The sequence below is a fragment of the Mastomys coucha genome, unplaced genomic scaffold, assembly GCF_008632895.1.
Source record: "Mastomys coucha isolate ucsf_1 unplaced genomic scaffold, UCSF_Mcou_1 pScaffold5, whole genome shotgun sequence".
Lineage (NCBI taxonomy): Eukaryota > Metazoa > Chordata > Mammalia > Rodentia > Muridae > Mastomys > Mastomys coucha.
In genome coordinates this window covers 47228326-47283927 of record NW_022196911.1, presented here as the reverse complement: position 1 = coordinate 47283927, position 55602 = coordinate 47228326, and the positions used below count along the sequence as shown (strand labels likewise).

The 55602-nt window shown below is 49.6% G+C and overlaps 1 protein-coding gene across 6 annotated transcripts; it reads left to right on the top strand.

Annotated features, from left to right (window-relative positions):
* Positions 1 to 17747: 17747 nt before the first annotated feature.
* Positions 17748 to 48985, top strand: Tcf7 (transcription factor 7). 6 transcript variants are annotated; one of them, XM_031351607.1, is made up of 12 exons: positions 17748 to 18199; positions 18358 to 18424; positions 18869 to 18993; positions 39264 to 39375; positions 40240 to 40330; positions 42489 to 42581; positions 43438 to 43557; positions 44160 to 44322; positions 44434 to 44541; positions 45007 to 45055; positions 46137 to 46209; positions 47298 to 48985. In XM_031351607.1, exons 1-12 carry the CDS (start codon positions 17948 to 17950, stop codon positions 47593 to 47595), a joined length of 1551 nt encoding a protein of 516 aa, XP_031207467.1. In that variant the 5' UTR covers positions 17748 to 17947; the 3' UTR covers positions 47596 to 48985. The 6 variants fall into 6 exon arrangements, with proteins under 6 accessions (XP_031207467.1, XP_031207468.1, XP_031207470.1 ...); XM_031351610.1 differs by having other exon boundaries at positions 17749 to 18199; positions 47275 to 47409; XM_031351608.1 differs by lacking the exon at positions 42489 to 42581.
* Positions 48986 to 55602: the final 6617 nt, after the last annotated feature.

Below are 55602 nucleotides of genomic sequence, written 5' to 3'. Positions count from 1 at the left end.
AAAAAAAAAAAAATAGAGAAAGGCATTCAAGAAAACAGAACAAAAGAAAACACCCCCAAGTACAGTGTAGGCTTCTCCTGGGAGTCACAAGGCGGTCTTGGCATGAATCATATTTGCCATTTGGGTGGGTCTCCATGTTACATCTCAAAGGATTGCTAAGAAAAAAAATTTTTTCTCATTTCTTTCTTTTTGATAAGTGAGATTGCAGGGTGGCTCTGGAGACAGGATGACAATCTGATAAAATAAAACCAAGCTCCACTAGGGTTACACTAGGGAGTTAGATCGTGTCTATTTATTATAAAGGGTGTTCCTGGTTAGAGTCCTGGAGAACTACAGATCACAAGTGGGAAGGGAGAAAGGCCTTAGGCCAAGGCTGCTGTGTTAAGAGAGAGATAAATAAATAAATAAATAAATAAATAAATAAATATTAAAAAAAATTAAAACCCAGGCATCCCTAGCTAACAAGAGGCTTCAACTGGACACTGAGGGCCAGAACCCATTTTTTTTTCCCCATGTTCTTAGAATTTTCCTTGTCTTTCAAGCTTGCTCACCACAACCAAGCCAGCTGGGACAATTTTAAAATGTATTAATTATTTTTTCACATTTCCATATATGCATATAGTGGACTCCCCCCATTTCTTTTATGTTTACCTAGCCTTTACACGGAGGCTCTCAGGGTATATTAAGGGTGCCAAGCTCAGCAGTAGCCAGAGCCAGGTTTCCAGGAGAAGGAAGAAATGGCCAGGGCCCTCTCTTACAGGGAGTGAGCTTTGTCGAGAGTCTTAGGGGAACAGGTGCCCCCCAGCCAGAGCGGCGGCACCTCATTCTCCCAAGTCCTCTAGGGTAGGCACCCTTTTTTCCCCAGTCATCTACATCCGATTTGCATGTGACACAAAGGCTGGAAAATTCCCCCTGACGCTGGCTTTGCTCTCCAAACTACAGCACCCAATAGCAGACAGGGTATCCTGCCCTTTATCTAGAAGCAGGCTCTGTGCAGCCTGGGACCCAGCCTCCTACCTCGAGGTGGCAGCTGTGGTGAAGGTGGCAGCAGCCATAGACACAGGCAGAGCAAAACAAGATACTTTTACGTGTGACTCACACCGGAGAACCAGAAGCTAAGCTACAGTGTGAAAACCAGAGCTAGCTGAGTCTGGGGTAGGGAGGAAAGTGGTGGGGAATCCCCTCCAACTCAAGCTACTTCACTTGGCTAAAACACCCTGGCCATGGCCCGAGCGCTCTAGAACCTTCCAAGAAAGTGCCGGCCTCCTGTCTTCTGGGATGGGCAGGTACTAGGTTTCACCGCTACTCCCTGGCCTGGCCCTTTGAGTCTCTGAACCTCTGTCTCAGAAAGCACACCCAAACAGAGAACCCCGCAGCTGGAGATTCATGCCAAGGGTAGGGCCCAGATGGGCAAGCTGCTGACTTCCGGCTCCAGGGGCTGTACCACACTCCTGTTTTTCCTCAGCATGGCTTCCTCTTCCTAATCCAGGCTGTGAGCAATCCCACATGCTTCCAATGAAGTCGTATTTTGCCCAGGACCACCAGAGCTGACTTCTCCAGCCTTGAAGCAATAATTTCCAAAGCGCGCGCCCCAGGATGGCAGGCTGCCCCGAAGCCCTTGGCAAAGGCTGTTTTCAGCTCCTGACACACCCTTGGGGTTTCTGCCATCTTCTTGCTCTAGCTCTACTCGCACCCCCAACAGACCGGCCTGGCTTCAAAAAGCTACTCAAGTCAGCCCCCACCTCGACCCTGAGCACTTCCTCCCTCTGAGCCCCTTAGTCCCCTCACCTGTAAAACAAAGCTGTTAATTATGCTCAAACGGTTGAGGGAAAGCATAAATGAGATAAGGAGAGATCCACCGTACGGGGGCGGGCCCAGCACACCTGGGTTCTCTTAGTATATTTTTTCTCAATTATACTTGTTTCTGTGAACTCTGCCCTTTGCTTGCCCTGTCCTGTTGTTCTTTCCTGGCTACTGGATGTGAGAGGAGAGGAGTACACCATCCATTGCCCCAGGAAGGAGCGACCTGGCTACTGGAAGTGAGGAGCATGGTACACCATCCATTGCCCCGGGAGGGAGTGAATCACTATCAAACCCACTTCAGATTGAGAAGCTGAGACCCAGAGGTGGGCTCCCAAACCAACTCCCTAGGTTCAAATCCCATCACCAGACTTTAGAAGCTGTGTGACCTTGAGCATAATTATCTCTGTCCTTCAAGTCTGTTGATCTGAAAGTGACTAGTTCCTCCTGCTTTAAGCATGGGGAATTTTGATCTCGAAGAATGTGATCATGGCTTTGTGGCCATACAAGAAAAAATTTTTTCAATTACATTAATTTACTCTGTGTGTGTGTGTGATGTGTGTCATCACATGTGTCAAAGGACAACTTGTAGGAGTTGGTTCTCTCCCTCTACCAGTCATCAGTTTTAGTACTAAGAGCCTTTATCAAATAAGCTATCTTGATGGGCCAAGAAATTATCTATTCTCGTTTCTTCCTTTCTTTCTCCCTTTCTTTCTTTCTTTCTTTCTTTCTTTCTTTCTTTCTTTCTTTTCAAAACAAAGTTTTTCTGTGTAGTAGCTTAGATGTCCTAGAACTTGCTCTGTAGATCAGGCTGGCCTTGAACTTACAGAGATTCACCTTCCTCTGCTTCCTGAGTACTGTGATTAAAGACATGAGTCCCCACTACCAGCTGAAAATATCTATATTCTTAAATCAGACAACTATCTGTGATCTCAGCACTCAGGAGCTATGTAGAGGTTGGAAGATCAGAGGTTCAAGGTCATTCTCAGCTACACAGCCGGTTCAAGGCCAACATGGTCTAGATGAGACTGTTTCAAATAAAAATAAAATAAAATAGGCCAGGCGGTGGTGGCTCATGCCTTTAATCCCAGCACTTGGGAGGCAGAGGCAGGCAAATTTCTGAGTTCCAGGCCAGCCTGGTCTACAGAATGAGTTCCAGGACAGCCAGGGCTACACAGAGAAACCCTGTCTCAAAAAAGAAAAAAAAAATTAAAAAAAATTAAAATAAAAAAGTTTAGGGATACACATTTCAACAATTAAGAGTGAAATGACCTAGCCAGGGTAGTGCCCCACACCTGCGCTCCCAGCACTTTTAGGAAAAGTAAAAGCTCAAGGCTATCTTTAAATTACACTGTGAATTTGAGGCTAGCCTGAACTACATGAGATCCTGTCTCAAAACACCAAAATCAGAGTCCCTTCCTGAGGGAGGGATTTCACTAGGTGTCAAAGGATGTTGGTGTTCAGTAAATTGGAGTGAATTTTGTCACTGTGGAGGCTGGCATTAGCCCACCAACCCAAGAAGCTGAGCCAGGGCAGAGCCAGGGCTTCTCTCAGAGATACCTTGCACCAACCCTCGCTGGGTCCTTGTCAGCTCTGTCACCACCGATCAGTCATCAATACTGAAGAAGAGATTACTGTAGGAGAGCTGGGGACAGTTGAGAAGCTGCCAGGGCTTGGTCACTTTGGTCACTTCTGTTGGGCCCTGTTGATAACAATTCCATTACAAAAGATTTTTGTGGAATCCAATACGTCTGACCACGAGGCCTGCTTCAGAGTCCCTGATGGCCTATATGAAACAGAGTTCCTCAGAATGCAGAGATAGCCACTATTGGGAAGGAAAGGGGAATGGGTTCTCCTTTGAGGGACCCAGCATTCCACCAGAAGAATTTGTTTCTTAGGGCAGAGATCGTCCTCTTCCGGAGCCAACCACCAGGGGGCGCCTATGCATAGCCCCCTGCTGCCCGCACTGAATCACAGCCTCCCCATGCAGAGAGCAGGGGGCTGTTAAATGGGGCCCGAGGTAAGGCTGACCCACAGCAGTGAATAAGTGGATTGCTTGGTAGTGCAAGGGGCTCAGCCCCAGTACCCACAGCTGAAGGTTCGGTTTCCACTCGCATTTGATTTTTTTTTTTTTTTTTTTTTTTGAGAAAGGGTTTATCTGTGTAGCCCTGGCTGTCCTGGAACTCACCCTGTAGACCAGGCTGGCCGCAAACTCAGAAATCTGCCTGCTTCTGCTAGGACTAAAGGCATGCGCCACCACTACATTTGAATTTTTTTTATATATGAGGTGTGTATGTCAAATGTACCTATGCCTGTGGAGGACAGAAGGGGATCTCAGATCTCCTGGAGCAGGAGTTATAAGCAAGTACCTTTACACACTGAATCAACACCCCAGTTCATGAATTTTTTATTTCATATTTCTATTATACATTATTATCATTATGATTATTATTTTGGTTTTCAAGACATAGCTTCTCTGTGTAGCCCTGGGTATCCTGTAACTCACTCTGTAGACCAGGCTACCCTTACTCACAGAGATTCATCTGCCTCCTGAGTGCTAGGATTAAAGACTGTGCCACTGTGCCACCTCTGCCAGGCTCATGCTTTTTTTTTTGGTTTTTCAAAACAGGGTTTCTCTGTGTAGCCATGGCTGTTGTCCTGGAACTCACTCTGTAGACCAGGCTGGCCTTGAACTCAGAAATCCACCTGTCTCTGCCTCCCAAATGCTGAGATTAAAGGCATGTGCCACCACTGCCTAGCACATTTTTTTTAAAAATAATAACATTAAATAGTTTTGGCTTTTGTTCCAAAAGCAATAATGCTTTGCACATGAAATGGTGTTTTTAGTTTGTTTGCCTTATATTTAAATTTATGTAAGACTCCCTTAGAGCTAGGCAGAGTAGCTCACATCTACAATCCCTGTGTTTTGGGGAGGCTGAGGCAGAGGGTGGTCAGAAGCTTGAGGGCAGCCTGGGTGACATATCGAGTTCCAAGTCAGTTTGGGCTAAGGAGTGAGCCCCTGTTCTAACATGGTATGTATATTCATGGGCAACAAGGTAGAGGAAATCTCAGTGATTGTGGGCTTTAGTTTCTCCTGGGCACATGCATGTCCACCGGGTCTGCTCTTTTGTCCCAGCTTCTTGGAGGCCTGGCAGTCTTGAGGTCCCTTCAGCCTGTACCACCAAAGCCACACTTTCCCTGGTCACATTGGTCCTGGCTGTTCTCCAACCCCTCTGAGATCCTCCTGGCATCCTTCATACCCCATCCATACAGTGCCGCCTCCCAGCTCCCTGTTCTGTGTGTCTGGGCATTGTGGGTGACAAGGAGGCCCTGTTAACCCTTCCACTGAGCTCCCAACCGGCCTGAAAGCTTGTGCTTGGGGCAACTTTGGGACTTTCTGTAGATGCAAAGGAAAGGTCCTGTGGGGGAACACAGGGGCTCTGTGGGTCAGCCTCATGCAAGATTCTCAGCAGCCAAAAGGGCCAAGGGCTTTCCCCTGCATGTCTGCATCTCTTCCTCAAAGCCAACAGGGGAGTAGCCACTCACCCAGGCAGGAGTAGTTGGGCACACACACTCACACACACACACACTTCTTTGCAAAGTCAAGGCTGGAATAAACTCCTCGAAACTGTCACATAGACATCCCACTTTGGGGTTCTCAGGACAGGCCCAGCAAAGAGCAAGCAGCATTTCTATGACTGCAGAGTAGGTGAAGGAATTGGGGATAATCTCTGGACGTTTCTCAATCCTGGTTCTTGCCTTCCCAAAATCCAACTGCCAAGGATAAGGCCCAGGGTCAGGACTGAGGGCCCTTCTGAATCCAAATGAACAATCAAGAGCCTTGCTGGAGCCCCACGGGCTGTGGATCTCAGAGAGTGGGGTTCCAGCCACAGAGCCAGTACCACAATGAATCAGGAGTTACAGAGGGGGCTATCTCCCTTGGCTTCTCTGCTGTGTGCCCAAGAAGGAAAGGGGCCTGTCTGTAGACAACAGGTTTCTGAGCCGGAGCCAGATGCTTCCCCCAGTCATGGGAGCAGCCTTAGGTGGGCGGGAAGCTGAAGGGAAGGAGAATGAGTGGGACTCGATCCCTCAGGCCAGCTGGAATCAAGGACAGGAAGACAGGGGTACAAATGGAGCTACTTTTAAACCAGCTTCTACTACCTTTTGCTTCACAAGAGCAAATAGGAAAAGTCATAAGGGAGAGGACAGAGACTCCAAAGCCATAAAAAAGAAGACAGGCTTGACCCTGAGGGGAATCCCTTTGTCACTAATAACAGAGCAGTGAACAAAAACTTCAATGTTGACGCTGAGGAAAACCGCAGTGTCAGCAGAGGCCCCCAGTGACCCCAGGTAAACGAGCTACCTTCACTGTGAGAGCCGCTGGCACTCTGAGCACCCAGCCACCGCTCTGCTCCCAGACAGATCCACTCAGAGACCGGAGGCACGGGCAGGGAACCCCCAACTATTATGAGGAAGAGGTTGGATGACTTTGGGGGACAATGGTTGGACCTATCAAATCCATATCCCTTGTGAGAACTAGAAAGGAACAGAACTGGTCTAGTCTTAGTATCTAGAAGAAGCTTTGGAGAGCTGGTCTGGTTAACCATGGGGTCCCCAAGGCACCCTGTCCCATCAGAAAACCTAGGAGGCTGTGGCTCTGGCATCCATCACTCTCTCCAGAGCATCTGTGAGCACCTGTGTGTTGAAGGAGACCCGGGGGCCTTTACCTGGAGGCTTCTGTTACCCTCTAGCATTTCTACACTAGGAATGAAAGATGTCTTCGGGCTGCAGGGTTAGAATCAACTCAGAGTACAAGGACCAGAGTTGAGCTGTGTGACCTGGGGTGACTCACTTCCGTTTTCTGAGCAACCAGTTTCCTCAGTCTGTAAAATGGGCCGAGACCTCTCAGCACTGCAGTCCACAGGAGATAACAGACAGGAAGGTCCTGGTAAACAGTGAAGTGGTGGGCATGTGTCTGGAGTCATCCTTGGGCCCAGCTAGTACATACATACTGTGTAGCCATTCTCTGCCAGTGAAGGAGTTTAACATGAAATGGGCAGTCCCAGTCCAGTGTAGATACTAAGGAGGGGGCCAGGGTTTCTAGTTCTTGGCACCTCTCTTTCCAGACTGCCTATGGTGGCCCAGCTCCCTATGCAATATCACCTCCAAGGGACACACAGTCAGCTCCTCCTATGGGACTGTCCAGCCAAGAAACCCCCTACTTTCTGGTCCCTATCAGGAGACTACTCAGCCAGCCAGTTCTCCAACCCAAGGGACTGGCTGATGTATTGTTACCCATTATGGGAGACAGCTCCACTCCTTTGACAGTCAGAAGAGCCAACAGTTTTAGAACTGAAAGCTTTCTTTCACTGCTTGACTTTGGACAAGGCACTCCATCCTGATCTTCCTAGATTCAGTTTTTCTAGGAATGGTCCTTCCACTGTAAGGTTGTTATGAAGACTAAACAAGATAATTGGTGTAAGAATCCCTTCCTGCAGTCCTGGGTAGAGGTGAGCTGTCCAGTTCATTTTTATCTATTTATTTATTGTGACACTATGTTAAAAAAAAACAATAACTTTAACAAATGTATATGCTTATTCATTTTTTATTACTTTGGTTTTTGGAGTGCTCATTGAAGAGCAGACTATATGGGAGGTATCATTTCTCTCCGGGATTAAATTGGGTGGTTAGACTTAGTGGCAAGCACTTTTACCTGCTAAACCAATCCATCAGCCTATAATAATAATAATAATAATTATTATTATTATTATTATTATTATTATTATTATTTGTGGTGGTATGTGTGTGATAGAAGAGGTGGCACTTGTACCAGAGGACAGGGGTTTTTTGTTTGTTTGTTTTTGTTTCTTGGGGTTTTTGGGGGGTTTTGTTTTGTTTTGTTTCTTTTCTTCTTTTTTTTTTGTTTTTTTGTTTTTTTGTTTTTGTTTGTTTTTTCGAGACAGGGTTTCTCTGTGTAGCCCTGGCTGTCCTTGAACTCACTCTGTAGACCAGGCTGACCTCGAACTCAGAAATCCACCTGCCTCTGCTTCCCAAGTGCTGAGATTAAAGGCATGTGCCACCACTACCTGGCTCAGTTTTATAGCATTGGTTCTCTCCTTCCTTTATGTGGGTTCTGGGGATTGAATTCAGGCTGTCAGGCTTGCACGATAAGCCCTTTACTCACCAGGATATCTCACTGCTGTGCTAACTCCTTTAATCCTCATGAGAACACCTGTGAGAGACAGAAAGCGTGATCACACCATCCACAAGCCCAGAGTGGTTAAGTGCCTCTCCCCAAGCCAGTGGCAAAGACAGTTAAGACAGTGCTTCTCCTCTTCTGCTTCTCAGCTTTCCCCTTCCCATCTCCAGTTTCAGAACAAACTGAAGTAGAAGACTCTTTGCTCTCTCTCACCCTGGCAGGGTAGAGAGAGTACTGGGGCACAAATCTGGCAAGCTCCAAGTCTACACCGGACCAAACTGTCTCTCCTCAAAAGATGCCATTGTTGGCTAAGCCCCCTTGAGATGGATCTAAGGTAGGACCCACCCTGAAAGCAACCCCAAAGACCCATTTGGAGATAGTAACCCTTACATCTGGCCAGATGTCTGCCCAGGCTCCTGGGACCAAGGCAGAACAGAGCTACTTTTGGAAAATAGAGGGGACCGCCCTTGAGGGGAGAGGACTGGGGGAGGGTAAAGACACCAGCACCTGCAGAGCTTCCGGGCCTGCAGAGCCCTGCTTCTGCTCCCACGCCTCCGAGGACAGAGAACTCAACTGAGATGGGCTGCCATGGTCCATCAGCTCTGACTGGTTGGTATGCTTCCTTGAGTCCAGATGAAATCTCTTGAGTAATTTCCTCCCATTAGTCCTGTCTGTACCCTCGGGGCCAGCGCTCCTCCAGCCTGAAGACATCAGGAGACTGGACTTTTGGTTGGAGGAAGCTCCAGGCACTCAGAGTGTTCTGGATGCTTCTGCTGGCAGCAGAAACAGGTTTCCTATCCCTCTAACCTTGTCTCCACCCACGATCACAGCACTTCGGCTACTTGACCGGTTGGTGCTGCCACCTCTAGGGGCTCACCCCCACCCCACTTTATCCCCGATGGCCCAGAACACTGATAGTAGTTGCCAATGGCCACTACTTACTAATGCACCTGCCCTGATCCAGGCACTGGAGCCTCCAGCAAGAACTCACCCTATCCCCTCAGCTCTGATGGACAAGTATCATTCCTCATCCCCACTTAAGAAGGTTCCAGAAGGTCTTGCCCACAATGCACACAAGTCAGAGCTCTTACAGAAAGCAGCTAGGGGTTTTGAGGTTTATTAGGGTTATTTTGTTTTGGAGCATTTTTTGATGATTTTTATAGTGTGTGTGTGTGTGTGTGTATACACACACGTGTGCGCATGCATAGTGTAGTATGAGTCCATGTGAGTGTGCCTGGGAAGGCAAGAGGATGTTGAACCCCCCTGTGAATGCTGGGAATCAAATTCAGATACTCTGCAAGAGCAGTAAGTGCTCTTAACCACTGAGCTGTCCCCTCCAGGACTTTTTTTTTATTTTTTAAAGATTTATTTATTATATCCAAGTACACTGTAGCTGTCTTCAGACACACCAGAAGAGGGCGTCAGATCTCATTAAGGATGGTTTTGAGCCACCATGTGGTTGATGGGATTTGAACTCAGGACCTTCGGAAGAGCAGTCAGTAGTACTCTTTAACCACTGAGCCATCTCTCCAGCACCCTCCCTTTTTTTTTTTTTTTTTGAATCAGGATCTTATGTGCTTCCAGGCAGGCCTCAAAATATATAGTAGAGGAGGACCTTAAATTCCTGATCCTCCTGTCTCCACCTCTCAAGAAATATCAAGATTACAGACATGCACTACCATGGGGATCAAATCTGGGCTTTGTGCACGCCAGGCAAGCATCTGCTCTACCAATCGAGCTACATCTCCAACCCTTTTAAATCTTTTCCCTCCCTTTCTCTTTTGAGACAGTGGCTTGCTCTATACCTAAAACTGTCCTTGGACTTGCTATATAGACCAGACTAGCCTTGAAATCAACAACTTTCCCCTGTCAACCTCCTTTGTAGCTGAAGTCACAGACCTGAGTCTCCACTGTGACAGGCCAGTGTCCAGCTCTTGATCACCAAGAAGCAAAGACAGTAGCCGGCAGATAAGGGGACTCACAGGGACTCAACAAGAGCCTAGGGTGACCTGCCTGGTTTCAGTGCTCAGGGCCATGGGAGCCCTGAAGGGAAGAAGGGGCTCTGCCGACCTGCAATGGTGGGGAGGCTTTTGGATTAGGGAAAGACTATCTATGGCCCTAAAAATACTCCTCAGACACCATAGAGGTACCTAGAGATACCGACTAACAAACTGGAATGATACCACAATACTCCAGGAGCCTGGGAACCATGCTAGACTTTGTGCAATGGCTACATCCTTTGGTGGTGAGCATGTATTAACCACCAAACTAGGCATGGGCCCTATTTACAGTCAGAAAAGGCAGAGATGAAAGTCCCACTAAAGTCAGTGAGATGGCCCAGCCAGCAAAGACCCTTCCTTACTCTCTGTATCTGGTGATTGGAATTCAATCCTGGAGACCCAGAGGATGTGAAAGAATCAACTCCACAGAGTTGTTCTCTGGTCTCCAAGTATGTGTCATAGTACACACACACACACACACACACACACATACACAAATGTTGATGATGATGATGATGATGATGGTGATGGGTTCAATTCCAAGAACCCACATTGTGGAAGGAAAGAACTGATTTTATGCACAGGTCTCCACATTTGAACAGTAGCCCCTGCTCTCACACACACAAAATAAATAAGTAAACAAATGCCATAATAATAATAAACAAACAAACAAACAAGCAAGCAAGCAAATGAGACAGCCACAGAAGCCCGTGCGATGGCTTAGTGATTTTGTAAGAGTACTTACGACGGATGACCTGTGTTTGAATCCTGGAACACATATAAAAAAGCCAGATGTGGTGGCACACATTTTTAATCCCAGGACTCTAAAACATGAACAACTGCCCTACGACCGCATGGCAAGGCACCTCACTGGTATAAATAATGCCAGAATAATGATCTAGGGGGCAGGGTGCTGGCTAGTTTTCTGACAACTTGACACAGGCTAGAGTTATCTGAAAGGAGAGAGACTCAATTGAGAAAACGCCTCTGTAATGTCTGGCTGTAGTTAATTAGTGATTGATGGGAGTTGAGGGGTGGGGTAGCCCACTGTGGGTGGTGCCACCCCCTAGGCTTGTGGTTCTGCTCTATAAGAAAGCAGGGAAACAAGCTAGGAAGCAGCACCCCTCAGTGGCCTCTGCATCAGCTCCTGCCTCCAGATTCCAGCCTTGCTTGAGTTCCTGTCCTGACCTCCTTTGATGATAGACTATGTATGATATGGTCCAATGTCTAAGCCAAATAAACCCCTTTCCTCTCCAACTTGCTTTTGGTCATGGCATTTCATTGCAGCAATAGAAACCTTAACTAGGGGGGCTGGCGAGATGGCTCAGCGGGTAAGAGCACTGACTGCTCTTCCAGAGGTCCTGAGTTCGGATCCTAGCAAACACATGGTGGCTCACAACCACCCGTAATGAGATTTGATGCCCTCTTCTGGTATGTCTGAAGACAGCTACAGTGAATTACGCCGGAGAGAGCGGGGCCGTCCTGAGTTCAATTCCCAGCAGCCGCATGATGGCTCATGGTCATCTGTACAGCCGCGCTGTATAAATAAAATAAATAAAATAAAATACAAATAAAATAAATAAATCTTTAAGAACTAATATTAAAAAACAAAAAAACAAAAAAAAACCTTAACTAGGACTGGTGCGAATCCAAAACAATTGATAAAAGAGTGCTTGCCCAGCGAGCATGAAGTTCCGGGCTCACCCTCAGCACCTCATAAATGAACTGTGGTAGTATGGATCTTTAACTGCGAATTCGGGAAGAGTGGGAGGTGAGGGTCATCTTTGGCTACCTAGTCAAAAAAAGAGGAAGAAAAAAGAAGAGAGATCTAAAGCTGGAATGATGGTTCACACCTACAACCCAGCCTTTGGGAGGCTAAGGTAGGAAGAATTCAAGTCTCTGGTCAGCCTGGGCTTTATAGTAAGTTTCAAGTCAGTGTCAGTTCAAAAGAAGAGCACTGTCCACATCAAATGGACAGACCTACTGACAAATATCTAACGATTTCTCTTGCCTCATGAGACATTCCTTACTTCAGGGGTCTGGACAGCCTAAACCAGCATTGATATGGGTACATATGTCTTGTAGTTGCAGGCAGCTCCCACATCCAGGCAGGAGCTTGAATAATTCTGGGCCCAGAGAATACAGAGGAATCACTTGTCAAGCCCCTGGTAGACTGGGGACCAGGCATAGGCCTGTGTCTATTCAGTTCTAGGATGACCAGTGTACAGGGCAGACTTCCCTTGCTGTCTCTGACCCAGATCATTCCTTCTGGTGAGTGAATTTCAGGTCCATTCATTAGGAATCCAGTATGGGATTTGGCCTGTAGGAAATAGTGGTAAGAAGTCCTTGGAACCTGTAGGACAGACTTCTTAATTCCCCCATAGTAGGCAAAGTTCTTGAGGGTTCCATTAGTACAAATTGCATAGCTAAAAATAACTTTATTGTTTAGGTTTTTGTTTTATTTTATTTTCAAGACAGGGTTTCTCCATATACCTTTTTTTTTTGGGGGGGGGGGGTGAGACAGGGTTTCTCTGTGTAGCCCTGGCTGTCCTGGAACTCACTCTGTAGATCAGTCTGGGCTCGAACTCAGAAATCTGCCTGTCTCCGCCTCCCAAATGCTGGGATTAAAGGCCTGTGCCACCACTGCCTGGCCCTCCATATACCTTTGGATGTCCTGGAACTGGCTCTGTAGACGAGGCTGGCCTTAAACTCACAAAGACCCACTTGCCTTTGTCCCCTGAGTGCTGGGATTAAAAGTGTGTGCCGCTACCACCTGGCTGGTTTTTGAACTTTTTAAAGGCAGGGCTTGTTAGGTTCCTGTCCTATACTTAAACTTACTATGAAGTTCATGCTCGTCCTGAACTAGCCATCTTCCTGTCTCAGCCTCCCAAGTGCAAGGACTATAGCATGCTTTATCAAGACTTTCTTCCTCTCCTTACAGTTATTTTAAAACACACACACACATACACATGCACACACATACACACATGCACACACACGCGAACACACACACGCACACACATGTGCACACACACACACACACACACACACTTGTTGTTGTTTAAGGCAAGATCTCATGTATCCCAAGCTGATCTCCTACTGGCTATGTAGCCAAAGATGACCCTAAATGTAAATCTTTCTCACACACGAACACACACCTTAGTATTTATTATCTATGTGTAGGTTTTTGACTGCATGCATGTCTGTGTACTGTGTTCATGTTTGGTACCTGCAGAGACCAGGAGAGGGTGTCGGATCTTTTGAGGTTGGAGTTACAGACAGTTGTAAGCACAGATATGTGAATATGGGCTGGGAACCAAACTGGGGTTCTCTGAAATAGCCCTTTCTTTTAACCAGCCCTCATATTTTAAAAAACATGTGTGTGCGTAGGCCAGAGGACAATCTCAGAGGTCATTCTCAGGCGCCAGCAGCCTCCTTAGAGACAGGATGTCTGACTGGTCTGGAAGCTCACCAATTAAAAACTAGAATGGCGGGGGCTGGAGAGATGGCTCAGCGGTTAAGAGCACTGACTGCTTTTCCAAAGGTCCTGAGTTCAAATCCCACCAACCACATGGTGGCTCACAACCATCCATAATGAGGTCTGACGCCCTCTTCTGGAGTGTCTGAAGACAGCTACAGTGTACTCACATATAATAAATAAATTAAAAAAAAAAAAAAAACTAGAATGGCTGACCAGAAAGCCTTAGTTTATGTGGTGCTGGGAACTAGACCCGGAGCTTGATACATGCTTAGCAAGTGCTCCACTAAGTGAGCTACACCCCTAGCTCCTCATCCTTCCCTATGAAGGAAAACATGGCTCCATAACACACACACACACACACACACACACACACACAGAGAGAGAGAGAGAGAGAGAGAGAGAGAGAGAGAGAGAGAGAGAGAGAGAGAAACACAGCTTCTAGAGAGTTTCTAGGAATAAAACTCAGTCTGCCTCAGGAATTGTGTCTGTGTCCAGCTCTGTGTGCAGAGAGTTCACCCACAGGGAGGAAACCTGCCCAGAGCCTGCAGGCACCCTTCAGGCGGTCCTGGCAAGTCCTGACAGGATGGCAAGTGGGCTGGCAGGCCAGAAGAGGGCTGCTCTCTGCTGGCTCCTGAGTCTCTCTCTGCTGTAATTTACTCAATCCATCTGGGGCTACTTTGAGCCATTTTCTGGAAATGCCACATTTCAAGGATCTCCCTGTTAGAAAAGGTCAGAGAGTTCATGAGGGCCTTTCATGTTAAAGGGACTTGAAAGGGAAGGAGAGGAAATGTGTATTTTCAGCCTTCGCTATGATTAAGTGGGTTCAGGCCATGAGAACAGTCGGATGATTTACATGGCATTACATGAAGAGCCAATTAGCCTAACAACTTCCGAAAAATATCGAGCTCGAGAGCACCCATTTATTAGAGTGTTGGAATGTGCCAGGCTTTATGCTGAGCTCTTTACTGGGAGACAGTGACTCACCCAGTCTTATGCTGGCATAAGGGAGAGGCAGGCCCAGACCCACAGCCATTCCACCCACGAGGATGCTGAAGCTGAGGCCCGTGACCTGCCCTAGGTCCCACGTGGGACAACCCCTGGAGCTTCCTTTCTCCAATCGCCAAGCCTCGAAGGGCTCCTTTTACCCCAGCTTCAGGAGGACCATCAAGTTCACCTGGCTTATTTGCATAATAATAAGCCCACCACCTGTGGCTTGGCCACGGAAGATTTGGATCTCCCCCACAACTGGTCTGGTCCTCCAACTCTCTGGGAACTTCCAGAGGAGTAGCCACCAAAGGGCTTGGTCCCTGGGACACATCATTCTGAAAGATCTCCTCACCCCATTTGAGACAGGGTCCTCTGTAGTGAGCCCTGGAGGATCCTGAACATCTGATCCTCCTGCCTGTATCTGCTGAGAGCTAGAACTGAGAGGATGGTGTGTCTTGAGTCGCCACCCTCAGTCTATGTGGGATCAAGTGCTTCACACACTAGTCAAGCATTTGTCAACTGAGCCACGCCCCCAGCAGCTCTCCAGTCCTCCACAGCCCCTCCATGAAAGAAGAATCACACACATCCCCAAAATCAGGTATAGTAATTTTTATTAGTGATAGCTGGTTCCTCAGTATTTTCTCTCCATATGCCACACAGCGAATAAGTCCCTTTCCAGCACTCAGAAAGCAAGAGGCTGGCGGGTCTCTGAGTCTGAGGCCAGCATGATCCACAGAAAAGTTCCAGGATAGCCAGGGCTACACAGAGAAACCCTGTTTTAATGGGGGTTGGAAAGAAGCCTATCAGGGGACCCGCTGGACAATCGATGATCATGGGCGTTTAGGTACTGGGCCTGGGGAGAGACCACCAGGAGCTGCAAGCTTATGGGCTCAGCACCCTCACTTTGAAGCTGTGATGTCTCAGGTGACTCACACAACCTCTCTGAGCTTTAGTTTCCTCATTAGTAAAATGGGGACAATTGTCCCCATGTCGCTGAGTTTAATAACGATTAAATGAGATGATGTGTATGAAGCTCCTAAGGATGCTGACATGCTGCAATCGCCTAGTCTATGTGGTCATCTGCCCAGTGATGGTCACAGAATTGGTGTTATCTAGGCTTCTGCGGGGAGACCTGCCCATTCATTTATTTATCTATTTATTTTTATTTTTCTTCAGATAGAATCTCACTATGTAGCCCAGGCTGGGTTAGCTCTCCAAACCCTGGGAGCTTTCCACATCTGATGAATTCCACCCCCACCTCTCTCCCACTCCCCACCCCTAAGCCTCGATGACCATCCTGACCACACCCGGGTCTCTCGACCCCCCTGAGCCTGCACGCCTTCCTGCCTGCCATCTTGTGTGAGGGCACAGCAGCTGCTGCTCGGTGAGCCTTCATACTATGCTCAGTGTGGATGTGGAGGCGGAGACTCACCCTTCTACCCACCCCCCCTCAAGTTCCCTTCTTGCCTCCCCCCTCACGGCTCATCCCCATGGGGTGAGGCTTGGAGCCAGGATGCCTCAGGGCAGTGGTTCCCAGGATGGGGGATTTCACAGCTCTATAATCCAAGAAACTGGAGGTTGAGAGGGCGAACAAATCAGGAAAAAGTATATTTTCTTTTGCCAAATAAGGGTATATAAAAAAATCCCTCTTCACTATCATTTGACATAGGCTACTTCAGCGCCAGTGAAGCAGAAATGCCTTGTTCTTTGATAAAAGGGCAGTACTAAGCTGGGGAAAAAAAAATTTACTCCAGAGGGCGGGAATCACACCTCTCCTGCCCTGACTCTTCTTCAGAAATTCGACCCCCAATGGCCTGTGTCAGTTGGAACCTCATGGTCTGCCAACCATCATGGAAGCGACTTTGCCAAAGTTGGAGTCGTTTTATAAATACAGGAGGATCCGCTGCGCTTTGGCTCAGGATGATCTCAATTTCTGTGCAACTTTCTCAGAGAGGTGCTCACCCCAAAGTTAGTCAGAACAACCTTGGAGCTGAGGTGGTGGTGGGAGGCCTTGCCCCTGGGTCCTTCCTCTCTTGAAGCTTTCCATTGGAGCCCCTGCCCTGCCCCCAATCTAGAGACGATGGGGTCAAAATCAGCAGCAAACTGGCACCTGCGGAAGGAGGACTTTAGAGGCTCCCAGGGCGGGGTCTGCACCGCATCTCTATTGCCAAGCTGAGCATTAAGGGCTAAGTCCCCCATCGTGGAGAAGGAGGTGAAGCGGGCTTCCCGGCTGGGAGCTGGAGGACCCAGAAGCCCCGCTGGCAGGGCGCTGATAGGATCTGAGCGCTGGGAAGCAAGGCCCGGTCTCTTTGATCCTCCGCCAGGCAGGCTGGGCCTGGACCGGGAGGGGCGGTGCGGCTGTCTTCCGGCCGGCTTTGCGCCGTTGCCAGGGGTCCTGTGGGGCCCGGAGTCGGAGAGGCGGCCAGTGTCCTCCTTCACAAATTACCCACTGTTGTTCCAACTGCTTTCCCAAGAAGTGGAAGAAGTCCACATCGACTCCAACACTGAAGCGTGCTTGGGGCGGAGGTGTGCCGCCTTCAGTTTACTGCATCGCTATCCAAAGGGCCTAGTGTCTTACAGAAACAGGGACCGATCGCCGTGGATTCGACCCTGGGTGCCAAGGAGATGACACTGAAGACGCGGCCTTAACTAGCGTCAGGGTCAATGGACTCCGGACGCCAACTTCCCATACTGAGCCTAAAGACCCCCAAGACCGAATCCCGTGGCCCACGTGGCCGCGGGAAGTCTCAGTTCCTGGACAGCAGGTTCTAGGCGTCGAACTTAGTTGGGAAAGTCATAGCGGGCTGGAGAACCCACGTGAGTGGCCACGATCCTTCCTCGCCTCGGGCCGCCCGCCACATGTCATATATTTAAGGTGTTTGATTTGCCTAGTCGGCACAGGGATGGATGGTGAAAGGGGCAGGTGTGTGTGTCAGGGTCCATCTAGCCTCCCGGGGAGGTAGGAAGCCTCCAGATTAAGCAAAGGATGCTGTTCACACCAAGGTTCCGAGCCACCCACCGGTTCCACCGGTCTAAGGAACCACCTTCTCCGCAATTTGGACGCAAGTTGTGGCTGTTTTATAGATTAAGGAAATGGAGTTCCACAGTTTAGTAAGGGATTTCAGGTTAGAGACAAGCTCGAGGAGAGCGAGCCCTTTAAGATGATGCCCAGTGGGCCTGTCTCGGTCTCTCCAGGGAGAGGAGGGCGGGGTCTGGGGCGTTAGTCCCTCCCACCGCGACCCCGCCCCGGCGCCCGCTCCGCCCCCGGCTCCCTGCCCGCGGTGCCTTTGATGTTCCGACCCGCCAGCTCCCAAAGCCGCTGTGCCCCGCGCCCTCGCCCCGCGCCCACTGGCCGCTCAGGCGGAGTCAGCGTGCGCTCCGCCCGCCGCGCTCCGGGCTCGGAGCTCCGCACCCTGGGCTCGCCGCCTCCCGGGCCGGCTCCGCGCCCCGCACCCGGCGCCCCAGCGGGCGCAGCGCACCATGCCGCAGCTGGACTCGGGCGGGGGCGGCGCGGGCGCCGGCGACGACCTCGGCGCGCCCGACGAGCTGCTGGCCTTCCAAGACGAAGGCGAAGAACAGGACGATAAGAATCGCGACAGCGCCGCGGGCCCCGAGCGGGACCTGGCGGAGCTCAAATCCTCACTGGTGAATGAGTCCGAAGGCGCGGCCGCAGGCGCCGGGGTCCCGGGTCCCGGCGTCCGAGTACCTGGAGAAGCCGAGGGAGCGCCCGAGGTGAGCCCGGCCCGCACCTCCCCGGAGGACCCAGTCCCGAGTTGGTATCGTGCGGACCCGCCCCCCCGCCCCCCCGCGCTGCGGCCCTCGTGGGTCCCATCTCTGGAGCCCGTCCTGTTCCCCTCCGCCCCTCATGGCCCCTCTGCTTCGCTCTGCAGGCCCTGGGACGAGAGCATACTTCGCAGCGACTTTTCCCGGACAAACTTCCAGAGTCCCTAGAAGACGGTGAGTTTTGCGCGGCTGGGGAAGGCGCTAGAACCCGGGGTGGGGGTGTGGGGGGCGGGTTTCCCGGGCGCCGCAGAGCTGGAGTCACTTCCGGTGCCCTGACCTTTATAGGAGTAAACAGACCCCCGCCATCTCCGCCTCCCCTCTAGCCCAGGTGACTTGACTAATCCTTTGCCTTGAGGAGCAAGCCTTGGCTAAGGTTCCCCACAAGCAGGAGAGTAGGGTAGAGAGTCAAGTCCCTGCCGCTAAGTGGGGTCTTTCCTCAAAAACTTGGCATTGGGGATATTCCCTCCCGTTCTCGGGAGCCAGTTCCCTGTCAAGTCACGAACTTGACGGGGACCCCTTGGCAGTTTTTTTTTTTTAATCCCCCTCGGGAGCAGACAGCCTTCAGCCCTTAGGAGCAGCTGGCTGGACTGGTGTCTGACCCAGCTGTGGTTTTTCCAGGCCTGAAGGCCCCGGAGTGTGCCAGTGGCATGTACAAAGAGACTGTCTACTCCGCCTTCAATCTGCTCATGCACTACCCACCAGCCTCAGGAGCAGGGCAGCATCCTCAGCCTCAACCCCCACTGGTAAGTGACCGCAGCAGCCAGGGCTTGTAAGGGGCTGGCTATCCACTTGCCTACGCAGATGAAGCTTGGACAAAAAGTGAACTTCTCTGCCCAGATTAGAATTCCTAGATGCTCTTTCCCAGCTCACACTCACAGGAGTCTGACCCAAAAGGAGATCTCTACAGGAATGCCTGGGCTCCAGTCTTTCTCACTGTGGGCCTTTGTTGTCTCAACTTGCTCAAGCAGGTGCCTGTATTGGACCTTGGTGGGGTTGTGGATGGAGGTCTTCTGAAAACTTTTGAGCTGAGCCCATGCCTAGCGTGATGTGCATGCTCTGAGCAAGGGCTCTGCGGTTAGCTTTCTCCGGAGAAGCGAGGGAGCTCGGGTGTGAGAAGACTGGGTAGGGGACCTAATCTTTTCGGTTTCCCAGTTCCACTGTGTCCTTACTGCCGTGTATAAGCCCTTGCAGAGGATCCTTGCCATAGGGTGTAGATTTTGAGCCAACTGGTCTGGTCTCACACACACACCAGGAAGGGTTTGCTAAATGTACTTACAGATCAGGGTGTAAGTTAGGGGGTCAGCTACGTGAATCAGGCTTGGTGACAAGGCTGTATTCACCGGGAGCCATGTCTTTGGCCCTTCAAGGCAAGCAAAGTGTGAAGAGCTGCTTCTGAGCTGGGTAGCAGCCAGATACTATTGAAAAGTTCTGGGATTCCAGAAAAGTTCTGGGATTGCAGACTGTCCTCAGTTGGGAATTAGGGTGTACAGAAAGCATGGAAGTCTGTTGGGTATAGCAGTGAGCCCAGTGCAGGTGGGAGCCCCAAGGTAGAGGCTCAGACGGCTAGTGGCAGGCCCACGAAGAAGACTTCAGATGACTACAAGAATCATGGTTCTTCCTATTGAAGCTTGTGGGAGGTGAGAAGATAGATGCAGGCTGTTCTCTAGAAACAAGCTTTGGCTAAGGTTTCCCCGTGGGAGTCTAAGCCACTTAGCCGAGGGACGCCTGGTAGACTTTAGAAATGACCTCCATTCTTCACCTGTAAGCTGTGCATGTTGACCGTGTGGTCTGTCTGCCTGCCTTTCTGCTCTGGGATGGCTTGGTGGATGAGGTGCTTCTCTTGTATGTGAAGAGGTGGCTGACTCCTGCCAGTGCCACTTGCTCTAGATAGAGACTTGTGCCATGTCCAAACAATGCTTAACAAAGATAACCTTTTAAAATCCCCTAATGGGTGTAAAGCCATCTGGGGGCCAGTTGGTATAACCTCCCACTTTGAAGTCACTGGCAGGCATTGTTTGGGCTGGGGCTAGGCTCACTGTGTTAACCATGACTAGACAAAAGGCAGAACCCCCAGAGCCTTGCTGGCAAGATGGACTTTCAGGACTGCACAGCAACACAGGAGAAGGGCAGTGTGGTTTGGGGGTTTCCTCACAGATTTAGCCAGAGACAGAAGATGCCCAGAGCTGCCGGAGATGGGGATGGGTTAGCGGTGTGACTGTTCAGCCTAAGGGGAAGGGTGATGGGTCTCAGAGAGGTCCGAGAGCAGAAGCACGGTGGGTTCCCACAGTCAGGACCAGGACCAGTCACCTGGCTCAGGGCTCTGCATATTTTGCCTTGGGGGTCCTTCTCAAGCTACAACAGATGGATAAGAATATGCCACTGTCCCCCTGCCCTCCTTCTCAGCCACTGCCCTCACCACTGCCTTCTGGTATCATGGGAGTGGGAGAGCAAGCTCTGCTACTGACTTTTCCTGGCTGTGGCATCAGCTGCTGAGCAGAGCAAGAAACAAAGACAGAGCAGGGGCTTGTGCTGGAAGGGGTGCTGGGTTAGGGACAAGGATGTGTAGGAAGGTAGAGAGACTATTCATTATATGTGCGTGTGTGCGTGCGTGCGTGTGTGTGTGTGTGTGTGTGTGTGTGTGTGTGTGTGTGTAATGTATATGAGGGCAAGCAGAGTTCTGAGGATGGAACTCAGACCATCAGGCTTGCACCAGTGAGTTTAGCTGCTAAGCCGTCTTCCTGTCCCCGGAGAGTCTCTTTAGCAAACCCGAGAGAACACATAGCAAATAGAAGTCAAAAAAGTAAAAGTAGCTTGCAACTCATGAAGAACTGTGTGGGTGTTCCAAGTATAGTTTGGTTTTACAAAGCAAAGTTGGTCATCCCTGTTTGGGGGGAGCGCATTTGTCACCTGACTTCAAGGATCACGCCTGGTGCTGGGAAAGACACCCTCATTCTCCTAACAGGTAAGGAGTGCCTTGCGAGGACCCTGCGGGAGGCTGATCCTCACCCACACTCCTCTGTAGGAAGACAGACAATATGCCAATCACTCCCTGCTAACTGGCCTTAGAGATAGGCTTTCTCTCTCTTTGTCCAGCCTTGCCTGAGGGGCATACAGGAGATGAGCAGTTATACTGAGATGCCTAAGACCAGTGGGTAGGCCTTCCTAGGTACCAGGGAAAGTCTGCTCCAGGGACCTTCTCTGCCCTATAAGTGGGATGGCCATATGGTTACATCAGAGATATCTATCTAAACAGGTCAGCTTGAGCCTTGCCTAGAGCAGTGAGCCAAATGACCGACCATAGCCAACTGTCCAGGAACATGGATTCACCCCCTGCCCAAGTAGCTTTTTTGGTATCTGGTCTCCTTTACCCCTTCTCTGGGAATGGGAAATTGGTTGAAGTTGACCCCTTGACTGGTATTGGTGAGCTATCTCCTGTAGGCTTGTAGGCAGTTAGTGGCCTAGGCCAATAGCCGTGGATGTGTGAGGTGTTTTGGTTTTGCATTCGTGTATGTGTGTGCACGCATGCAGTCAGCTGCATGGGGTAGGGGTGTCAGAGAACAACTTGGGGGAGTTGTTCTTCTCCCTCCAGCATGTATGTCCCAGGGATCAAACTCAGGTTGTCCTCTCAGGCTTGGCAGCAGGTCCCTGTTTGCTTTTTTATCTTGTCTCCTCTGATTTGAGGCTCAGAACAGAGCTGGGGTACGGAAGGAGGGGACTGAACTGGTGGGCTAGACTGGGTTCTGGCCTAAGTTAAGATATTCTGTAGGGAAACTTGGGCAAGTGGCTTTGCATGACAGTGCTATTGCACACAGGACAGTGCTATCCCACACAGTCTTCGGGCTCTTCTGTAGGCTCTTGTGGGAGTCTATGACTTGGAAGGCTTAAGAGCCTTACCCTCTGGATGAATGTTAAGTCATCTAAATGGTAACATCCAGACCATATAGGCAGGATAGCCTAGGGGTTGCAGGTAGGTAGTTAGTTGAGAATGGGGCGAGAGGTGATTGCTAGTGGCTGTGGAGTTTCTTCTGGGGTCATAAATGTGTTGGGCTCTTTTGGTTTTTTTTGTTTGTTTTGTTTTGTTTTTTGTTTGTTTGGTTTACCGAGACAGGGTTTCTCTGTGCTGGGTTGGCTGTCCTGGAACTCACTCTGTAGATCAGGCTGCCCTAGAACTCAGAAATCCGCCTCCCAAGTGCTGGGATTACAGGCATGCGCCACCACTGCCCAGCAGATGAATGTGTTTTAAAATGAGATGGTGGTGACTGTTACATAGCTATCTTACATAGCTACTAAAAGCCACAGACTTAGATACCTTAAAATTGTGTATTTTATGGTATGAGCTATGTCTCAACCTTTTGTTTTTTAAGCTGAGGCTTTTGGCCATGGCAGGGGACACATTTCCCTGTCCCTAGTCCCCACAGCTCTCTGGTACTTGAATGTATTCCAGAAGGGCGACAGCAGGACTCATGCTTGGGCCCCTGGCTATTAGACTCCCCTCTGTATTCCTGGGTTGAGGTCCAGGCTGAAAGCCATGCAGCGAACCCTTAAGGGAGCAGGAGAGAAAGGTTAAGCAGGACCCTGGGAGCCAAGGAGGGGACTACTGTTGCCTTGTGGGCTGCCTGTCAGAGCTGGGTGAATATCAGCCTTCACCCCAGAGAGGGTTTGCTGCTAGTCTTAATGGTAGCTGGGCACCAGTCTAGAGCATAACAAAGTTGGTTAGAGGGAGTTTAGAGTTTGGCTCCAGGATGCCATGTGACCATAAGCAGGGTTATCCCTGGAAATGCCCAGTTATTTTAGAAGGCCCCGTCTATGGGTGTGCTAGACAGAGCTAGCCCCAGGATGGGCCATGAGGGATCCCAGTGAGCAGCGTTGTAAGCTGCTGGTTCAGCTGATGAAGACAAAGAAGGACCCAGCGTGCACCGGGGCCTCCCTCTAGACAGCTTTGTAGATCAGGGATGTGTCTCCAGATACATCCCAGATCTTCCTATTCTTCACTTCGTCATGCCATCCACCCAGTATCCATACAGTTGCTGTCGTCAAGCTGGCAGCAGATGCCGCCTCCAGGTCCCCTGACTCTCCCCCATTCCCAAACCCATACCTTAACCCACAGTCACACAGTCATGAAAGGGCTCTGTAGGAACTTGAGTCAGAGTCAGGTGGCATCTTTCGCCTCGAAACACTAGGGCTTCCACTGCTCTTGGGAAAAGTCTAAGCCGTCGACCACAGCTTCAGTGCTGAGACTCCCCATCTTCGCCCTACCTCTCAAAGTAGCCAGCACCATGTGCTGTGTGTAATTTTAAAACCACACTAGCTCTTTCTCAAGAGCTCTGCCTGAGCTCCCTCAACCTCTCACGGGCAGCTCTGACAAGCTGCCAATGACTGACCACCCTGGCTGTGCCCATTCTCCAGCCCACCTTAATCGTCACAGACAGAAGACACCAGACAGCCTTAACATTGTAAAACTAGCCAGATAACTCAATGGCTGGGCAAAGAATATCCTGCCTCATCCTCCTTGACTTCCACCCACAGCGGAGGCTACAAACTATAGGTGCCCCAGACCTACACATCTGCTTCCTCCCTCTTATCCCCTTCCCTTCCTTGGACCCAGAAGTCCCACCTTTTCCCCTTCACCCAGCGATTGGCTTCCGCCTTCTTATTGACACAGTCAAGAACCAATTAGGGTAGCCGGGCGGTGGTGGCACACGCCTTTAATCCCAGCACTTGGGAGGAAGAGGCAGGTGGATTTCTGAGTTCGAGGCCAGCCTGGTCTACAGAGTGAGTTCCAGGATAGCCAGGGCTACACAGGGAAACCCTGTCTTGAAAAACCTTTAAAAAAAAAAAAGAAAAGAAAAGAAAAGAGAAGAAAAGAAAAAGAACCAATTAGGGAGTCAATACCTCCCTCTACAACCATGTCCTTGTGGGGCTAACCCCTACAAGGTCCCCCCCTTACTTCAGACTTCTGCACCTTTGTACTCAGCTCTTCACATGAATACCACCTCATTCCTCAGTCAGGGCTTATTTCAGGTGTCTACTCTACGAGTCCCGACTGGTCTTCCTTGGGCAGTGGGTACTGCTGCCCAGGGCACTTACTGAACTCTCTTTTAATATCTCCTGATTTCCCTTCTGGACTAGGGACTAGCAAGCACCCTTCTAGAAGTAGAATGTAGATTTGCAGCTTTGCTAGAGAGGTGCAGATAGTTAGTGAGGTGTGCACTGGCCATGGTTGGTCTTGGTTCTCCTGGGCCTAGGGGTGGCTCAGGGGCCTTCAGATGGTTTCCCATAGAGATGGCTATGCTTCTACTTTGGGCCAGAGTGGTCTGAGTGTCTGAACCCTGCAGGTATAGGGTTCAGGCTGCCAGGCTCTTACCTGGCTTCTGCCCTGTCCTGTTGGGGGGAGGTCTTTGGGTAGGATGTGTTATTCTTAAAAGTCACCCCCACCCCATGCCTACAACCACAAAGGTTTAAGTCTATAGGAAGCCCTTGTACTGAATGTGAGGAAATCAGGTTTTGTAAGGATAATGGAGATCTCGTGTCTTTGGCCTCTGAGCCATCTCCAGACCTTTCCCTGGCACTGCCCCCAGAAGCTCCCAGTTTGTAGGGCTCTGAAAAAGTGCAGCCCAGGCAGTGCCCACGGATCGCCTTCCAGTTCTTTACCTCGGTGTCTGTTCGGATGGTTTTCTTGGATACACCATCCAGAGTAATTCTGGGCCTGGGAGGTGGCGGGGCCCCAGGCCACTCCCTGGGTTCCGAGCCTGTGACTGTTCCCCAGCTGGTACAGAGCCGGCTCCTGAACCCAAGGGATATTTTGTCCATGCTGCTCACTACTCAGCGGGTGGGCAGTGGGTGGGCTTGAAGTTTCCAGGAACTGCTTTTCTCTGCAGCCTGGGAGGGCTGTGAGAGACTGGTGACCATTTGGACTATCTGCTGCCTCTCCTCGGTCCCCAGCTAGGAACCGCTGAGGGTGGCTTTCACTTGGCCGCTGTTGGCAGGGTCAGGAAGCCGCCTGTTTTTCAGACTCCTGCTTGGAGCTGGGCCTTCCAGCTTCTCTGCCCAGGGCCAAGGAGGACAGCTACAGCTGGCGGTCTGCTTCTGACTGCTTTGGAAGGACAGGGTGAGCTAGCTCACTAGGGCAGAGAGACCGTCCTCAGGCTCCAAGGTCAGCACAAAGCCCTGATGGTTGCTAAAGTCACTAGGACCCAGTGTTCTGTCCCAGCTCTGCTGGTTGCTCTGAGCCTAGGGTTTGGGTAGTCATAGGAGGGCGTACGGGGGTAGGGGGAGAGGGTGTGCACTCTGTAAAGACCACAACCCTCCCCTGGCCCTGAAAGCAGCAGGGTTGAGTTGAACTTTAAAGCATTCTAGGGTTGCCAGTTCAAAGTCTTACAACTGCCAAGGTTAGATTAGGTCAGGGTAGGCCCAGAGCCTGCGAGTTAGGGGTAAGGGAGCAGCTGTATGTAGTCCTCTGAGCCTCCTCAGCTCTGCTGTGGTCCCAGAGCTGTAGAGTCACACCCCCTCACACCTTGTGACCGGTGTTTCCTGCCACTGTGTACAAACAAGGCTGTGTTGGAGGAAACAGGTGTCTTATCAGGTCACAGGAGCGTCACCACCCGCAACCGTACAGTGCTCAGATTCTTGAAGAAAACCCTTCTGCCTCTGCAGGTGGGGATGCACGGGGAAGCCAGGTGGGGAGGATCCTGCCTTAGCATGAAGAGGAAAAGCATTTGGTCCATCCTCCTATAGATAGGCTGCTTCCCAGCTGGACAGCCCTGGGGATGTCACCCGCCACCTCTGAAAGCAGGGATAGAGGGCGCTACTCTTTGGGGGATGAGATATCACACGTGAAGTCTGAAGTTGAACAGAAACTACACTGGAGACCAGGGACTGGGACAGGGCATCGGTGGCCCCTTGTACCTCAGGCTGGGCTGGGGTCCCTTAGGCAGCCATTATCCCCTAATAACAGTGCCTGCTAGAACCTCCATACTTTGTATTTTTGAGCCACATGGATGGGAGGTTACCACTGCCCACCAGTCCTTGGAAAGATGGAGCCCCAACTCTTCTCCAACGTGCTGCTCAGCTGGATAAAATGCATATGAGTGAAAGAGGCTGCGGGGGCAGCTGGTGAGGCTTCCGGAGAGAAGAGCCTGCAGGGGTGAGCGGGAGGATGTCCTGGGTGGGGTGCAGCAGAACAGAGGAGAGAGGCCTAGGTGGGCTTCTTTCACATCACCTGGACAGACCCAACCTTAGGGTCCTTGAGGAATGTGAGATGAGGCAGCACTAGCGTATGACCTTGGGACCCAGGCCTCACTGATTCTAGAGCTGGGGAGGGGTGGGTGGGCACATGCATTGGGCTGGCAGCCTTGGCAGGGCAGGGCGGTGCCCACCACAGATGGTTTGGGTTAGACATGGAGGCGGAGGACCGTGGCAGACAGAGCTGGCAGCTGGGGCAGGGTGGACGCTGGGAGTGGCAGGGTGATTGGAGGAATGTGAACAGACCGTAGGAGGGGTGAGCTCTGGGCAGGGAGAATTAAGGGGCCAACGTAAGGCCAGAACCTCCAAGGTGGGCCCTGCTGTCACCCACACCATTGGTGAGCCAGCCAAGGTGGAGAAGGACCTCTGATCAGAATCCATCTAGCAAGGCTCAAAGGGCCCAGGGACTTAAGGAGGTCTCTGGAACCTAGAACATTCTCTGCTGCCTCTTTCAGGCAGTTTGTGACCTCTCCTCACACATTGATCCTACTGGTGCACACCTTTAGTCCCAGGGATTGGGAGGCAGAGGCAGGTGGATTGATGTGAGTTGAAGGCCAGCCTGGTCTACATAGTTCTAGGACAGCCAGGACTAAATAATCCAACTTCAAAAAAATCCAAAGCAAAACAAAACAAAAAACAGATACCCAAAACCCACAACTACAAACCACCTAAAAACAAACAAAAAACAGTCTTTAAAGAGATGATGCTGGGCTGGGAGGTTGTTGCTCAGTTGGTAGAGCCTAGTCGGCAAGCACAAAGCCCTGGAGTTGATCCCTGAGTTGGCCTTGGACTGAAAAGCTTTCTTTAGCCCGGGTGGGCCCATCATCTGTTCTAGTGTATCTGCAGACACTCCTTTGTCTCCCACTCACGTAGTCAAGTCCCCTGGAAGAGCAGTCAATGCTCTTAGCTGCTGCATCTTTCCAGCCCTCCTGCATGTACTGTCTGAGGTAAGCTCTCACTTTATTTCCTAAGATGACCTTGAACCCACCCTATGGTACTTGCAGCTCTTGAGCACCTCTTGTTTCTGCCTCCTAAGTAGTAGGGATTACAGGCTTGGGCCACCAAAGCTTAATAGGGTTTGCTCTTGTCAGAGGTTCATACCCATCTACTGCCGCTGCTCCATTTGGTACCCAGGTCCTCAGGATGGAGGACGTCTGTTACTTGTTGGGGGCCTTTGCCTCAGCAGAGCTGGGAAGGGTGTGAGCTTGGGTCTGTCTTGCCAGAAGGCTGCTCTTGTGGCCTGTCCCACCCATGGAGACTGCCTCCCTGGACTGCACCCAGATTCTGCCTTAGAGCCAGAGCCAACCGGGTGACACAGCCTTCCCTCGAGGCCCTGACTCTATAGCCAGAACTCCCTGGAGATCAGAGGAAGCAGACGCGCTGTCAAATAAACATGCTTCCTCCTCAACCCCTCACCCCCATTAAAACAGCCACCTCCCTCTCCAAGGACAGGGAAGCTGTCTGGGCCCCACACTGTCTGCTTCCAGATGACGTGTGTGTATAGCAGAGACTCCAGGCCTGGGTGGGCAGGTCTAGGCCCTAGGGAACAGTGGGTGTGGGCTCAGGATATACATGGTTAGTCCTGCCCAAACCCCACTAAGTGTGAGCAGGCATGAGGACCAATGGTAGAGGATCACTCCCTTCGAGCTGATTTTCCTGTAAGGCCAGGGGGTTGTGGTGGCCTGTTGACCTTTCTGGGTCTGAGTATCCTCTCATCAGTTGGTGGGAATCCTGGCCTGAACAGGATTCTTGAGGTTCAGATAGGTATAAACTAGAAAGGTCTGCTGATAGCATGAGATTTGCTGGCCATCGCAAGGACCAGCCTCACCATTAGGTAGTAGGGGCCGTGGAGAAGGAAGGACAGGTGATGGGAACCCAAAATGGAGACGCTGAGTAACTCTGACTTGTCTCTGGTGTCAGAGGCCCAGCCTCCTGGCCTGCTGGGCCGCCATCTGAAATGCATTACTGATGCTTTGTAAACTCCCATCATTCAGCCACATGAAAGCCACGGACCTAAAAATAGCTGCTCCCAGAGGACGCCCCGCACTGGTGGGGCTCAGCTGACCTCTGCACACAAACCCTCCTCCGTGCCCAGCACCCCTGAATGGCGCATACCCACCCACCCCATCCCCTGTGGGCAGCTACTGCCTGAGGCTGCTCTATCTAGACATGGCTCTTACTTCAGGCCCAAGGCCTTACCTGAGGCGGACTGTCTGGAACAGGGGAAAGACTGCTGGAGAGTGTGGTGCGGATCCTTCCCCAGGCTTGTCCTGGCCCAGAATCTGTGGGAGGCCCCATGAGCACCAAGTGGAACCATCAAGGGCACTGAGACCCAGCCTAGCACCAACCTGGTCACTGTCTATTGTGGCATAGGAGGGTCATTGGCTGAGGTGCTGGGGAGGGGAGGGTGGGCCTGTCTGATGGTGGGCCGGGTGGTGAACTCGCAGCAGAAGAGCTCCAGGCTGCCAGTGCTGACTCCTTGCCCTGCTTTCTGTGGCTTCCCTCTCCCTATGGTCTCTGTGACCAACTGCAAGCCACTCTTTTCTCTAAAAATAAACATGCTTATGGGATTGGGGGAAGCTTTGTAGCTATCAAAGGAAATAATAGGGTGTTTAAGAAAATTACATTGCGTTTTAAGTAACCAGCATGAAAGTCATTAAGTTTGAAGTTTCACTCAGATCAGATGGCTCTGTGGCCTCCCGGTGGCCAGGCAGGCAGAGGGTGGGTGGGCCTCTGATGCTTCGAGGCAGCCTGTGGGAAGCAGTGGGGTCTTTGCCAGGCATGGCTGGACACGCGGGGTGTGCTGGTTGCGGTAGCCACCCCAGAGCGTGATAGTAGGCTTTGAAGCAGTGTACGGCCCCAGGAGCTGCCTGCTGTGGTGGGCAGCTTTGTGGGTGGGGATGTGGGGAACAGATGAAGCAGGGAGATCCAAGACCAAAAGGTTTGTGGCTACATCAACTGAAACATGCTGGGATGGTAGGTAGCTCTGATCAAAAACGACTGGAAGAAGAGAATCAGCTGTACCTGTTCCCTTTTAATATGGGGTTCTCGGTGCTGACACTCAGTAGGTGCTCAGAAAACGGAACATCTCATATGTCTAGATACATCTTCCTTTATGACAGAACTAAAAAAAAAAAAAAAAAAAAAAAAAAAACCCTGTGGGTTCCAAGTGCTTGCCTGGCACGCTGGAAGCCTTCCCTAGGTTCGGTTCAGTTCCTGGCACCACATGACCTGGGTAGAGTGGTAGATACCCCTGATCCTAGACAGGAGGATCAGACATTCAGGGTCACCCTCTATGTAGTGAGTTCAAGGCCAAGGCTACACAAGACCTTGTTTTATTGTTTTGCTGGTGGTGTACATTTGCAACCTCAGTGCCAGGGAGGCAGACACAGGCTGAGCCTGGAGCTCTCTAGCCAGCCAGACTCGCTGGGTAGCTCTGGCTTTATTGAGAGAGACCCTGTCTCAGAAAATAGAAAACAAGGAAATCTTTGACCTCTGACTGCCACATACATGCATACGTTTATACACACTGTCCTCTATGTGTGTACCTGTGTACATACATGTGTGTATGTATATATACGCATGTGCGCGCGCGCACACACACACACACACACACACACACACACACACACGCACGCGCGCATGCACGCAGAGCATGTTCTGTTATTGCCAGGGAAACTGAGGCTCAGAGAGGTATTTGGTGGTCAGGATTTGGATGTGACTCTTCTCCTGCTGTCTGTGCCCCTTGCTGCATGGCTCCTTTTGTTCCAGAATGTGAGGAACAGGAACACTGCTGGCCGAGACCCCAAGAAGAGACTTGGGCTCTCCCTGCCCCTCCAGGGTCTGGGGCAGAGCTAGCTTTCTCCTTGCACACCTGGCAAGGTCAGTCCTCCCAGGGTGAGGAGGGCTGCAGTTCTTGATCGAGAGACGTGAGTCCAGGGCTTCTTCCCTCCTCAACCCCCCCCCCAAGAAAAATGTCACACACACAAAAAAAAAAACCAGTTTGTAAATGACCTGTAAGGTCAAGCCAGGTTTGGTGTGTGGCAGATGGTTAGAAATTATCTGCTGTGGAGTTTTCCTTTCCAGCTTGGTCCTCACTTAGCCCAAAGCCTGCTGCTGGGCTTCTCTGGCCAAGGTACCCCCTTGTGGGATATCCAGGGTTGGCTTGAAGAGTTTCCTAGGCTCTGAGTCCTTAGGAAAAGCTGGGCTAAGGAGATGGTGGGCAGTCCAAGGCCTGGATGTGACACCTATGAACAAACTTTCTTGGGAGTCAGAGCCTCCTGCCAGCCTCATCGGGGCATTTTGAGGACAATGTTTTTTAACTGTCCCTTGTGGTTGCTACAAGCCAGAGAGGAGTTCAGAAGCCTGGCCTGATTGTGACCAGGCAGTGGTCCAAAGGACATTGAGGGCCAGCATTCCCAACTGGCACAGAGCTGGCTTTCCTGAAAAGCCTTTGTGTAGGGACAGGGCTTGCTTTTGTCATTTCGTTCTCTTGATCTTGAGTACAAAAAGAATACTAGCGAACACATAGAAGGACTCACCTAGGCCTTGACACTAACTCATAGGCATTTTATAGACACAAAGTGTAGACACCAAGAGACTTGCCCCGTGCAAGTGTTGGAGGGGTGACTTGAACCCAGCTCCTCCACACTCTCTGTAGGCAGCATTCATGGTACAGACAGCTGGGTGCTTCCGGCTGCCCCGTGCTTCTGCCTCCATGCCCTTGCGAGTTTGATGTCCCTGCTCTGTAGGAATTCTTCCTACAGGTGTGCTGCAGTGCCCGAGCCCCTACCCCCTAGCTCAATTTCTTTAAGCACTTCAGCTCAGGACCCTGTGGTGGCTGGAGCTGCACAGCCTAACCTGTGCTTATATTGTGTGTAGGGGTTATGGCAGCACTGCAGGGCTGGGAGCCTGCTGCTGCTGCTTTTTTTTAAGAATTCATTCATATATTTATTTTTTTATGTATATGGTTGTTTTGTATGCTCGTATGTCTGTATAGCATGTGCATGCAGAATCCAGATCCCCTGGAACTGAAGTTACCAGGAAGTTGTCAGCTGCCATGTGGGGGCTGGGAATTGAACCAGTGTCTTCTGGAAGAGTAACAGTGCTCTTAACCACTGAGCCATCCCTCCAGCCCCTGGGAACCTGCTTCTAGCAACTTCTTTCTGCACCTTGTCTTGTGACTTTGTGGATGAAATGGCTAGAGTGAGTCTACACAGAGCTCCCGGGCCTTAACCCAAAGGAGCTTCAAGGGTCAGACCAAAAGGAGCATCCTAGTGTAGCCTCCAGGCAAAACTGTCTTCTTGAGGGAGTTGAGACAGGCTAGGTGACTTGGAGGGCCCCATGCTGTCCTTCATGGCTTAAACTAGGGCAAGAGGTCCTCAGGTCTCTTCTCTCTCACATTCTAACTACTGCTGACCATCTTCCCGTCAGCCTCTTGAGCTACAGAGACAAGACCCTGTCTCAAAACCAACCAACCAAGATTTCTTTGGCAGGGAGCTGCCAGCATGAGTGCTGTCCACGAGCTCTGGCTGAGTGACAAAGCTGCTGGCCAAGAGTGTAAGGGGCTGGGACTCAGATCCAAACTGGTCACTGATGGCTGTGAGACTTGAGCGGCTCACTGCACTGTTCTCTGCTTCACCATCCTCATCTGTAGACTCTTCGTGCACAGCACAGTGGCTGGGGAAGGCTGGTAGGAGTCTGGCACAAGGTGGAACTCTGTAGACTGCTGGACACACGGCCAGCCATTGCTGGAATGCCAGGGACCACCAGCACCAAGTCTGCACCTTGCTTTCCTATTCTGGGTCCTTCATCTCTACAAAGCCTCCTGCTGTGTCCCCAGGGCACAAAGCTTCTAAACTGCTAATATGCCCCCCTCTCCCTATTGCTAAGCCCAGACAGGGTTGAGGCCACATCCATGGTGGGTTTGACGTTAGACACTTTGGAGGAGCAAAGCAACTGCCTGAGTTTGGGGCCTGCCCAGGCCTACGCTGCTTGCAGAATCCCCCGACAGGGTGTTTGTAGTGTTAGCTAGCAGCTCAGCTGCAACAGCTCCCGGAAGCTTATATTTTCCTCTAAAAACATCCTGTCCTGAGGGGCGTTTACCTCAAAGAGGAGGAAGGAAAACACAAGCAGACAAATGCATAGAAACCACGAGAGGCCATGGGCAAGGCCACACAGCTTATGAGGGTTCAGCTCAGTCTAATGGTGCCACTGGGCTGGGTAGAAAAACCACAGGTTTGCCAAGGCTGCGTGCAGGGACTCTGGTCCTCACCTCCGGTGAGGCAGATCCGTTATCTGATGTCAGGGCCAGGAGGCTAGTGGACTAGCCACATGCAATCGGCAGGACTCTGCAACCATGGCAACCTTGCTGCCGACAGGTGGATCTAAAACCTCCCCTTGGTCTAAGGGTGTGGCCCAGCTGTCCCCCAGCCCTTTCAGCTCTGCTGGCCCTAAGGCCATGGCCCTGGTTCTGTAGTAGGCATCTGGCGCAGGGTGTTGGTGAGCTTATAGGTTGTGTCATCCCTTGGAAAGTGACCTGCAGCCAGAGCTGGGGACAAAAGGAATAAGGCCTGCTCTCTCAGCCAGTCTGAATATGCCCACAGAAGAGGGTCTGTGGAAACTTGCAGGTCCAGCCCTGGTTGACTTCATTTGGAAGGTGTAGGAACTCTGCATGCTGGGAAGTTCACTACTCACAGGTTCAGGTACTAGCAAGCATTCCACTTGAGCTAGTCAGATTCCCAAGCATTGCACAAGTCGTTGCTGCTGACAGTGACTAAGTGAATACAAGAAGTGAGCACTCGAGGGAGCTGTTTCAGTGGCCACCACTGGACTGTTTAGGGGCGCCTAGCTGAGGAGGAAGTCAGCCTGCAGTGTTCCCAGATGATGCCTGAGCATCTGTCCATGTCCCTTTTCTACTTAGAGCAAATCCACCATCTGAACTAGTGGCAGGTCATTGTCATTCTCAGAGTGCCTCAGGTATCTAGGGGTGTAGAAAAGAGAAAAGGAAGGGGCTCGGATGCCAGATGGACCCCGACCCTAGAGTAGCCCCAGTTTCTGTGTGCTGCTATAACCCTCCGTGAAGCCCCAGACTTCCCCAGGGCACCAAGTCTCTTTGAACATGTGCTCATCTGCATCACTTTCAGAGAACCAACCTAGATCCCAGCCTTAGTTCAATGACAAAAATTAAATGCATAGTCCCAGAACACAGGGAGGAGAGAAGGCAGATGAGGACACAAGAGGGAACAAGTCAGCCAGGTGGTGGTGGCGCACACCTTTAATCCCAGCACTTGGGAGGCAGAGGCAGGCAGATTTCTGAGTTCAAGGCCAGCCTGGGCTACAGAAGGAGCCAGCCATGTATAGAGGGTTGGAAAGGTCTCCCAGAAGCAGTCTCCTCAATATGAAGCAGGGGAAGAACACTCCAGCCTTCTCTGGCTGGTGCAAAGAGTGAGAAAAGGAAAGTTTAGAGGGGTGTGGCTAGCCAGCATCCTTGATGACAAGCATCCTTGAAGGGGTCCAGCAGGCTCCGTACTGTGGATGTCATCCCTTCCTCACAAAGCCTCACTTCAGTGCCTGCCTCAGATGTTCCCTAGGGGCCACTCCCACGTCTGTAGTAGGAGACAGCCCCTATGCTGAGGGACTAGCAGTGGCAAGTGTGGTGGAATGTGCAGAAATTTGGGGCACCAAAAGTTTACCAGGCCTTTGTTCCGAATCTTCAATGTGAGTGCAAAGCCGGGAGAGCCAGAGATGTCCAGCTCTCTAGGATGCTCAGGCAGTTACTTGCCAAGCTGACAGACCCTTATCTAGGTTAAATGTAGAAGCCAGCATGGCAAGGAACAAAAGGAACTATGGAGCCTCATGGTGGTGGGAAGAGGTAGAACAGAGATCTGGGTGTTTAGGTAGATCAGGAGCTTGCCCAGCGTATGCACAGAGATACGGCTAGAGCCTCAGGGGGCATGTACCAACTTTTTTTTTTTTTTTTTTTTTTTTTTTTTTTTTTTTTTGGTTTTTCGAGACAGGGTTTCTCTGTATAGTCCTGGCTGTCCTGGAACTCACTTTGTAGACCAGGCTAGCCTCTAACTCAGAAATCCACCTACCTCTGCCTCCCAAGTGCTGGGATTAAAGGCGTGCGCCACCACTGCCCGGCTATGTACCAGCTTTCACTGTCAGGTTGGCTTCTGGTGACTCCTTTTAGAGCCAGGGGAACATGGATCTCAGCACTGTGTAAGCTAGCCAAGCTGAAGGGAGAGATTGGTACAGCCTCTCCTCTGCACCCCAACCTCCTGTTCTGTCCATACTTATCACAAGTCTTTGCTCTGTAGATACTGGAAGCTGAGCTCTGGCTGTGACCTTACACTTCAGTTTCCTTACCTACCTGTGGTGATAGTCACTGTGCCTGCAAATGGTAGGTCTGTTTGAAGCACTGTGTCTGGTGCTCAGAACTGTGCCTGCCTGGAGGCCAACACTCACTCCTTAGCAGATGCTGTTTGCAGCCTCAGGGACACGTCCTGATGCTGGCTTGAGCTTATGGGTCCTAGATGTTCAGGGATGCTTCTTTTGCCCCTGCCACAGGGCTTTCTTGAGAGGACCCGTTCTTCTACCCCCATCAAGCTTGAGGCCAGAGGAAATAGCAACTTTCTTCGCTGGGAAAGTGTTGTGGGGCTCAAGAGCTTGGGGGTTTTTAGAGTCAACCGTCAGAGGCAAGGGAGTTTCTCTGCTGGCGGTGACAGGGGCTCTCAGAGAGCTCTCAGCCTTGTGAGCAGACCGCTGCGGTCTGCAGGGAAAATGCCGACTGTGTTTATTTTTTACCTGAACCTGCAGGAAGTGGGGGGCTAGGGACAGCCTAGCTGGGCCCAAGCTCTACTCTGAAGCAGAGACCTGCTCAGGGGTCTCCGTTTCTGCCCTGCCCTGCCCTGCCCTGAGGTGGTAGCCAGGCTGGGCACTGGAGTTGGAAACTTCAGAAGATACCTTTGGGAGAGGAGCTGCAGGCAGGTGTGGGAGAGTCTGAAGAGTGCCAGCAGCAGGAAGGACCTCCTAGTTGGGAGGGGAACTGGGCACCAAGTGGCCAGCAAGCTAGATAGGTCCTGGCAGGAACAGCAGGGTAGCTGTAGGCAGGCACCTCTGGGGTCCGAGTCCTGGACTTGTCCTGGAGTGCCAAGGCTGGTGGGAGCAGCTGCCCAAGCTAAGGCACTCCAGCTAAGGCAAGGAGTGGGATGTGAAGTGTCTGGTGCGGTGGAAACACAAAGTGCAGTTGGCTCTCTGACTCCGGCTTTCGTGTTTATGTCCCACTGTCTCCTTCCCCTTAGTAAGGAGATGAGGGACTCTACTGTTGAGGTGCTCAGCGCTTGGTGGGGACAGTTAACCCAGACCTGCCTCCTTCCTTCCCTTGGAGAGTTAGGGACAGTCACCTGGAGGCAGATGAGGGAGGAGGGCTCCAGTCCCTGAGCATGCCATGCACATACCAGGCCCTAGGCAACCCCACCCTGCTGTCTGGGAAGTCTGGCGCTGAGACAGCCTTGTACTGAAGCCCTGGAGCGGGACGTTCTACTGGCTGAAGGGGACAGGGAGCCTTGTGCCAGACGGTTCCCCCTGGCTAGCACCACCGAGCACTGAATGGGGCTGAGTAGGGTGAGGAGGCAGACAAGCTTGGGAAGAACTAGCTAGGCCCTTAGTGCTTGCCCTGCAGCTCTGGCCTCTCAGACCTCTAGCTGCTGGTGGGTTCTTGTCCCCACCCTGTCCACCCAGCACTTCTGTGGTCTGTCTGCAGACTTCTGATTAATGAGGCTTTCCCCCAAATACAGGAAACACAAGTAGGCAGGATAGGCCCATCGTCCCCAGGACCCCCAACTGCTACACACACACACACACACACACACACACACACACACACACACACGGCAGGAGTTGTAAGCTGAGCTGGATTTCTGAGGCTTCTTCAGGCCAGTTTGAGCTACATTGCAGCCTGGGGCTCAGGAAGCAAAGTTGTCTGTGCTTTAGGGGCTTTAAGCAGTGTGAGGGGTGCAGTGCCCTGAGGTCTAAATCCTGAAGGAGTGGAATCTGAGGATGAAAAAGACCTTAAAGATTGTCCAGGAAGCTTCCTATTACAAAGGGCCTGGTGCTCCTCAAAATTAGGACAAAGCATGGTTTAAGACTGATAGGTGGGCAGGACTGATGCTGTCACTGGCTTCCAGGAGGTCAGAGAGCCTTCCCAGGATCCTGGAGTGCCAGAACCAGGAAATGGTCAGCAAGCCTGGAGCTTCCAAGCTTCCTTCACGCCATTGTATACCTCAAAGCTTAGCCAGTGGAACTCCTGGCCACTGTAGGTGCTATTGCTGCTAGGGAGCTGGGGTGGTCACACAGGGCTATCACCAGCTCTCTATGACCACAGACAGTCAAGGCCTTAGGGAGGCCTTAGGGAGTGCCTGATCTCTGTCCGCTGCAGCCTGGCTACGAGGGAGCTCTCTGCTCTAAAATGGCTCAGAGGTCCAGGTGAGAATGATGGCTCAGCCTGGAGGAGGAGATAGGAAGTGGTTAGAGCCTACATATTGAAGGTAGAATATTCAGATCCGCTGAGAAATTGGACATGGGGTTAGTGTCAAGAACCACTTCAAGGTTGTCTGGTCTGAAAGGTCGTTCAGTTAATGGAAGGATGGCGCTGCCAGTAACTGAGGAAGTCCACAGCACACCAACAGAGTCAAAGGTTGTGATTTGAGGACTGAGGATATAGCTCAGAAGTAGAGCGCTTACGTGAGTGTGGAGTTTGCAGACATTTTAGGCCTCGAGTTGAGTAAGTATTTGGAGAGTAGAGTTCCTAGCAAAATGTGGAGTCAATTAGGCCTTGTAACACAAACCTTTAATCCCAGCACTCAAGGGGGCAGAGACAGGCAGAGCTCTGTTGGAGGCTAACCTGATTTTTTTTTTTTTTTTTTTTTTTAATCTACAGAGTGACTTTCAGGACAGCCAGGGTTACAGCCAGGGTTTTCTGAGAATTAGTCTCAGGAAAAAAAAAACAAAAGAAAAGGAAATGTGGAGTCATAGATAGATGGTGTTCTGCTGTCCAGATTTCATTTGTAAGTGTGTGTGCTCGTGCAGTGGAGGCCGTCACATTCCGTGCAGCTCTAGTTACAGGCTTACTAAGCAGCCTGTGCCCCCAGCCTGAAGATGTGTACAGCTGTACCAATGTGGACAAAAGAATCAGCTCCAGGGCTAAAGGAAGAGTGTGGCCTCTCAGGGTGGAGGGAAATGAAGCAACTGAGTATTCTGAAAGTCGAGTGACAGAACCTGGTTTCAGGGAGAAGGAGGAATCAGTTTCTCATGAGGGCAAAGGATTGGGGAAATGGTGACTGACCTCAGCATTTTGGAAGTCATTGTGGATGCTGACAGGTCTTCTTGGGGCAAGAGACAAGCTAGGCTGAGGGGAGACTACAAGAGCTGAGATCTGGAGTCACTGAATGAGGCTGGACCTACTAAGGGTCTGTAGAGGGAAGAGTCATGAGGTCACAGCTGGGAGATGGGTCACAGATAAGAGAGACAGGCCTGTTTGTACCCTAGTAGTGTATGCCTGACATGTGTCCACACATCTCACACATAGTCTCTCCTCCCTTAATGGACAGACATACTAAGTAGCTCTGGATGCTGTTGGCTTGCAATAATGCAGACCAGGCCTTGAATTCAGAGATCCACTTGCCTCTGCCTCCTGAGTCTGGGATTTAAGGGGAGCACTGACTTGCCTAGCTTCAGACATCAACTCTTGTTTATCTAAGACAGAGGGAGGCCTGAGATAGCCCAAGACTTGAGGGAAAGGTGCAGTTGAGTGCTGGAGGCAGGAATGCAGGGAAAAATGGTAGGCCAGGATGTCTGTGGTCTACTGGAGCTGTGCCCAACTAGAGGCCTCATGCCCACCCAGCTTTCCCCTAGAGCTGCAATGGCAATGGACCTGTGCAAGGCCTTTGACTTCCAGAAAACCCCGAGATCTGAGGATTGTTCAGTTGAAATGCCTGCAGCCAACTTCATCTGCTTTATTTCTCCCAAGTGTTCTCTTACTGTCTTGTTCCAAGATGTCTCATTTCTTCCTTCTGTGCCATGGTGAGCAGTCACTCCTGTGTGCTCTCAGCCAATAGCATTTCAACAGACAAGCTTGTCTGGGTGGAAGCTGAGCCTTGGTTGTCGATAGATCCACAGAACTCTGGCCTGCAAGGGCATGCACACCAGGCCTGGCAGCGACTCCTTGTGGCTGGGCTGTGAGCTCTCTCGGCCTGCTGAGTCATCTCTTGACATAGAACCATTTGACTGTGAAAAGTAAGTCCTGCAGTGCTTAAGAAATCAGAAGAATGATGTCTGGACAGACTGTCCCTGGAGGGAGCCAGGTACCACCTGACCTCACCCAAGTCAGGGGCCAAAGGAGGTTCCTCCTCCGTGCCAACACATGCCATTAGAGTTCAGGTGAGACAGTCTGGGAGCTGTAGAGGAAAAGGCTGCAGACAGCCATTGGACTTGATAGAACCAGGAGGTCAGGAGGACTTCTGGACAGGATAACACAGTTTCCCAGGAGAGGCTCCCTAGGAGGTGGGACTGCATAGTCAGTCTGCAAGATTGGGAGGCAGGAAAACAGTGCCACAGGACACAAGGAGTGTAGAGTGCCCTCTTCCCATAAGCTTGTCATTTTTGATTGCCAAGATGACCACAGAGTTCACTGAAATTCTGCATGCTCTGACCCTTGCATCCCCCTGCCCAAGAATGCTTCATGTTCACCAGCCTTCTGGTCCTTTTCCAGCATAACAAGCCCGGTCAACCCCCACATGGCGTCCCCCAACTTTCTCCACTCTATGAACATTTCAGCAGTCCACACCCCACCCCTGCACCAGCGGACATCAGCCAGAAGCAAGGTATGGGTCAGGGATGGGAAAAGGCCACCAAGGTGGGAACTTATGGTCCAAGCTCCTGGGGCTTCTGAAGCCACATAGGCTGGCCCACATTTTATAACAGAAAAATCTGGGACTTTGCAAACCCAGGGCCCAAAGAAAAGGTCAGAAAGGAACCGGGAGTGGTAGGGAGAGGCAGGAGGATTGAAAGTTTGAAGCCAGCCTGGGCTACAAAACAAGATCCTGCCTTGGAGGATTTTTTATAAACCGTCAGAAAGGGACCGAGTCTGAGAGCACAGGGAGGAGGAACCAATCAGAATGGGAGGCTGCTGGTTCTCTGCTGCAGTGTAAGAGCAACCTCTGTGCATTGCTGCAGCTGTAAAACTCAAGGCCTTTCCCCCCAGTGAGAAAATGGAAAGTGGTGGTTGTGATGGCTGATTCACCTCAGCCTCAGCCAAAGTCATTCTGAAATCCACCATTGTCAGCTGTGGGAAACCTGCTGACTCAACCCTGGGGCTCCTCAGGCCAGGTTCTTCTAGGCTGGGGGCTGCCTTCTACTCAAAGAGTTCTAAGCAGAGGCCCTAAAGGCAGAGCAGCCATGCAACAGGAACTGGTGAGGTTTGGCCTCTCATTCCCCAGGGACTCCAAGCTTTGCCTCTGTCCAACCAGTGTCCTAAGGCAAGTCACCGAGCACCTCTGCCCCGGCTCCTGTGGTTTGTCAGATGGTATTGTTATTACCCTAGGGTAGTTCTCATAAACCAGCTGATTCTGGGCCTCTAGTAAAAGGAAGAGGGGGATATTAAAGCCTCTATAGAAGGCTCCAAGGAATAGTAACTGTTTCAACTTCCAGGTCAGGGCGACACGCTTACTTGTCCCTTTGCACTACAGGAGTTCACAGGCCGCTGCAGACCCCCGATCTCTCTGGATTCTATTCTCTGACCTCAGGCAGCATGGGACAGCTCCCCCATACTGTGAGCTGGTAAGTGTGGGCCCAGAGAAAAAGGAACACTGTATCTGCCCTCCCATGCTCCTCCTCTACCCAGCTTGTGAGACCCGAGCTGCCAGCTCTGTAGCCAGCAGCTGTAGGCTAACCTAGCTCTGAGCTAGCAATCCTTGTGACTGTGTGCATTCCCCAGGGAGCTTGACATACCTCCTTTAGGGAGGCAGGAATGCTGACTACTGGTCTCAACCCTGCTACAATGAATTCTCCAGAAGATGAGGAGCACAGTTGGACCTGAGCAAGCAGGTGGTGTAAACCACACCAAGGAGAGGCTACTGCCTCTCACAGCTGCCTGGTAGGCAGGCAGGCAGGCAACTTCCTGGTGCAATAGCCTGTGTGCTGCTAGTCTTTCCCAGCCTTGGTGGAGCTGTATGAAGAATGGGACCCTTCCTGGTCTCTGGTGCTTGCTTGAGCCACACTTGTGACCAGCCTACTGGAAAGGTCTACTAAGGCTGGACCGGGCCTCACGGATGGCCAGAGTCTGGTTTCAGCTAGAATCAGGTCTCAACAGGCCACTGGCCTGCCTTTTACTCATTAGCCACAGTGTGACCTGAGTAGGTCTCTAACTAGCAGCAGGAAAGACTGTCTTCCCAAGAAGGCAGTGAAAGGCAAACTTTCAACCTGGGCCTACCTGCCCTGTTTGTTCCACCCGCTTCTTATCCATGATCAGCACATTCCTCCATTTCAGAGTGTTTGGGACAAAGTGCCATTCTGAATACAAGTCAGCCTATCCCAGGACCAAGGTGGAACTCAGCGCTCAGCCTGTGGTGCCAGGCCAGTGCTCTCAACAGGCAACTCTTTGGACAGCCTCTTAAGTCCCTTAGGCCTGCAGCTCCAAAGACCAGGAAATCTGAGCCTCCAGAGAAGGGGGTAGCTCTGTGTCCTTAGCTACTGCTGGGTGAGACATGGAACATTCTCACTGCCTGTGCTGAGCCCTATATGTGCTAGCAAGGAACCTGGGTGCCAGAGAAACACTGCTGGGGCTGATGGTGACCTTAGATTTTTGCCCTTTCAAAATAAAAGTCTGCCAGTGGACAAGCAGGCAAGAAGCCTGCAGTTATGAAGCACTGTTAACACTGTCTTGGTTTGGAACTATAGGAGCCCAGAGAGACACCTTCATTCTCCTTGAGGCCCCTGGGCTTTTAAGTTGAAGTAGCAGCTGTGAGGAGATGGCTCAGCAGTTAAGAGAACTGGCTGTTCTCCCAGAGGACCTAGGGTTTGGTTCCCAGCACCCACGTGGTGGATCCAATCCACAGAAGGGATTGGATCCACCACGTGGGTGCTGGGAACCAAACCCTTCTGTGGAGCTCCTAGAGCACCAGGCATGTATATGGTTCACAGACGTACATGCAGGCCAAACGCTCATACACATGAGAAAAGAATAAAACTTAAGAGTTGAAGCAGGGGCTGGAGAGATGGCTCAGCAGTAAAGAGCACTGACTGCTCTTCTGAAGGTCCTGAGTTCAAATCCCAGCAACCACATGGTGGCTCACAACCATCTGTAATGAGATCTGATGCCCTCTGGTGTGTCTGAAGACAGCTACACTGTACTTTCATATAATAAACAAAATCTTTAAAAAAAAAAAAGAGTTGAAGCAGGCTGGGTGGTGGTGGCGCACACCTTTAACCCCAGCACTTGAGAGGCAGAGGCAGGTGGACTTCTGAGTTCAAGGCCAGCCTGGTCTACAGAGTGAGTAGACTACAGCCAGGCTACACAGAGAAACCCTGTCTCGAAAAACCAAAAAAAGAAAAAAAAAGAGTTGAAGCAGAAAAAACAAAACAAAAACAAAACGCCGGGTGGTAGTGACGGCACATGCCTTTAATCCCAGCACTTGGGAGGCAGAGGCAGACGGATTTCACTTGGGAGTTCGAGGCCAGCCTGGTCTGTTCTAGGACCAGAACAGCCAGGGCTATACAGAGAAACCCTGTCTTGGAAAAAAAAAAAGTTGAAGCAGGCAAATTGGGGCAGAAGAGCAAAGCAGACAGTGTCAGTAGAAAGGATACAGATATCAACCCTGGGAGAAGGCTACCAGATACATGCAGCACTGTGTATGAGTCCCAAAACACAAGGCACAAAAGTCCTTCCCCATGTCTGGCTAGCAGTCAGACGGTTAACAGCTGTCTCTCCCAACCACAGGCCCAGCCCTCCTCTCTACCCCCTGTCCCCTTCCTGCGGATATAGACAGCACTTCCCTGCCCCCACTGCAGCCCCTGGCGCCCCCTATCCCAGGTGAGTCCCTGATCCCCGCAGCCAGGCTCCTGCTTCCTGTTGCCCAGGCTTCAATGCCCACACAGGGCTGTGTTCAGGCCAGTGCTTACCCTGTGTTAGTTGTTTGTCCATCTGTCTGTCTGTAACTTTGGAGTCCCATGCTGTTCTGTGCCTGAGGATTCAACAAGAAGTCTCAGCCTAAGACACACTGGACAGAGCATTCCAGAGCAGCCAAGACAGCAGTGTATATGTGGCTAATTCAGCTCTACTGCTCACCCTTGCTGGGGCATCCTCTGAGCTCTGCCCAAGCCAAGGCAGTACCTTTTAGATAGTGCTGTGCCCTAGGGCCTGCCTGCCTACCTGCTCAGGATTCTTAGTCTCCACACAGTAGCAGAGAAGAGGGGTTGGGGGTGAGGGTATACATGTGTGCCCCTTTGTTTAGCTCATTAATGACAGACCTAGCACTAGACATGCCATGATTAGGAGGTAGAGATACAGCAGCAACAGCAGAGTGGGTCAGCTGGGCTGAAGACAAGCTTTAAGGAGCCCCCCAACCAGGCATGATGGTCAAAGAGGATTGTGGGAAGCAAAAAAAGTCAGTCTGTTGTGAGAGGGGAGCCTGGGGGACTGACGTGGAGAGCAAACAGGTCCACAGGTAGCCATAAGAACAAGCTTGTTCATAAGGGAGGGCAGGGTTAATAGCCATCTGACTAACACGTGAGTCTTTGCAGTATCTGTGCGTACATATATGTGTACCAGTGTCCAGACCAATGAGTATAAAGTATCTGTCGGTTATGTCCTCTGTGCAGGGATCTCCATATGTGTTCAAAGTCTAGCCCAAATGTCTGGTTTAGTACCGCTTTCCTCCTGCCTTCAGGTTCACCCACCCCTCCTTGATGCTGGGATCTGGTGTACCTGGACACCCAGCAGCCATCCCTCACCCAGCCATTGTGCCCTCCTCAGGGAAGCAGGAGCTGCAGCCATATGACAGAAACCTGTGAGTTAACCTATAGGCTGGGAGGAAGGGGCAAGGTGTGAGCCGGACAGGTAAACAGAGTGGTCTGGTCAACCAGCACATGCCTCCCACCAGGTCCAAGGCCCCCTTCCTGGCACCTCAATGGACTGCCTGGATGGCCCTGCCCAGCTGTTCTGTGGCTCTGGCATTGACCAGGATTACTTTTGTAATCGTCAAAAGCAAGAGTGGTTGGGGAAGGATAAGGAACAAAAAAATTTTTTGAGCCAAGAAGGAAGGGGATGAGTCTCTGTGTGCTTTTCCCACTTGGCTACAATTTTCTTAAAAGGAACAGTTACTCTCTGCTCACTCATGTGAGACAGTGAGAAAATTCTACTATATCAAGAGTGGTGGAGCTGGCCTTTAGCCCCAGCACTTGGGAGGCAGAGGCAGGCGGATCTCTAGGTTCGATACTAGCCTGTTTGACACAGTGAGTTCCAGGATGGCCAGGGATACACAGAGAAGCCCTGTCTCCAAAGAACAAAAAGTGGTGGCATTGGGTTATATTCACTGCTGGGGGTAAGGGGGTGGAGGGGCAGAAGGGGGAGGCTACTTCCCAAGTCATATAACATGGTTGTGTACCTCAGGAAAACACAGGCAGAACCCAAGGCAGAGAAGGAGGCTAAGAAGCCAATCATCAAGAAGCCCCTCAATGCTTTCATGCTTTACATGAAGGAGATGAGAGCCAAGGTCATTGCAGAGTGCACACTCAAGGAGAGTGCTGCCATCAACCAGATCCTAGGCCGCAGGGTGAGGAGGCCACTGGCAAGTGGGCTGGCAGGGACCGCCTCCAAACCTTTCACCCTGGTATGACTTCCTAATTTCCTGATGCATCCCATCTGCCCCACTTTCCTGTTGCAGTGGCACGCACTATCCCGAGAAGAGCAGGCCAAGTACTATGAACTGGCCCGCAAGGAAAGGCAGCTGCACATGCAATTATACCCAGGCTGGTCAGCACGGGATAACTACGTAAGTGGCTAGCAATACACCAAGGGTGGGTGGGGGAACCCTTGAGATATCATACCCAAAACAACAACCTCAACACAGGAAGGGGAATTTGTCTTGACAGTATAGGCAAAGTAACACAGAAAGCCCAAGACTCCCCTTGACTATATAAGAAGAAAGCTTAAGCAACTTCCCTTAAAGATGGTTCTCCATTCCAGAATGTATTCACGTATGGAGCTGTTGCTCAGTATTATTAGTTTGGCTACATGAGAAGGGGAAGGAAGGGGCCTGGAACTCCTATACTCAAATGGGAGATAAGATTGAGAGAGGGAGGAACCCCTAATTGTACCTTGTCTACTGTAGCCTTACAAGAACTAAAGTCAAGAAAGAGGAATCCCCAAGTAGAAGAAGTCTATATCCTAGAGGCAATAGGCTGCAGACAGGCCACAATCTACCTCCCAGAACCAACCATCTCTCTTGTTCTTGCAGGGAAAGAAGAAGAGGCGGTCAAGGGAAAAGCATCAAGAATCCACCACAGGTGAGGCCTTGCTTCAGTAATATAGAGAGGTTCCTTTCCACATTCCCATTTCAAGAGCAGCCCTGCTCTGGCCCGGCCCAGAGGGTAGGGTGGAATACTCGGCCACAGATCTTCAGTGCCTGAGCCCTCTGGAAACAAAGCTGCATCTCTTAAGTCTAATCCCATGCAAGGAACAGCTTAATTGTGGGAATGGACCAACAGAAGCACATGATATACCCCTATGCCACCTTTGCCAGCCAGCCCTGCTCACAGCTAGGTTCTACCAGAAAAGCTAATGAGAAAGGAACTGATCATAAAATTAGTTCTGTGTCTAAACCAAAATGTTAGCCAGGACCCAAGAGTAATTACATAGCCTGCTGACAGGTACAAGGCGATTTCTTCATCACTAGTTAGTTCTCATTTCTCATGGCAATGCACAGTGCTGCAGAGAGCCCAGAGAACCCATCCTACTATAGGCCTTATTCTTGTCCCCAATCCTGATAATTTAGATGACAGACTATGATGTGCATTCTCAGCTGTGTTGCTCCCTTACAGAAAAGCTGGAGCCTAGGACTGGAACAGGACAGGAAAAAATTTCCTAGGCCTTTCTCTGAGGATAGAATAGGCCTTTCTTTCCATCTGTAAGTGTGGAACATTAGGTATAATTATGCTACATATACCTTTAGCCTTATGAGGAATGTGGGCCAGAGGAAGATGGTACATTTTCAAGAGTGAAGAAAAACTGCGTAAGACATGCAGGTAGTTGGGTGAAGAGGATAGCCCCAACATGGAAAATGTAGAAGCCCTAAAGGCCCCCTGTGCAGTTCTGGAGCCTCGAGCTAGAAGGATGATCAGCCAAGGGAAAGGGAGGACAGCATGAAGAGCACCTCCACACTCCATCACTCTTCCCACTGCCTTTTCTCACCCCTTGCTCTGGGTCCTAAGGCTTCCCCTGGGAAGGTCCATTCTGCCTGTGGGGGCTATGGGGAGTCTGTAACTGGCTAACACTGATGTTACCTCTTCTTTCTGGGCCCTGTTCTGCCCTGCTGCCTGCCTGCTCGCCCTCTGCCTTGTTCTGCCCCTCTGGCATGGGTGTGAGCAGACCCTGGCTCGCCTAAGAAATGTCGTGCTCGCTTTGGCCTCAACCAGCAGACGGATTGGTGTGGTCCCTGCAGGTGGGTTTGTCCCCACCATCATTCTCCCTTTGCTTCAAGCTGCTTCCCTTATTGCACATGTTCTGCTGGGTCTGCAGCCCTTCCTTTGGTCCCTCAGTCCCTTAGCAAGCCCTGTAGAGAACAGAACCCATGACTCCTAAGAATACAAGTGAATATTGAACACAGCTTGTGGAGATGACTGGTCAAGGTGAGAGAAGTAGAAAGGGAGAGACATACATAAGCAAAGGTAGGTCTGGTACCAGCCAGATTTACCAAATCCTTACCTTAGGAAACAAATCTGTCACACATTTAGATAGCTGAAGCCCCTACTCCTAGCTCTGAAGTGATTAAGTTCCACAAACTCCCTCATTTCTTTAAAATAGAATTCCTGCTTAAGAGATACAAGGTGATGGTATCAGAGACTCCTAGAAATAGTCTGATCACCATCTTAAATCTAATACCAAAGAGAGACAGAGAAGCATGCGAGAGCAAGGAGGAAAGAAGTGTATGTGTATTGTGCTCACAATAGGAAATGGAGACTCCACTCCTAGAAGAGGTCCTATTCCATCCATGTGTGGCTGGGGACAGGTGTACACCGGAACCCTCGCACTCAGGAGGCTGAGATAGGCCAGCCAGAACCACAGGGAGACCCTGTCTAAAACAAAGCGCAAAAGACAAACCTCCCCCAAAGTGCTAGAGCTAGTTATTAATAAGTTATTTTGTATTTCTTCTATTAGCCTGGTTGTGAGAACCAAGTTTGCTCACAAGCATCACAGTCAACCTTGCCTTAATAATGCCTATCTAATCCCTGCAAGTATACATTGAACAGTAGCTCAAAGACCCAGTCTAAGAGATGGTTCCACTGGAAAACAGAAGTAGCCCACAGGCCTACACACGATTCCTCCTGCCACCTTGTGGCTGTACTATGTAATTGCACTTGTCCTAGGTCTGGGCCAGGTGGGGCTGAAAGAAGGGCATATAGTTTCCTTGGGCATGGAGAGAGGATAAAGTGGTTAGCCAGACCTGTTCAAGGACAGGCTTTTTCTGGTTGTGATGTGTGACTATGGATTCACCCTCTGTTTACAGATAACTCTCTTCACTATTCCTAGGAGGAAAAAGAAATGCATTCGGTACTTACCCGGAGAAGGCCGCTGCCCCAGCCCCGTTCCTTCCAATGACAGTGCTCTAGGCTGTCCCCGGTCCCCAGCTCCCCAGGACTCACCCTCGTATCTTCTACTGCCCTCCTTCCCCACAGAACTGCTTGCTAGCACAGTGGAGCCAGCACCAACATTCTCAGGTCGCTCTGCAGCTCTTACTCTTCCAGCCCCTAAATCTCCAAAGATCCCCCACAGCACCCTCCAGAGTACACAAATACAGCAACAAGAATCTCAGAGACAGGCAGCCTAACAACCTTGGTTGTTAGGCACAGAACACCTGGCTTGCTCCAGGGGCCCACCCCTAACTCAGGAGGCAACATGACCAGCTCCCTTGGAACCAGGAACCAGCTAGGGGTCCTCTTAAGGTGGTGAAGATTACAAAGGCTGCACAACTCCCTGAACCAGGGGCCATAAATTCAAGAGGTGGGAGATCAGATCTATGTAGCTGTATCATCTTAAGGGGATCCTGCTGCCTATGACAGCCATATTTGTTCTTATTGCTGGCTGGACATCCCTATTGTCCTAGGTTTTGTTTTTGCTGTAGGTCAGATGGGCTGGACTGACTTCTTCAGTTGCCTACTCTACAAATGCTTCTCCTGCCCTCTGCCACACCTTCCCCAATACTTCTTGGACCAAGAATACCTACCTGGTTTGTCACACAAAATAACTCTGTGATTGACCAGCCACAATGCTTCTCTCTTAAGCAAACTGAGAAGCTCTGTTTACAAAAAACAGCTGCTGTTCATAAGCTGGGCCGGAGGAAGCGTCTTACTGTGTTCTCAGGAGCTTGCAAGAGGAGAGAATAGGCTACATTTAGGCCTTTCCACCTTGGCAACAGAACACCAACCTACCTACTGGTGGGCAGTCATCAGCTTTCATTTCAGTCTTTTCTGAGCTCACCAGCATTCAAAACTACAGTCAATAAATTAAAGTTGGCCTAAATCCAGCGTGCACCCATCCCTATAATGCTTTTCCCAGTTCCATTTCCAGCTCATCTGTGCCAGCTGAGTCAGCTCCTGGGTATCTGTGAGAGGGCAAATCCCAAATCCCCCAATAGCCAGAGCCCATCTTTCAGCATTGAGAACCGGCCAGCTTCAGTTTCTCTCTGGGGCTACACGAAGAGATCTGTTACTACTAAAGCAAGGAGCCCATAAAACCTCTCTGTGGAGGACATGGTTCCTTGCCACATTTTAGAAACTCTTTTTGAGCCAAACTTAACCCTGAGCCTTGAAAAACAAGTTTTTTGGTTTGTTTTAACTTAACTTTTTTTTTTTTTGCATTCTCACTGTATATAGCCTGAATCCAAAGAAAACAAAAAGGGGTTGTCCAAGTATTCCACACAGAAACAAAACAAAAAACCCTTTAGTTCCTACTCTAATCACTCATTTCTCAATCCAAAGATCATGTTTCTAGTGTAAAGTCTTGAGAAAGTGTGGTAGTATGCACCTATAATCCCAGCACTTGGGAAGACAAGAGGCAGGGGGACCTCTGTGAGTTCCAGGACAACCAGGGCTGTATAGCAGATCTTTTCTCAAAAAGAAAAACTGTTGTATCCAAAATATTTTTGTATTGTAATGCATTACCATAGAAAAGCTTTTTTAACCATGAGAATAAAGATTCTTTTTACTTGTTTTTTCAAAGACTGAGTAATTAGCTGTTTGAATTAAGTGAGATGGCTTAGCACTGCTGCTCTTGAGAGAACCAGGGTTTGGTTCCCAGCACCTGTTCTTTTTCTATCACAAAACCTGGAGTGTATCCTTTAGTATGAACAAAGATTCTAAGATTACCAAACTGCAAAAATCAAAACTCACAATCAGTATCTCTTGACAGGGGCTTGGTCCTATCGCCACAGATGAGCTCTGCATTTAATCCTGACACTGCAATCAAGGCAGGCGACCTACTCCCCTTACCCTTGTGCACCAGTGAGTTAGCTGGTAGTCACCATTCAGACACTCAGCAGTCCAACCTGAAATGTTTTCAGGTCTACTTTCCTCTAAGGACAGAGAGAAGAAAAATATGCAGTCCAGTCTTAAAATTTGATTAAATAGAAGTCCTATACAAAGACTGCTCGATTCTTAGGACTGACTTTTTTAGATGCAAGTACACCATGTTAAAGTGCACTGTGTGCCTCACTAGAGTGCTATCATGATGGTATGAACACTACCTCAGTAGGTCAGCCATTAGATACGAAGTTCCAGGACAGCCACCAGACAAGTATCCTGCACTGCAGCTTTTAGTTCCCAAACCCCTTAGATAGGACACTGGAAACTGAAATCTTGGACTTTAACCTTTTTCTGGGAGGACATTAAAGACAACCAGGCACTCTGAACATTTGCATTTGTTCCATTTTAAAGAATTCTGCTCTGGCTGTGGGCCTAGATGTTGAAATGCAACAAAAAGACCTTATATTCTTACCAGGTGCAAGTTGGGGGTTTGTATCTGATCTAGTGTATCCTTTAGAGTACACTGGGTACATGAACAATACACTCTTTGTGGAGTGCAGAGCGTGATGTGTGTCTGGTGGGGAGAAGACATTGGCAACTTTGTTTAGAATTAAAACAACCCTTTAGAAAAACAGACTCTAAAACCAAAATTTGAATCCTCCCAATTCACAGCACTACATTCCTGAGACCTTAGGAGGTCATAGGGACTTGAGAATGTAGAGTTCAACTTCAAATACCACACTAATCTCATCACACAGCAAGCCAAGAACCAACCCAAGTTCCTAAGACATTAGAGGACAAGATCTCCCCTAGCAGCTGCGCAGTGGTGGCATATGCCTTTAATCCCAGCACTTGGGAGGCAGAGGCAGGTGGATTTCTGAGTTCAAGGGCAGCCTAGTTGATAGAGTGAGTTCCAGGACAGCCAGGGCTACACAGAGAAACCCTGTCTCAAAAAACAAAAGATCCCCCTAGCTTTTGTGACCCATTCCAGGACAATAATTAGGATTTTCCTGCAATATAGTATCTTAATTGCTCCCCTCTACTACCACCACTTCCCATTCTGTGCTGAATGGACAAAGAGCGAGCTGAGCCCTGCAAGCTATCAAGGCTTCAACTGAAGCAATGTCTCCCATTTTGAAGGCAGAAGTTTCCCCCTTCTCCGAGCCCAGATTTACTTATTTCATGTGAGTACATTGTTGCTACCTTCAGAGAGACCAGAAGAAGCCATTAGATCCCATTACTAGTTACAGATCCCAGACGGTTGTGAGCCACCATGTGGTTGCTGCAAACTGAACTCATGACCTCTGGAAGAGCAGTCAGTGCTCTTAACCACCAAGTCATCTCTCCAGCCCAACTGGACTCTTGAGATATCTCATGTTCCTTTTGGGTGTGGAAGCCCAAGCCAAATCTCTGCCTATCTATGTTTAGGAAACAAAAGGATGGGAAGGCCTAGCCTCATACAAAGTAATGCAAGCACTTTACATTCTGCCCTTTCCTGCCTCTGATCATCAGAAGACAGAAGGGGCAAGAATTACAAGACCATGTCAAATCCAACTTACCAGATCTGTATCAAAGAATTTAAGACCCTAAATTAACTACATAAAGCTCAGATGACTTTTTCTCTGTGGTTAGGAAGGCTAGACTAGTTTCCCTGGGTCTCTTCAGAGCTTTCTTAAAGTTCCTTAGGGCTTCCAATCCTATCACAAAACTTTGGAGGTGAACATACAAACAAGGATATACACTGAGCTAGAAGTTAGCCTTGGCTACCTGAGGGAGGAGCACAGGATGGGAGAAAGCTCTTATGGCTGTAGGAGTTTAAAGTCAGTAATACTAACAACACTCCATAGGATTCAAGGTTCAAGGTCTTCACGTACATAGTGAGACCCTGCACCTCAATAAAAATGTCCTGTTGATTCAACAGGTAAAGAATTTGCTGCCAAGCATAATCTGGTGAGAAATGATTAAGTTGTCCTCTGACCTTCATATTATGACCGCCTTAATATACATGTTTTTGCACACAATTATACAATTTTTAAAATAAAATCTGTGAAGATACTACTATGCTTCCAAGGTAACTTTCTTTTAGGGTATGAGAATTAGGAGAGCTAAGGATGTTGTTCATTAGCAGAACTAATACACACAAGGTCTTGGGATCAAATCCTTAGTGTGTGGGGGGTGTGTTGGGGGGAGAGACTGGAGGAGCTGTATGAGTAAATTAAAGCTGACAGGCCAAACGGTCTCAGGAAGCTTGAAGTATTGAAAAGCACCATTGTAGGTGACAGCCATGCACTTTGTATGGGTACAGACAAAATTTGACATTCCACAGGTCTAGCTGACAAACAATCTGACACTATAAAATGCATTCCCCCAATTAAGCCTAAAGGTTGCTCAAGAACAAGTTCCCTGTCTGGGGATGTAGCTCCATTGGTAGAGTACTTGCCTGGCATATACAAACCCCTGGATTCAGCCGGGCGGTGGTGGCGCACGCCTTTAATCCCAGCACTTGGGAGGCAGAGGCAGGCGGACTTCTGAGTTTGAGGCCAGCTTGGTCTACAGAGTGAGTTTCAGGACAGCCAGGGCTATACAGAGAAACCCTGTCTCGAAGAAAAAAAAAACCTGGGTTCAAATACAAGACTATGAGCTTCCCCTCATTCTCATTCAGCACCTAACTCATGTACTTCTTGAGGTTTCTCGCTTCTGATCCTTATAGAGGAACAGTGCTGCTAAGTAACAGTAAATAAGCCCTGCCATCACGTGGCCTACAAGTCCTGGGTCAACTATCACAAAAACAGACCGAAAGGCTAAAGCTGTAGCAGAACCTGCAAGATTGAAGCAGTAGAGGCAAGACTCCAGCCTCAAGTCAGCCTTCATGTCATGTTTAAAAGGGGGAAGGAGCAGTGCAGTGGTGGCCTACATATCAAGTTTCAGGACAACCTAGACTGTCTTCAAACTAATGAAAGAAAGATAAGGGAGGAAAGAAGCAAAGTGTAATGCACCCCTGAAGAACAAGATCTAGCTGCTATGAAGAATGGGTGAGAGCCTGGAAAACATTTGGTAGACATATTAAAGAAATGAGGGCCAGATGGTGGTGGCACACACCTTTAATCCCAGCACTTGGGAGGCAGAGACTGGCGGATTTCCGAGTTTGAGGCCAGCCTGGTCTACACAGTGAGTTCCAGTACAGTGCTAGGACTACACAGAGAAACCCTGTCTCGAAAAAACCAAAACAAAAAACAAAAAAAAAAAAGAAATGAGGGCTGGCAAGATAGGTCAGCTGGTAAAAGTGCTGCCAAGTATGACAACTTGAGTTCAACCCCCAGGTCCCACATTATGTATGGAAGGGGGGAACCAATTCCTGAAGGTTGTCCTTTGACTTCAACATATGCATACTTACGAACATATGAACACACAAGTAAAGAAATGAGTACCTGATAGGAAGCGGGATAATGGGGAGGCACAGATCCCACTGCCAGCATGGAAAAGGACTCAACACCAGACCTAGAACCTGTTTGGTGAATAGTGGACACAAACTGCCAATTTTCCCTCAGATAAGCTATCAGATCTATTAATCTGAATCCTATGATTTTTCATTTGTCTAAAAGAATAGGAATCATGTTGAGACTACTGAGCAGAAAGAATTTAGCTTCTTGGCAAATAAAAGTTTGATATGAGCCAATATAGCAATATTTTATATAGTGAGAGATATCTAAGAGCCATCAGGAAAGTCAAGGAGAGAACACAGACTCAAGTATATTCTCTGATCACTCCATCTTTTTAATACGGATAGTGATGTTCCTACTCCTACTGCCAATCTCACAAAATCCTGAGCTTACTAAATCTCAAATCAAAGCAGCATGAAGCCAATGCTAACACTCCCCAACCTCACACACCGCAATTCCAGCCCTTAGAGATGCTAGGGTAAGACTTCTATGGCCATGAGTTGAGATCAGCCTGGGCCATATAGCAAGACCTCGCATTTCCCCACCCGGTCTCAAAAAAGGCTCATTGACAGGCTTTTTCCTGTAAATTAACACTTCCTTTATAAACACGATATGTAACAGTAATCCTAGACCTTTAGTAAAGACTTAGGTTTTTCCTGACACAAGCAGGGTTACAAAGCTGGGTAAATGTGTTTATTATAACTGTAACTAGCAAGTGAAATACTCCAGCTAACTAACACCTTCCTTCTTTCTCCCAAACAAAAACAATGGGGTGGGGTAGGGGCTTAAATTTCTTCAGAATCTTGATGGATGACAATGGTCTACCAAAAAAATATTTTCTACTTTTTGACCTATTTTATTTTCATATACATTTTACTTTTTTTTTTGGTGGTGGAGGGAAGAGTTTGTTGTTTTTCTAGACTGGGTTTCTTTGTGTAACCTTGCTGTCTTGGAACTAGTTCTATAGACCAGGCTGGCCACAAACTCCACGAGATCCCCACTGTCTGCCTCCTGAGTCTGGTATTAAAAGGGTGTGTGCCACTACCATCTGGCTATTTTAAAATGTTTATTAGTGTGTGTAGTGGGGTGCTTTTGTGTCATGCATGCAAGTGGCATTCTGTAGTCTCCTAGGATCAAACTCATTTCATCAGCCTTGCGGACAAGCGCTTTTATCTACTCAGCCATCTCATAGGCTCTATTTATTTTTTCTTTTTGTTTTTCTATTTAGCTGTGGCTATCCTAGAACTCCCTTTAGACCAGGTTGGCCTCAAACTTGCAAGAGATCTGCCTGTCTCTGATTTCTGAGTTCTGGAATTAAAGGCATGTGCCACCAGTACTTGGCTGTATTTTTTAATATTTTAACAAAGGTTTCAAATGTAAAGAACAAAAAAAAAAAAAAAAAAAAAAAAAAAAAAAAAAAAAAAAAAAAAAAAAAAATGTAAAGAACATCTTACAAAGATGGCAGAACCAGACTAAAACAAGATGATAGACATCTTATAGTATTTTTACTATATGTAAAATGTGTAGAAAACAAATGGGAGCCAAACGTGGTGTGCATCTAAAATTCCCAGTGCTCTCAGGGTGACGCAAGAGGACCCTACCCTGAGTCAATGCCAGCCTAGGCATATATAACTAAACCTTGTATCTGAGAATAAAGAAAATAAATGGGAATTAAAAGGCAACATTTAAGGCGTTGCTAGGAAAGAGCCAAAGTGATAATCTAGGCCAGCATGCTTCACAGCAACTATGACAGGAATGTAAAGTAATGTAATTATGTATTATGTCATTAGCTAGCAAAAAAAAAAAGGGGGGGGGGGGGACCTGAGTACAAAAAGGCTATGTCTAGCAATGTAGCTCAGAGAGAGAGAGAGAGAAAGAACACAACGTGTACAAACCCCTAGGTTCAATGCTCAACATTACAAAATAGAGAAAAACTATCTACCATAAAGGAAGCTAAAAATAGTTGCCGAGGAGTTATGTCTTAAGAACTAAGCATTGTCTTTAAAAAAAAAAAAAAGATTGAGAGGAAAGTGCAAGGCAACAAAATGACTAACTAAAGGTTTACAATCTGAGGTTGATTCCTGGGACACATAGGTGGCAGGAGATAGCTGACAAGTTGTCCTGCACACACACATATAAGAAGAAAAAAAGGACTAAGTACTGGTTTCAAGTAGCATAAATGATAGCCTCCAGTGAAAGACAAACTGCTTAAGAATCTCTTGAATTAAGCCAGATAGTCGTGGCACACATCTTTAAATCCCAGCACTTGGGAGGCAGAGGCTGGTGGATTTCTGAGTTTGAGGCCAGCCTGGTCTACAGAGTGAGTTCCAGGACAACCAGGGCTACACAGAGAAACCCCGTCTAGAAGAAAACAAACAAACAAAAACAAAAAATAAATAAATAAAAACAAAAAAAATAAAAAGAATCTCTTGAATTTCTTTTCTTTTGCCTTGAGACAGGGTTTCTCTTTGTAGTCCAGGCTATCTTAGAATTTCCTTTGTAGATCAGGCTGAGCTTCCAAGTGCTGGGATTAAAGGGGTGGGCACCACCAGTCAGCAAGAATCTCTTCAATTAAAAAATAACCAAACTTAATTCATTAAGTGAAGAAACACATTTACATCCACAAAAGCAGCTGTTTACTACCTATTGTACTACTTTTTATTGAAAAGCATCTTGCACTTAGGATGTCTGTTTTCTGAATTTCACCATACACTTTAATGTTAAAGGTTAAATTAATTTTTACATGCAAGCAGTGTTTCCCCACCTGGGAACAATGATGATAAAAAGATGACATACCACATGAAGTAAGTGTCTTTTTTAATTGAAAAGCTAAAAATTGTTGAGTTACAGTCCCTCCTCCCAAACCACAAACTG

Excerpts from the sequence above, each read along its gene's own strand:
- Tcf7 (XM_031351607.1), top strand. The coding sequence starts at position 17,948 with ATGCCGCAGCTGGACTCGGGCGGGGGCGGCGCGGGCGCCGGCGACGAC. Across the intron at positions 18,200-18,357 it reads AAGCCGAGGGAGCGCCCGAG|GCCCTGGGACGAGAGCATAC; the intron begins GTGAGCCCGGCC and ends TTCGCTCTGCAG. Across the intron at positions 45,056-46,136 it reads GCATCAAGAATCCACCACAG|ACCCTGGCTCGCCTAAGAAA; the intron begins GTGAGGCCTTGC and ends GGGTGTGAGCAG.